The sequence below is a fragment of the Leopardus geoffroyi genome, chromosome A1, assembly GCF_018350155.1.
Source record: "Leopardus geoffroyi isolate Oge1 chromosome A1, O.geoffroyi_Oge1_pat1.0, whole genome shotgun sequence".
NCBI lineage: Eukaryota > Metazoa > Chordata > Mammalia > Carnivora > Felidae > Leopardus > Leopardus geoffroyi.
The window spans coordinates 11969109-12041197 of NC_059326.1; the positions used below are offsets into that span (position 1 = coordinate 11969109).

General features: G+C 42.8%; 1 long non-coding RNA gene across 3 annotated transcripts; it reads left to right on the top strand.

Moving 5' to 3' along the window:
• The first annotated feature begins 3459 nt into the window (after window positions 1-3459).
• LOC123595779 lies at window positions 3460-37084 on the top strand. 3 transcript variants are annotated; one of them, XR_006711372.1, is made up of 5 exons: window positions 3460-3761; window positions 17049-17181; window positions 27145-27297; window positions 31263-31360; window positions 34079-37084. It is a non-coding gene; the product is annotated as an uncharacterized LOC123595779 (long non-coding RNA). The 3 variants fall into 3 exon arrangements; XR_006711369.1 differs by lacking the exon at window positions 17049-17181; XR_006711373.1 differs by lacking the exons at window positions 17049-17181; window positions 27145-27297.
• The last annotated feature ends 35005 nt before the right edge of the window (window positions 37085-72089 follow it).

Genomic DNA, 72089 nt, shown 5'->3' on the forward strand with positions numbered 1-72089 from the left:
GGCAGGAAAGTCGAAAAGCTAAGTCTATAGTGTCGCTCTTCCACTCAACTCATGGAGTAACGTTTGGTAGGCAGGGGAAGCAGGAAAGCAGGAGCAATTCCTTCCTGGACATTCTTCTAATCAATAAAGCAGGTGAATCTAAGTCCTATAAATATGTACTTCCCACCAAGGGAGAAAAAATACAGCCCTTCAATATGTTGGTTTTCCTTGAATTAGCCCTTATGCAAAGCAGTTGCTCCCCTCTGCCATGAGAACCTATTCACCCCAGAGTCTGCTTTCTAATGAACCTTCCAGAGGCCCTAGATTTGAATTTCAAAGAGCTTTCTGAAGGGTCCAGAGCTGTATCTTTACATGTAGAAACATTCAGAACAGAAAAGAGCATGGGGATAATTATTTTTCTCATCATCTGTACAAAAAAGTCCTTTTCTCAGCTTTATTGAGATATAATTGACAAATAAAAATTGTATACGTTTAAGCTGTACAGTGTGATGTTTTGATACACACATACTTGTGAAATGTTTACCACAATCAAACTAACACATCCATCACCTCCCATAGTTACCTTTGTGTGTGTGTGTGTGTGTGAGAGAGAAACATTTAAGATCTACTCGCTTAGTAAACGTCAAGCATATAATATAGTATTGTTAACTGTCTGTGCAAATAACTTCTAAAATCTCCTGTGGTTCAGGGTCACGGCCAAGGTTGGACAGGGAATGAGTAGGAATGAAGGCTTCGATTACCTCATAAGAGCACCGTGCTCATTAAACTCCCGCTTTCAGAGTCAAAGAAGGAAGGTGTGGCGGTAGGGAGGCCGTCTGGGACTCAGAAGGAAGGGGGAGGAGAAAGTCAGTGACTCATGCATTTACCTACGCCTTCATGGTCAGACCTTATGACTGAGCTGCTTGAATGAGCCCGGGGGATGTGCTGGGCTCCATGAGGTTTAAAGGTGCGGTGACTCAGTCTTTTCCACCTGATCTCAGAATCTGGCTGAGGAGCAGAGTGAGGACACCAACTCTTGGAATACACGGAATGCTGTGTTATAATGGAAGTTTCTAAAGTGCTCTGGGAAACCAGAGGAAGACGAGAGCAACAGTATCTGGGGCCAGTGGGAAGGTTTCATGGAGGAAGCAGCAGCAGGAGGAAGAGGCAGGCACAGCCGGGAGGAAGGCGGGTTTTTGCAGGAGGTGGTCACCCAAGCCTGCTCTCTCCTCTGAGACGGTGAACTCAGAGACGCCAAGAGGCACAGAACTCTTCTGGAATTTACCAGAGGCCTGAAATAAACTCAGGATACTACTGGCATTTGGAGACTGCCATGAACTATAAATAGAGAGTAGAGAAGATGTTCAGAATATTTTCTGAATGTGGAGGAAACTCCTAGATGTTCCCAGCATTGAGGCTGTCCCACGAGAGCTGGGGCAGGGTAGGATCCATTGAATGACAGCCTTCCTTTCACAGGGAGCCTAAGGAGCTTGAGAGCCCCAGAAGACTTGCTCAGAGCTTAGCGCTCAATGCTCTGCATCCACGTGACTGTGGGGCGAACAGAGACCACACTGGGGGCAGAAGCCGCTCTGGGATGCCAATCAGCCGGTGCGGCTCACTGGCTTCTCAACAGCTTAAAAATAATGCTTCATTATGACTTATACTCTTTGTATAGGAAAATCCAAAGAAAACAATTTTGGGGGGCTTTCTGCATTTTCCAGAGAAAGAAATCTTAGGGTGAAAGAAGCAGATGAGGTTTCTGACCCTATTTTCTCCCTGGCCTCAGTTTCCTCATCCATACCAGGAGGAGGCGGGGCCGGTGGAGCACAAACTCTCTTTCCTGCTGAGACATTTTCTTAGTCTGAGCGATACGCAGACCAGCAGCTGTTTGCAATTACTCAGCCAGGCAGTCAGAGGATGTTCTCTCCCCACCATGTTTCTGCATCTGCCAAACTGAATTCTTTTTTGGGCAACATCTGTTCTTATTTCCCATGTGATGTTGTCCCAGTTGACCACAAAAATAATTACATACTTATTCTGAAGTAATCAGTTCATTGAAATCCCTTTCAACAAGATAGCAGATTTCACTGGGAGAAGTGACATGTCAGGAACAGAGTTCCTTCTGGGGGCCGCAAATCAGGGACCTTACCGGTGCCCTTGTCTTTGGGGGTGGTGGGGAGAGGCAGAGATGACTGCCGTTTGGAGTCGTGCTAGACCTAAAATATCAGCCTCTTTTCCCTCCCTTGGAGCTGAGCTGTGGGAGGGCTGCTCACAGACGGTGAGCCAACTCTTATATAAAGTTCATGGCAACATAGGTAAAGGAGCAGAGGACTTTCTTATAGCCAAGAGTAACACAATTACATATATTCTATTTTCCTTTGTTATCTACTTAAAAGGTCTCAAGGAAGCCAGTAGTAAAAAAATAAAAATAAAATAAAATAAAATGTGCCCGAGACAAACTCATCTCTTGATCCCTTGAACATAGTATGAATAAAGGTTTTGGGTCAAAGGGTGATAATAGGAAAATAAGATTCACAGTCACTTTAAGGAAATGAGTGAAAGTTTGTAGAGCAGAAAATAACACTGGAAAGGCAGACCAGGTGTTAGATCTTTGATGACCTTGTATGACACGTTGAGCCTCTGTACTACATTTTATGGAAAATCATTGGAAGGATCTGAACATTTGGTTTAATTGGATTTCACATCTTCCTTATCTCAGCCTGCCCCCCCCCCCCCTTTGAGGGGACAGAACACAATGTATCATCTATCCCTGGCATATATTGTTCTGAGCCCTACATACTTCCCTTTCCTTCCTCAAATGATGGTCTTGCATAAATGTTTTCCAGGAAACTGAAAGTTTTCTGGGTTTTGGTGGGGGGACTGCTAAACCTTTAAAGTCAGTAATTATGGAACTTGTCTGTATTCATTTATTCAGTGAACTATATATTAAACACCTGCTATATGTCAGATGATATTCTAGGTTCTAGTGACACAATGAGTAAATCATGGTTCCAGACCTCAAGGATCTTAACTGTGGAGGGAGATGCTAAAAGGTATATTTCTTATAATGTAGTAAATGAGATAGAAATAAGCACCAGGAATGGGGTGCCTGGGTGGGTCAGTTTGTTAAGTATCCGACTTCAACTCAGGTCATGATCTCATGGTTTACCAGGTGGAGCCCCACTTCAGGCTCTGTGCTGACAGCTCAGAGCCTGGAGCCTGCTTCCTATTCTGTGTCTTCCTCTCTGTCTCTGCCCCTTCCCTTCCCTGCTCCTACTCTCTCTTTCTCTCAAAAATAAATAAAAAACATTAAAAAAAAAAAAAGAAAGAAAGAAAGAAGCACCAGGATCTGTGGGATTATAGAGGTTCAAGGGAAAGGCTTCTTAGAGAAGATGAAACAGGCCTGTGGGTTAATGGATAGCCAAGAGTTAAGTAAACAGGTCAAGAGGGGTGCAGGAGCATTTCAGGTAGAGGGATCAGTTTGGTGTGTACAGTTTGGTGTTATGAGAACAGAATGCTCCAGAGAGAGGGGAGCAAAAGTCAAACTGTTATAGCTGGGAACTGAGGAACCAGAGGAAATGGAGGCAGAGAGGGAATAGCTTATTTTAATGACCATGCTGCTTCTAGAAATACGTAAAACAGGATAATCTCAAATCCTTCTGCAAATATCCAGAAATTCGGGACAAAATACACCAAAGATTCTTCTGAATGACTGAGGAGCTTTGAGAAAACGAGAGGACATTCTCTGGTTGTAGAAACAGAAGGAACTGAAAATCAGACTGGTAAGCTCTTGCTTTATTCCTTGGGTTAGAGAAGAGCACAGAACAGGTGGGCAGTCTGTGTAGTCTAGGAACTTGCATTTTAAGGCCCACATGGCAACAGGCCATGTGACCATAAGCTGATAAAAAAAGACAGACCTGGAGCTGAACCAACCTTCTCCTTCAATCCACATGCTCAAGAGGCTATCTACCCTCAGTGAAAGGGGACTAGGAAAATTTGTGCTCTGGCACAGAAAGATAACAGATAGCTTGTTTGTCTTCGGTTGGAAAAAAGAGATCCCCCTTCCCCCTTCCTCCAAATTCATAATCGCAGGGCTGTGCTTCATCAGAGTTTTGGGTAGTAAGTTGATACTACTCATATGGTCCAGCAGCAGCCAAACCAAACATTTTTCATAAAAATGGTTTCCAGATTAGGGATACAGTGAGGACTCTGCAGGAATGAATGCAAAATTCTTCTGAAGGGGACATGTTCTCCCACACAGGACATAAAAGTTTGTATAGCAGAGACAACAAAAATCAGGTTAGACCCCTAAGAGCTTTGTTTAGATAATTGAATGATAATATATTAAGGATAATATAAAATAAATGTATTTAAGTGATTAAATACAAAGTGATTAAATACAAAGAAGGGTTTAAAGTCATAACAAGACAATATGTGAAAATATTGGCAGATTTGAAAGACTCACAAAGAACTTTTAGAAAAAAACATCATTGGAAAAATTTAGCGAGTAAACAGCAATAGTATTCGACACCACTGAACAGAGAAAGGGTCAAGTGGAAGATACACCTGAAGAGATTTCCAAGGATGCAGCACAGAGATAAAGAGAGAGATATGTAAGCGATGTTAAGAATCATGGAGGATAGAATGAGAACATACAAACTATGTCTATCAAGAGTTGTCACAGGAAAAATAGAGTAAAAGGATAAGCAATATTAGAAGAGCTAATGACTTTGAAGTTCCTTGAACTGACAAAAGATACAGGCTCAAGGAGCACAATCATTCCTGAAGGAAAAGACATACAATGCCACTTCTGGACAAATGTTTTTTGAAGATTTAGGATTTCAAAGACAAGAAAAGATTCAAAGAAACCAGAGAAAAAGACAGATTTCTTAAAAAGGAATAAAATTGGAATTTTCATAGACTTCACAACAATATAAACCAAAAGATAATGGAATGATATTTTCAAAATCTGAGAGTATCAGCCTAGAATTCTCTTTCTAATTAAATTCTCCTTTAAGAGTGAGGATGAAATAGAGACATTTGTAAGTTCAAAAGTTGGAGGACTTACTACTTTTAGGGAGTGAAATGCTGAAGAATGTACTTTAAGAAGGCAATGCATTTAAGTTGTATGTAAGTGATGAATCATGGGAATCTACCCCCAAAACCGAGAGCACACTATATACCCTGTATGTTAGCCAACTTGACAATAAATTATGTTAAAAAATCAAAATAAAAAAAAAAGATAAGACAATGCAACCCAAAAGAAAACAGTAAAATCATGAAGTAATTGTGAGCGCAGAACCTGGTAACATGCAGGTAAATTTAAACGAGTATTGACGAATGATAGTGACCAATTCAGGTGCTAAAAACAAAAACAAAAAACTACCAGTAATGTCAGCATGGAAGATGAGAACAGAGTAATTAGAGTTAAACTGTTTTAAGGTGTTCATATTTTGGAGAGAAAGGAAGAGAGGTTGATTATTTTAAACTTTGTTAAGTCAACGGCGTGTATTAAAAATTTAAGAGTTACTACTGAAAGAATGTGAATAGAATGTTTAAGTTTCAAACTGGTAGAGAGAGAAAAAACAATATAAGGAAAATACAGTTAATTAAATAGAAGGCAGGAAAGAAGAAGAAATAAGCCATGAAAGAGCAGGGTATATAGAACATATAAAATAAGGTGATAGAAATAAATCAAATATATGTGATCTGAACTGTTGTGCATCAATTAAAAAGGATAGATTATTAGGAGAGTAAGGGGTAAAATCCAGCTATAGCCTAATTCTGTGACACACATCTAAAATATAATTAATTACACAGAGCAAAAATGAAGAGATGGGAAATAGCTGTCAAGCAAATGCAAGAGAAAAGGATATATGGCCATATAAATATTAGATGAAACCAAGTTAAAGGCAAAAACCTCACTGTTAATAACAAATAAGTTACAGCATAATGCTAAAGGAACAGTTCAGTGGGAAGATACACAAATTCTTAAATGGGTACAAAAAATGGTGTGAAAAGATACCATCTACACCAGCATTTAGTTATATGGCCTCAAAATACAGAAAGCAAAAATGGACAGAATTATAAGGAGAAATCCACAACCATGGTGAAATATATCATAGTAAACTTTTCTCGGTAACTTATCAAGTAGACCGCAGATGCAATATTTTAACAACATAATTAGCAAGATTGATATAACACACATATACGGAACTCTGTGTTCCCAGCATTTAAGAGCCAATGCGAATTCAGCTTTACCCATTCTGAAGAGAACAAAGCCTCAGAGGGCGTGTACAGTGGAGAGAACTTAGAGCAGGAGTGAGGAGGACAACTCTTTTGCCAGTGTGGCCCCGAACCTCAGGACTTCCATGTGAGAGAAGACTGCTTTATTCTTTAAGCCACCGTATTCTTTGGGGTGTCTATTACAACAGTTTAGCATTCTACCCTAATCAACGGAAGTTCTATCAGATATTCTTTTTTAATTTTAAAATAATTTTAGATTTATAGAGAAGGTAAATAACAGCACCAAGTTTCCACATGCCCTTCGCTCAGGTTCCCCTAATATTAACGGTTTTACATATCTGTAATACAATTATGGAAACTAGGAAATTAACATTGGTACAATACTATAAATGAATCTGGAGACCTTATAAGAAATTCTCCCATTTGTCCCCTAATATCCTTTTTCTGCTCCAGATTCAATCCCAGATTGCATTAACTGTCTTCTTTTTTTTCAAATTTTAATTCCAGCATAGTTAACATTCAGTGTTAAATTAGTTTCCGATGTACAGTATAGTGACTCAACACTTCATGTTACTAGGCACTCATCATCTCATCATGATAAGTGTACTCTTAATTCCCCTTCATGTATTTCGCCCATTCAATTCATCCCCTTCACCCACACCCCGACTCGGTTAGCATTATATTGTGACATATTTGTTATTAACAATGAGGTTTTGGCCTTTAACTTGGCTTCATCTAGTATTGAAATGGCTGTGTATTCTTTTCTCTTGCATTTGCTTGACAGCTATTTCCCATCTCTTCATTTTTGCTCTGTGTAATTGTGTTTTAGATGTGTGTCACGGAGTTAGGCTTTAGCTGGATTTTACCCCACACTCCCCTAATAATCTTTCTTCCCCACATTTTAGGTATATGGTGTCATACTGTATATACTTTTATTTTGTGAATCCCTTCATCAGGTTTTAGTTTTACTGCTTTTGTGCTTCCTATTTATCTTACTCCTATTTATGGTCTTTCCTTTCTACTCATGCTCCCCTTGACCATTTCTTGTAGGGCTGGCTTTGTGGCCATGGATTCCTTTAACTTTTGTTTGTGTGGGAAACTCTTTATCTCTCCTATTCTGAATGATAGTCCTGCTGGATAAAGTATTGTTAGCTGCGGGTTTTTTTCTTTTAGTCCTTTGAATATATCATGTCACTCCCTTCTAGCCTGCAAAGTTTCTGCTGAAAAACCGGCTGCTAGCCTTATGGGGGTTTCCTGTGTGTGTAACTATTTTCTTTCCTCTTTCTACTTTTAAAATTCTCTCTTTATCACTGCTTTTTGCCATTTTAATTACTATGTGTCTTGGTGTGGACCTCCTGGTGTTGATTTTTTGGGGGATTCTCTGTGCCTCCTGGACCTGAATTTCTGTTTGCTTTCCCAGTTTTGGGAAGTTTTCCACTATTATTTCTTCAAATAATATTTCTGTCTTTTCTATTTCTGGGATCCCTATAATGCAAGAGTTATTATGCTTGATGGTATTACTGAGTTCCCTAAGTTTTTGTTTTTTTGTTTTTTCTCTTCTTTCTCCTGTTCAGCTTGATTGCTTTCTCTACTCTGTCCTCCAGGTCACTGATCTGTTCTTCAGCTTCTTCTGGTCTACTATTGATTTCATCTAGTATATTTTTAATTTCAGTTATTGACTTCTTCATCTCTGATTGGTTATTTTTTTATGTTTTTTAATCTCTTTGTTGAGGGTCCCACTGAGGTCCCCCAGTCTTTTCTAAAGTCCAGTGAATCTTTATGACCATTAATTTAAATTATCTATCATTACTTTCAATTCTTACCTCCATTTTGTTTCGCTCTCTTGCTGTGATTTTGTCCTAGTCTTTCATTTTGGACACACTACTCTGTCTCCTCATTTTGTCTAACTCTCTATACCTGTTTCTATATGTTAGGAAAGTCAGCTATGTCTCCTACTCCTGAAAGTAGTGGCCTTACGAAGAAGAGTTTCTGTAGTGCCCTGCAATGCAGTATCTGTCCCCTGTTCCCTAGAACCTGGCACTTCAGGGGTGTCTCTTATGTGTGTTGTGTGTGCTCTGCTGTTGTGGCTGAGACACTTTTGTCTTTGGTCCAATCATCTGCAATGGCTCTCTTTGCCTGTTGTAGGCAAGGTTTGGTCCCTGTGTTGTTAGTGGGCCAGCTGGGGACCACTTTGGGCTTGAGTTGAGTCAGATCGGGCCTTTGCCAGAGATGCGGTAGCACCAAACTGTGGGGCACGTTCCTGCGTTGTCCCCAGAGAGGCTTTTGTTGGTGGGCAGGGCCTGCAGTCAGACCAGATGTCTGCTCCCAGTCCCCTGCTGGAACTACAGTACTACTGGTGTATGTAGTTACCTTCTGCTCTCCCTGGACAGTCACTGAGGAGTGGTGTTGGCCTCTCTCAGGGCTTCTTATACACTGTCAGGCTTGTAGCATCGTTTTGGATGGGGTCTGGAGGGGACAGGAGCACAGGAGAATGGGGGGCAGGACACTTGGTACTAGCAAGGTCCTTCAGCTGCCTGGGAAAACTCTTTCCCGAGGTTAGGCAGGTTGGAGGGGGGTGATCTGCAGAAGCGCGTTGGAGGCGGGGCTGTGGTATAAGCAAGTTAGGTGGAGAGTGTTGGCGCTGGTTCCCACAGTGTCTGTGTCTACACTTGGGGGTGAGAGGTGGGTAATGGCACCCACCAGCTCCTTTGATCTTGGAGAAGTCTCCCAGTGATCCCTGCCTCTCCAGCACATGCTCTGAGATTAGTAAACAAATCTCTCTCTCTAATAGCCTAGATATTTTTCAAGCTCCTTCTTCTATGCTGTATCTCAGAAGGGTTGTTTATTGTGCTGTCTGTTTAAGGTTGGGGACCTAGTTAACTCTTACCTTCCACCTCTCCCAGAGCTGAGCCTGCTGGTTTTTAAAGTTCCAGGTGTTAAGTCCTGAAGATTTGTAAGAACTCATGAGGTTAAACCCCTCTGGCTTTCAAAGCCAAATGTTATGGGGATTCATTTTCCCCGTATGGGTTCTCCATGGCTAGAGTGCCTACTCCTCTCCCCTCTCCACACCCGCCATGTCCCTCCCTCCCATGGATAATCCAGAGGGGCCATTTAGCTCCCAACCATGGCTCTACCCCTCCTGCCCTCCATGCTGTGGCCTCCTCTTTACATTCAGCTATGGAGAGTCCACTCTGCCAGTTGTTTTCTGGGTTGTTTACACTGATGTGGGTGTTATCTAGTTGTATTTGTGGGATGAGATGAGATTAGGGTGCTCCTCCTTTCCCATCTTACCTGGAAGTCTTTTGTCTTTTCCTATTTTCGACAATTTCTCAGCCTTCCTTTGTCTTTCATGACCTTGACTCTTTTGAAGAATACTGGCCAATTTTTTAGAATGCTCTTCAATTTGAAATTTTTACATCTTCCTCATGACTAGATTGAGGTTATGATTTTTTGACAAGAATACTACAGAAATGATACTGTATCATTTCTTAATGCATCATATCAGGAGGCGCACATTGTTGACAAGTCTTTTTCCTGCTGATGTTGACTTAGTTACTTGTTTAAGGTCACATCTGCCAAATTTCCCACTGCCAGGTCATTCTTTTCCTCTTGTGATGAATAAATATCTTATGGGGAGATACATTAAGACCATGTAAATATACCGTTTCTCATCATACTTTTAGCCAGAAATTTTAGCATCTGTAGATAATTTTTGTTTTTACAGGAGGGGTCTTCTTTTGGGCTGGCATCTACACAGGGTGAACCCACGTTCCTCAGCCAAAGGGTGAAGGAACTAGCTGCTCCTCCTGGTGGGCTGGGCAAGTGGCCAGAGCAGGCAGCACAGACTCTCAGACTGCAGGACCTGACATCAGTAAGAGGCCATGGTCTGGGTGGCCAAAACACGAGGGGAAGTATGGCCAGTGAGGAGTTATAAGCTGCCTGAAGACCAAGTTTGTCCCCTTCATCATGGTTGTAACCCAGGCTTAACACAATGGCTGGACATGGTAATGCTTGTTATGGGCTGAATTGTATCCTCCCTTCAAATTCAAATGTTGAAGCCTTAATCTCAAGAATGGGGCCTGGCCCTGTGCTAAATAAAAAAAAAAAAAAAAAAAAAAAAAAAAAAAAAAAAAAAAAAAGAATGGGGCCTGGCATTTTGCACATCTGACAAGCTCCCAAGAGAAGCAGCAGGTCCAAGGACCACCCTGGGTAGCAAAACTTTGGAATGCCTTAGAGTCCTAGAGTCCTGAGGCTTGCTTTTGAATTGAAAGATCTTTAGTAATTTCAGAGGAAGATGGGGAAACTTATTCGAGTTCAATTCAGCAACTACTTTGAGCACTTTGTAGATGCAAAGCCTGTGGAGTAGCCCCAGGAGGGCCAGTGACAGCCCCTCAAGGAGGAAGGGAGACCATGCAAGACAGTCTGTCCTGACTGCCAGGCCCCCTATAGTCTGAGGAAAGCCAGTTTTATTCCACTGCAGGTATAAAAGATGAGGCTTGCCCATCAGTCATGTAGGGCCGCTAGGGAGACAACTTTTTCATCAAAGCTTAAGAAAAATAAGATTAGTTTTTGAAAAGAGTGGGAGGCAGCTGAGAGTTATTTGTTGATGTCAGTGGCCTTGGAAATTCTAAATGAGATTCTCTTTCATTTTGCTGCCCTTGGGTCGGGCTCCTTCTGTGGAAGCATCATCTTCTTCCTGCGACCTGCCTGTGAAGGCACCTGACTCAGGCTCTCTAGCGGTGGTCAAAGTCAAGCGTGCCTCCCCAGGCCCCAACCCCGTGTCATTTTAATATACCTTTCCCTCCACCCAACAATCAAGCCTCCTTCAGCAGCTGCGGTAAGGAACAATATCTGTGCTCACAAAAATCAGTAACCTAGTTTTCACATGGCTCTTTGTCCAAAGCTCTAGGAAAACACTTTGCAATGGAAATTTGGCTGCAAGTCATTGCTGAGAATTACAAAATGGTGGGATTATTATTATTATTTATTAATCAACCTATAAATAGCCTCAAAAAAAAAAAAAAACCAGGTGACTCAGCCTGAGAGGAATGAAACTGAGCTCTGTTTGCCTTCTTTAGTGGAACCTACCCCCAGACCAGGAGGCTGGAATGGTGTGGGCCAAACCTGGGAGAGGGTCTGTTGGACATCCTGTGGGGCAGAGGGCCTTGTGGGAGGTGGTGGGGAAGCTAGGATTTCTGTAAGGAATTATTTACAGAGGGTGTTGGGCCCATTGAGTTTTTCTTTGCTTCTTTTGATAGAAAGAACCCACACCCATGACTTTTTAGCTTTCTCCTGTTTTCCCCATGGCAGGATGTCATTTTCACAGGAGTAGAGCAAGTGGTTTCTCATCTCACTCATGCCAGAAGCCCCCACAGGGGTCCTAGCACTGGAAATCCGAATGTTTGCCATCCTCCTCTGCCCCGTGGCTCTTTTAAAAAGCAGTTCCGAAACAGTCAGCTGGTCCTGGGCGTGTGCCAGGCTGCTGTCCCTTGGAAGCTGAGGGCCTCTAGGAGGACCCCGCTGGCACCTCAGGGCATGGAGCAGAGAAGCGTTTACTGTTTCTGCTCTATTTTGTTCTCCAGCTTTATTGGGATACAACTGGCATGGAACGTTATGTAAGTTTGAGGCATATAGTATGTTGATTTGATAGGCTTATATATTATTGCAAAATGATTAATTACCACCCTAGCATTAGCTAACACCTCCATCACTTTACATAATTACCACTTCTTTTTTGTGGTGAGAACATTTAAAATCTATTCTCTTAGCAACTTCAATTATATAATACAGTTTTATTAGCTATAATCCCCATGTTGTATTTTAGATCCCCAGAACTTGTTAATCTTATAAGTGAAAGTCTGTACCCTTTGACCAACATCTCCCCATTTCCTCCATCCTCCAGCCCCAGTATAACCACCATTACTCTGTTTCTCTCTGGTTTTGGCTTTTTTAGATTCCACATATAGGTTATATCATATAGTATTTGTCTTTCTCTGTCTGACTTGCTTCACTTAGCACAATGCCTTTTGGTTCACCCAAGTTGTCACAAATGGCAGGGTTTCCTTCTTTCTCATGGCGGAATAATATTTCTCTCTGTATATATTTTGGAATATTAGTCAGCCATAAGAAGGAAGGCAACCCTGCCATTTGTGACAACTTGGATGAACCTGAGGGTGTTGTATATATTATATATAGAGATAGAATCTTTAAAAAACATTTTTTTAAATGTGTATTCATCTTTGAGAGACAGAGAGCAAGTGGGGGAGGGGAAGAGAGAGAGGGAGACACAGAATCCGAAGCAGGCTCCAAGCTGTCAGCACAGAGCCTGATGCGGCGCTTGAACTCATGAATTTTGAGATCATTACCTAAGCCAATGTCAGATGCTTAACCGACTGAGCCACCCAGGCACACCGAGCATCTTTTTTATCCACTCATCTGTTGAGGATTAATGGTTGTTTCCATATCTTGGCTGTTGTGAATAGTGCTGCAATGAACATAAATGTGCAGGTACTTCTCGGAGATCCTGTTTTCATTTCCTTTGGATATATACCCAAAGTGGGATTGCTGGATCATATGGTAGTTCTGTTTTTAATTTTTTGAAGAACCTTCATATTATGTTTCCTAGTGGCTACACCAGATTGCATTTCCACCACAGTGCACGAGGGTTCCCTTTTCTCCACATCCCCCTCAACACTTCTCAATCTTGTCTTTTTTTTTTAACTCTTTCTTTTTGATGGTAGCCGTTCTAATAGGAGTGAGGTGGTATCTCATTGTTGCTTTGATTTGCATTTCCCTGTTGATTAGGAATGTAGAGCATCTTTTCATGTGTTTATTGGCCATCTGTGTGTCTTCTTTGGAAAAATGTTCAGATCTCTGCCCACTTTTTTTTTTTAATGTTTATTTATTTTTGAGACAGAGAGAGACAGAGCATGAACGGGGGAGGGTCAGAGAGAGAGGAAGACACAGAATCTGAAACAGGCTCCAGGCTCTGAGCTATCAGCACAGAGCCCGACGCGGGGCTTGAACTCACAAACCGCGAGATCATGACCTGAGCCGAAGTCGGACGCTTAACCGACTGAGCCACCCAGGTGCCCCCCTCTGCCCACTTTTTAATTGGATTATTTTTTGGTGTTAAGTTGTAGGAGTTCTTTATATATTTTGGATATTACCCCCTATCAGATATATCATTTGCAAAATCTTCTCCCATTCAGTAGGTAGCCTGTTTGTTTTGCTGATAGTTTCTCTCACTGTGCAAAAATTTTTTAGTTTGATGTAGCCCCAATTTAATTTGCAATGCACACATGCTTTTAACTCTAGTTTTTGAAAAAATTATAGACGTTTTTTCTTTCTACAATACACCAAACCATTCATGACAAAGTAAATTGATAATGGTGAAGGCAGACTAACTGTAAGTTATAATTATAAATCAAGAATGGTAGGGGTGCCTGGGTGGCGCAGCCAGTGGGGCATCTGACTGTTGATTTCAGCTCAGGTCATGATCCAGGGTCATGGGATCAGCCCTGCATTGGGCTCTGCACTGAGCATGGAGCCTGCTTAGGATTCTCTCTTTCTCTACTCCCTCTCTCACTCTCTCTCTCTGTCTGTCTCCCTCTGCCCCTCCCCCCTACTCACATGCTTTCTCTCTCTCTAAAAAAAAAATTAAATTAAAAAAGGAATAGTAGCAACTCTAACCAACTGAAGACAACTCTCACCATACACTAATAGTAGAGAATTCTTTTAGAAAATTTTGGAAATTACAAATATTTACCCATGCACTTTTGTTGCCACACACTGTGTGGCTGCCAGACTTCCTAGGAAAATATTGAATGAATGGCCCCAGTAAATTCTGATCACATGTTAATTTTGGTTTATGAATTCCATTTTTCAGTTTCTATCCATAACTCATTTAATAGATGACTACTGAGTAGCCCCAATTACTACTGAGCCACCTAATTTTGTGGTTGAGTGATAGTCTGAGGGACAGCCTACGAAGTATGGAGGATAGGGTTTTCATGTTTGGAACCCATTAAGACTCACCAGGTGGTTTATAAGGGGATGCGCTGGAAAAAAAAAAATATTGCTCTGGGGAAAGAAATGGGATGGAGTCGAGAGAGGTCATATCAGAGTATCCAGGAGGCACGTGTAGTTTGGAAACAAAGGTGTGTTTTATTTCATTGCTTTGCTTTGCTTTTAGTCATGATATTTAATTTCTTTTGAATTGAAAATAATATCTTAAAGTAGGGCATGAGATTGTGTATCCAAATGGGAAATGTATTAGAAAGCTGTCAGATCACTGAGCATGTAAAATTGGTGTAAGTAGAGTAGCAAATTCTTCCCCAAATTTATTTATTGATAGAGTCTGGTTAAATGGCAATGGATGCCTTTACTCAAGTCTCTTGCCTCAGATCCGTTGCCGGAGACTACCAAGCCCCCTACCTCTCCTTGCCCTCCAGTGACCCCTCGAGCCTCTATTCTACCACTCTTCTTGTTACCCTCTCCCCTCTGGCCATACTGGCATTCTGATCACTCCTCAATCAACAAGACGTTCTCCTGCCATAGGGCCTTTACACTGGCTGCTCTCTCAGCCTGCAATGTTCTTCCCTCAGATACCGTCATTGCTCACGCCCTGACTTAAGCTCTAGTCCTTTTACCAAACTCATTTTCACAAGGAGGTCTATCATGACCATTCTCTTTGCTCTGCAAACTTCCCTGCACTCCTTTCCTCTAACTCCTGAATGCCCTTATCCTGTTCTGTTCTTTTTGTTTTTTCTTTTTAATAGCACTTACTTCCTTCTGACACATTGTGCAACTTATGTAATTATTGGTTTGTGATATTTATTAAGTCATGAATCTATTGAGTGAGATTTGGAAACCCAGGTCTCTAATATTTGGAAGGTCTATTTTGTCACTGTTTTGCAATCCGAGGAAGACAATTTTGAACAGTTGTAGACTTTTCTGATTGGGCATGAGTAACATGCCCTCATTATTTTTTGAACTGCTTACAAAACATAACTTTTAAAGACTTCTCCATTAGCATTGTTTATGGTCAGTTCTAATCCAGTTGGCTTTTAAGCTTACACACTTGCTTACTCTTATCACTTATCCTGGTCTGTAGAGGATGCTGTTTACCACCCACATGCCCTCTTCAGGGTCGAGACCCCCATTCCCCTAGCTTCTGGGAGTGTCACCTGCTGATGGCTCTCTGGGACTTGCCTTCAATGTAAAGGGAGCACCTCACCCAAAGTTATACCTCTCTCTGAACATCCCACATCCACTGACTGGTTGGGGTGGGGTACGAAGGCCTAACCTCCTTGACTCAGTTCTGAAGGGCCAGAGCTGAGGCTTTCATCACAACTGCATCAAGTGCCTAATCTGACTTTCCTTTCAGTTGTTCTTCCAACACTCTCCACTAAACTTCCTGCACGAAAATCCTCATCTCAGAGTCATTTCATAAGCAACTCAACCCAAGACAATTAGAACTAGAAGTGAGACTTTAGAGCTGGATTACCTACAGGGTGGCTGGCAGTGAGGGGCCCATCACTGGTGTTAAAGCGTTTGGAGAGTTCCTGGCAGGTTGTCACGGGGGAATTGTTGAAACTTTCACTTGCAAATTGGGATAGGATACTGGAATGTTGATAGAAGGGAATGCACTGGTGGGAGCAGCATCGTGGGCATTTGAGAGGTCCTGGGGAAGTAGTGACTATAAGGCCAATGAAATTGGGTAACTTTTATTAGGTGCTATCAATTAAAGAAAGACAATCAAAGGCTGAGGGAAACTAATCACTGGTTTAATGTGTTGTGGCAAAGCTAGACAGCTTTCTTACAGCAGATAGAGATACTCTTATCTCCTGCAACTGGAAGGTAGAAAAAGCTATATATCAGGCCCAGGCATTAATTATAAGGGTTTTGGAACTTTATATAAAGTTGAATTTGGAATCTGGCAATTCTGCACATCAGGGTCAAGGTCCAGGTCAGGAATGAGTGAGACCCTCAAACTTGGAAGAGGACATCTGGGTTGATGCACTTCAGATTCTTCAACCCCTAGATATCTCTGAACCTACTGGTCCTACAGAAGTACTCCACTCCTCTCTGTTAAAGACTATCATCCCACCCCCCAGCTTTTACTTAAAGAAAATGAAAAGGCCTCTGTCTTACGATACATGTACCTCCCTCGGGATCTATTCCTACCCCTCTACCAGGCCAAATACTCAGTTGCATCCTAATCTGGCTGCACAAATATTGGTTCTGTTTAGGGAGGAAAGGTACTGATGGAAGGAGCTGTAGGTCTTAGCTAACATGCACTGGCAGGAGCCAAGGGATTCTATCTGAGGGTAATGGATCAAGGGTGGCAGAGCAAAACTTGGGAATGAAGAATTTATTGATGGGCATGATAAAGTTGGAACAGTATGCAAGGGTAGAAAGCCTACCAGCCCACTGTAGTCCACAGGAATGCATAGAGGACACCCAAAGAGGTAAGGAACACACTGGTGACAGCTGCCAGCCAGGCTGATGGGTGATTCTGTTAGAAACCTGGGATCTTTGATAGCAATGGGGATTATAAAACCCTGAATAATAGACTCCAGGTGGCGCAATGTTCTTTATGAGCAAAAGAGTGAAATCTCTGCCTTGGGGTTATGGTGCGCAGAGAGCCATGAAATGAGTAATGGAACATGGTGTCCTGGAGCAAGATAGGTGGGCTTCCAACAAGAGTATTGTTCTGTTGAAGCAAGTAAAAGAAATCAAGTATAGGTTATCAGGAGGCTGAAGTCACCTGCCTTAATAAAAAGTCATAATTCTTTGCCCCATTTCCTCATCTGAACCAGTTTTCAGGACGATGACCCATTCACAAAGGAGAGGCAGATCCTCAGGAGGAAGAATCCTGCAACACTACAGTAAATGTATATGGTAATGAGTTTCCCAGTCCTTCCCCAAAGGAACCTCTGGCCATTTACTTGGGTAATTATACACCAGGATAAGGGGAATAACTGGGCATTTCAAGGACTGTTGGATGTAGGGTCCCAGTAATTGTAATCCAGTAATCTAGCAACTGAAGCATCATCATGGCCACCTTGTTAGAGCAGGGACATATGGAGGCCAAATAGTAAATGGAGTCCTGGCCAGGATTTATTTCACAGTAGTTCCACTAGGCCCAAGGACTTACCTTGTGGTCATTTTTCTGATTCTTGAATACACATTTGAACTGGACATACTTGGTAGTTGGAACAATTCCCACATCTGAGTTTAGGAGCATGTGGAAACCTCTGAATCTGCATCCTTGCCTCAAAGGTAGTAAAACAAAAATCATATTGTATCATGGGGAAAATGGTACAGATCAGTGCCATTCTTAAAGATTTATGGGATGCATGGGTTGTTGTGCCTTTTACATGCACATTTAGTTTGCTAGTTTGCCTCCTATAGAACCACATGGATCCTAGGAGTGGATTCCTATCAATTCAGTGACGGAGAAGATCTAATTGCAGCTGCCCTGCTGGTATCATTACTAGAGTAGATTAATATGACCTCTGGCTCATGGCATATGGCCATTCGCCTGGCAAATGTGTTGTTTTCTATTCCTATTAGGAAAGAGTGCTAGAAGCAGTCTGGGTTCATGTGGGACAAACAACAGTATACATTTAGTATTTCTCTAGCTTTTATGTTAACTCATGGCCTCTGCCTTATTATAGTCAAAGAGGCCCCAGACCATCTGGAAATTCTGTAAAACATTATTTTGTTCTACTAGACTGATGACATTATGTTAATTGAACTGATGACCAAGAAGTGGCAAGTATGTTGGAGGCCTTGTTAGGACACATGCCCTCCAGATGGTGAGAGATAAACCCAATCGAAGGGCCACCTTGCCAGTGTAGCTTTAAAGGCTGTGTGGCCTGAGGCCTGTTGGGATCTCTTTCCAAAATAAAGAACACATTGTCTCTGTTTGTTCCCTCTCCTAGTAAAAATGTAGCACAGTGTTGGATTGGCCTTTTGGGTTTTTGGAGACAGCACATTCCATACTTGGACATAATGCTTGGGCCCATTTGCTGAAGGACATGGAGAGTTTTCAGCTTTGAGTGGGGTCCGGAGCAGAAAGGACTCTACAGCAGGTCCAAGCGGGGCTATAGGCTTGGCAGACCTTGCCCAATTTTGATAGTAAGTGAATGAAGGCAGCTGCCGTTACCTGAGAAGGCTTGGTGATCAGGGATTCAGACAGGTTCTGGTTCACTCCATCAGGTAAGTCATGAGAAGAGCAGACATGCTAGTATCCAGCGAGGGAAGCGTAGCATGATTAGTAGAAGGAGAAGATGAATATCATTTGGAGCCCGAGATCAGCTGCAGCAGCTGGGGCAATAGTTTGTGCTATTACATTCAGACTCCTAAAGGAGATATTCCTGGAAGGGGTAAACTGACTACACAAATCAAATGTACCCAAGAAGTGCAAGGATTGGACAAAAGTGGATGCTGTAGCATGTGTCCCAGAACTTCCTTCAGGACTGAAGAAGGGGTTATCTTCATAGCTGCTAGGCATGATGGCTGATAGCTAAGCCCCTCCTTGGGAAAAGCACGCATTTAATGACTGGTCCAAGTGCTGGGTCAAAGGCTAGGCCACCTGGCCTTAATTTGAGATATCTATGAAAGGCTATCCCAGCTTCAGAGCCCTCCACAGCATCAGATGGGGTCTCTTGCAACTGAATTACTGTCTAACTTCTTCCCCTACCCAAGTCTGCATCCTCATTCCCAATGGGTATTGTCTCCAAAATAACTCCCTGATATGCTTTTTATACACACGTATATTTCTCAGGTTCCATTTTCTACGTAATATAACTCACAACACTAGGAGATCCAATCTGTCATTATATTAGGTGTTAGATTTGAGGCATTTGGAGATCTGGTGATAAATGGAGTCCTGGTCCAAGTCCATGTCTAGCTGGTCTAGAGTTCACTGCCTAACTGGTCATTTCTCTGGTTCCTGAGTCTTCTAAATGGTTATATTAGCAAACAGAGCCTTCAAATTTCTCTCTTATCTGTGGTTCTCTGACCCATAGGAAAGGCCAAGTGTAGAAGTCTGAGATTGCCACACCTTCCCAATTTCCCCATCTGCAGCCCAGATAATGACTCAGAAGCAAAATCTCATCCTGCTGACTTGGCAGAAATTAGTGCCATCCTTAGAGATGTATAGGGATGGTTGTCCAGATCATCTCTTTGTTTAATTCATCTCTCTCTGACAATGGACTGCAGTAAATTTAATCAAGTGGTATCTCCCATCATAGTTGTTGTGTGTATGTTGTATCTTTATTTGAAAAAATCAGCGCAGCTTCTGGCACTTAGTATGTAGCTACTGGTATGGGAAATGCATGTTTTTCAACTCATAGCAAAAGGAGATGCTGAAGCAGTTTGCATTTACTTGGAATAGATAACAATGTACATTCATGGTCATGCCGCAGACCTATATCTTACATTCTTTATTATAATATGGTCCAAAGGTGCCTTGATTATCTAAACATTCTTCAGAGCATCAGATCTGTCCACTATTTTGCCAATATTATGTTGATTTAGATCTGGAAGAGTAGATGGCAAATACTTTGGGTGTTCTGTTAGGACACATGTGCATCATAAGGTGGGAAATAAACCTCAAAAAAAATCCAAGACCCTGGAATACTGGTAAAATTTGTGAGCTCCAGTTGTCTGGAAACATATATGATGCTTTATAGTGTTGCTATGGTAGACCAGAATGTTCTACAGTGTTTCTGGCAAGCTCTGATAGGAGAGTTGAAGAACAGAATCCTTGGCTTCTAAAGTGAGACCATGCCATCTGCAGCAGAGAGCTATTCACTATTTGAAAAGTAGCTCTTGGTATGCTACTGGGCCTTGGTAGGGCCTGAACATTTAACATGGGAAAGGACAGCAAGTGATTGGAGATTTCCATCATGTCCTGAGTATTTTTGGACTTGCCAAATCAGGCTTGATTCAATTCATCATACCATGGGAATATTACATGTGGGATCTGAGTACATCTGGAAAACACAAATAAGTTTTCAGAATGAATGGCCCAGTTTCTTGTGCTCCTATCTCTCTTGCACCAATGCCTCCCCTATGGATTTAGTGATGCTTCCCTATGACCAGATGATCAACAGAGAAAAATCTTGGGTCTTGTTCATAAATGGGTCAACTTGATATGTGGTTACTTTTGATATGCTGCTGTATTACAGCTCCACTCACAGATGCCTCTGAAAGACAGTGGCAGGGGAATGGGGAAATCTTCCCAGTGAGCAGAGCTTAGAACATCACACCTGGCATTCAACTTTATAAGGGGGGTGGGGTGCAGTAGTTTGAGGTAAGTACATACTTGGATCAATGAGCAGTGGTGAATGACTTAGCTTTTTGGTTAGGGCTTAGGATAAGAACGATTGGAAGCTCAGAGACAAGGAGGTCTAGAGAAGTGTGGATACTTCTAAGGGAGTGTGAGGATCTTTGTGTTCACCTCAATGACCAATTCAAGAAGCATCCTCCATACAGGAAGCCCAGAACAACTGAGTGCATAGGATGATTCATCCAGTGGAAATAAACCAGCATCTCTCCTTGGTCACCTCCATTCTTGCATTATGGTGCTGTGAACATAGTATTCATGGGGGTGAAAACTGAGTTTGTGCATAGGTCCAAGAGCATGGACATCATCACAAGGCTGATCCCCCTACTGTCACTGCTGAATGACAGAGCTGTCAGCAGCTGAGGCTGATATGGAATCACCTACAAGGAGACCAACCAGCCAACAACTGCAGGTTCATTGCATTAGAACTCTTCCATCCTGGAAAGAATACTGAGTCATCCCTACTGGAATTATTACATATTCCAGGTATGTGTTTTCCTTTCTTGCCTTTAGTGCTACTGCCAGAACCACTGGTTCTCAGTCTTTCTGATTTATTCTATCACTTCGGACCAGTGAAGGAAAGTGAAAATGGGCACATGGCCTTGAGATCCACTGGTTCTATTGTGCTTCACACCATTCAGCAGTGACTGGCCTAACAGAACACTGGGAGGGTCTCTTAAATGTGCAGATCAGTTGCTAGCTTGGAGTTGGCACCAGAGAGGTTGATACACTGTCCTTCAAGATAGAATAAAAACATTAAGCTAATGACTGTGATATTTTTCTCATACTTAGACGAGATGGGTCTAAGAACCCAGTGGTTAAGTAGGAATGGCCCTTTTCACCATTACTTTCAGCAACCTACTTAGGGGAATTTGTGCTTCCAGCCTCTGTAACCATAGGCTCAGATGGATTAGAGGTCCTGGTCCAAGGGGAGGGATGTTCTTCCAGTGGATGCAGTAAGGGGTCTACTAAATCTAAGGTTATGGCTGCTACTTGTTCACTTCGGGTTCCTCATGTAAATAGACCAGTAGGCAAAGAAAGAAATTGCCATATTGACAGGGGTAGTGACCCTGCTTACCTTGAAGATAGTTGCTGCTCCATAACAGGAGCAGGAAAGGTATGTCAGGAAATCCCTGGGTAGTTTTTTGGTGTTTTCATTGCCAAATAATAATTATAAATAGGCAATTGAAGCAGCCATAGCTTGATAAGAGCATGATGGCCAAGGACTTAGATATACTAGAAAGAAAGAGCTGGGTTACCTTGTTAGGTAAACAACGTATCTGGGCACACTGGCTGGGTGAGCAACTTAGACCAGTGAGCTGCCTGAAGATGAGGAGAATCTAGAATGGATTCTAGACATGGAGATGATTAAATATCAATTGCAGCCTTGGAACCAACTATAGCAGAAGGGGCTATCGCTTCCTGTTGTAAGCTGTTTCTTTAGGAAGTTGTGACCAGTCACCACCTTGAAGAAACATTGACCAGACAGCGTGAACTTAAGAAGCAGTACGACTGGATCTCAGTGGTGCAAGGCCAAGTGGTACCACAGACTGTCAGAGCCTTGCTCACATATCTGGACCTTGCCATTTCGGTAGTGTTCTGCAGGATGACTTTTAACTCTCAGTATCTGCTTGGCACCACAGAGCTTTTTATATTTTATTTTATTTTATTTTATTTTATTTTATTTTATTTTATTTTATTCTATTATTTTATTTTATTTATTTTTACTTTTTTACAATCTTTTTTTTTAAATATGAAATTTATTGTCAAATTGGTTTCCATACAACACCCAGTGCTCATCCCAAAAGGTGCCCTCTTCAATGCCCGTCACCTACCCTCCCCTCCCTCCCACCCCCCCATCCACCCTCAGTTTGTTCTCAGTTTTTAAGAGTCTCTTATATTTTGGCTCCCTCCCTCTCTAACCTCTTTTTTTTTTTCCTTCCCCTCCCCCATGGTCTTCTGTTAAGTTTCTCAGGAGCCACATAAGAGTGAAAACATATGGTATCTGTCTTTCTCTGAATGACTTATTTCACTTAGCATAACCCTCTCCAGTTCCATCCACGTTGCTACAAAAGGCCATATTTCATTCTTTCTCATTGCCACGTAGTACTCCATTGTGTATATAGGCCACAATTCCTTTATCCATTCATCAGTTGATGGACATTTAGGCTCTTTCCATAATTTGGCTATTGTTGAGAGTGCTGCTATAAACATTGGGGTACAAGTGCCCCTATGCATCAGTACTCCTGTATCCCTTGGATAAATTCCTAGCAGTGCTACTGCTGGGTCATTGGGTAGATCTATTTTTAATTTTCTGAGGAACCTCCACACTGTTTTCCAGAGTGGCTGCACCAGTTTGCATTCCCACCAGCAGTGCAAAAGGGTTCCCATTTCTCCACGTCCTCGTCAGCATCTATAGTCTCCTGATTTGTTCATTTCAGCCACTCTGGCCGGCGTGAGGTGATATCTGAGTGGTTTTGATTTGTATTTCCGTGATGAGGAGCGACGTTGAGCATCTTTTCATGTGCCTGTTGGCCATCTGGATGTCTTCTTTAGAGAAGTGTCTATTCATGTTTTCTGCCCATTTCTTCACTGGATTACTTGTTTTTTGGGTGTATTTTATTTTTCAAGTGCAGAAGGCTGCCTGCTTGCCCAGCAAACCAAAGGCCTGGAGAATTAACAGCCCCCACCCTGGGAGCTGCCCTCAGCAATGACAGACAGGAGTTGGTGTATAACAGCTTTGAGACAAGTATTTTGCAGTTTCTTAGCCTTTTTGTGTGGGATAAACTGGCTGCCCACTGTTTCAGGTGGTTCAATATGCACACTTTATAAGCAACTTCCTCTGCCTCACTTCCCTACTTCTCTGTGATTGCTTGTAACTTCTACATAAACTACTTCTGCTCAAATCCTGTGGCAGGGTCTGCCTCTGGGAGAATTCAAGCTAAGAGGGCTTCAGTTACTGTTTCTACCTTTATTTTCCTTTTGCACGGATCTCTTATACCTCTCATTTGGGCTCCTGTGTCTCCATTTGGACTGTTTCCAGGGGCAACTCATCGGCAGATCCTTCTTAACTGAAGGCAATCCAGTCCATGATGTCTTTAGGCTCTAGGGCAAGTGGGCAAACATCATCAGGGGATAACTAAGAAGACAAACCTCAAGCAACTAAGGCAGCTTAACCAAAGCCGTGTGGCATTAGTAGTAGAACTGGGAATAGAACGGTTTTCTAAATAAGTTGTGTCTTATCACAGAGAAGAGGGTTGATGAAAGTCTCGCCAGCCTGGGAGCACATATGTTAATCTTCGGCCTTCATCTTGCCAGCAGGAACTTCATATCCCTAAAGAATGTGCCAATGATTTCTGAGTGCTCCAAGCTGGCATTCCAGAATTTGCTCAGAAATCACCTCTCAGGTTCTTTTTCTCCCTCTCAGGCTCCTGAGGTCACTGTCCACAGCCCTGGACAATGTGTTCCTGACGAGAATGCCAATGTCTTTGCCCAGGGCATTGTCTCGCAATGCTCTGGCTTCCCTGGTTGATGCATACAGCTCAGGAATCTTCCACAACTCTTGGCCAACCATCGCGATGATGTCCTTGGTCAGCATATCTATGTCTTCCCCAAGGGGCTGTCTCTGAGGCCCTCAGAGCTGCCATTCCCAGGATGCAGGACCGGTCAGACCCAAATACGGAGCACAGAGCCTCTTCCAGGCCTCCGGAGCTGCGTTTTTGGCACCTGGGGTTTTCATCTTCTCTCTCTTGAGAGCATCTCCTCCAGCTTCTGACCCTCATGCCCAGATTCCCCGACAGCCTTGATTCAACAAAAACAGACACATCCTCCCATGAACAAACAGCAGTTTTCCTGCACAAAGACGCCTCCATCCATTCTTAAAAGGTAAAAATGAAACAAAATCTCTCCAAAGGCAACTAAATACATAGAATAGAAAGTGTACTTTACATACAGACAATACTTTTCATGACCACACAGAGCATTCCAGACACAGCAGTGTCTCAAAAGCCTCTTGATTCTCCAATTAAGGTCCCAGTTTCATGTTTACATGCCCAATGCCCTTTGAATGGGTTTCCTGGAACAAATGAGCTTCCGAAGGTATACTCAAGTCTTCTTCTCTTTACACCCCAAATTCCTTTGAAATGACAGCCTGCCTCACCCACACGGGCTTCCTTCATTCCTGTCATGTTTTCAGAGGTCTTAGGACCAAGTTCATGGGACCAGTGGTATCTGCAAAGTCTTCCCTTTAGTGGTGACAGTGGAAAACCTGTAGCCTTCCTGGACATACATGAGCACGAATGCTGACCCACCAGAGCCACGGGTCTGGAGCCCTTTTTATCGCACTCATGCCAACTCATAGTCAGTTTTTAAGCTCAGTCTCAGGTTAGCCTCTGGGCCCAGACTACTGACAAATGGTCTTTCTGGCTCCAAGTGCAAGACTGTTGCCTGGTGCCCCTTAGAAAGGAGGGTGAGATTTTGAGAATGGCAGGGCCACTCCTTGGGGGGCTCCGTGGAGGCTGGCTCCGGACAGCTCTCGCCAACCATTCAACGGGAAAACGACCGTCACAAACTCTCCTGCTGCCAGACTTGATGCCCCCTAGAAAGTGGCTGGACCATGCGAGGACAGCTAGGTGAAAGTCCTCACTTTCAAAGTGAGTTTGAAAGCCTTTCTGGAGTCCCTCTCTCAATCCAGACCCAGCTGATAGAAGCGAGTCTTGGGAAAGCTGACTCATCCTGCTTTGCTCAACTTTGCTCTGCCTCCTACTCAGTCATAAATTGCTGCACAGGCTGTGCTGGATAAATTGACATTAAGAGTTATTAAAGGAACGAGTCGAGAGTTTAGAAAATATGCATCCACGGCAGGCGTCGGCGGTCTTCTGGAAGAGCCAGGGCAGGGCAGAGTGACTTAGTGAGCCACGGAGCCAGGGCCTCGAAGCTCCAACAGTGGGAAGAAATTCCAGGGCTCCGGGAGGCCCAGCGCAGCCCCTCAGGGAGGCAGCCATAAAGGAACCCAGTGATGAATCAATGTAGCCTTGTCTATGATACCGGGTTTTATGGTCTGTGGGTTTATGTAATTATTTGGGTTTTGCACAGAGACTTGTGTATTTAAGCCTTGCTTTAAAAATCATTGTTTTTATTTTTGGCAGTCTGATGGTAATGAATCTCGGTGGGAGCAGGGTCCCTCCTATCTGTGCGTGGGCAGTTGTAACTCCCCGTCTGTGGTGTTCCCCTGGATCTCCCCCACACCAGAAGGGGCTGGTGAAATTGGATCACACCCAGCCTGGTGCTTCTCTTGCACACGATTCTCAAACTCCTGTGTTGCCACCGAAGTGTTTGTGCGTGGCTCGTCTCCCCTACCAGACGGTGAGCTCCCGGTGTAGGTCTGGCCTTCCCACCATGCTGTGGAGACAGTAGGTGCACATCGTTCGCACGAGTGACCGTGGAGCTGCCTCAAGGGCCGACCCCTGGCATCGGGAGGAAGACGCTTACCTGTGCCTTGTCATTTCCTGTACAAGGGAGCAGGTAGGTTTGTTAGAATTTAGCGTGAAATCGGCTGAGACCCTTCTGTGACTTAAGCGGACAGGCTGTAGCGCCCCGGTTCTGCAGAAGGCTTACTTGGGTGTTATCCCAGAAAACTGTGGTTGCCTGAGGAGTGACCTCTGGATAGCAGCAGTTAACGTTTAATTACATGTTTGCTGTATGCCGCAGAATGTTCTGCAGGCTGTATGTACATTAACTCATCTAATCCTTACAGCAACTGGTTGAGCTAAGGTCTCTTATTATGCCTGTATTACGGACGAGGAAACTGCGACACATAATAGGCCTTAAGTACCTAAGCAAGTACTTAAGCTAGCAAGTTATGAAGCTGGGATTTAAACTCAGACATTCTGGCTCCAGGCGCTGTGCTCTCAGGCAGGACGCTACGGGACTGTTTAGCAACTTTTGAACACGTACCCCCATCCCCACGCGCCACAACCACAACTCCCACACCCTTCCACCCCTCCGCCTACTCTCTCACACATGCACCCACACACCCACTCACCCATCCGTCAAAAATTTAAGTCCCCTTTGGAATAAACAGCTTGTATATAATGGCTATGTTTTTAAGAAATCTGTTAAATCTGCTCTGCCCCTCTTCCCAAGCCCCCGTTTTGGCTGTCAGGCTTGGTAGAAGAAACCCACAGTGAATAAAACCTCTGTCTGGGATTTTAAAAGCAATAGTGAACACTAGAAATGACGACAGTAATTTGGAGTCCACGGAGTTTATTCTGGAAAAATCAAGATAGGGACTCACCGAAAATTACATGATTTGCGATATGTATTAAAAATTCTCAGTTGCTTTGTTATGTGGCATTCATATTGGGCAATATTCAGGGAAATTTCCGTGTTTTCATTATGTTCCAAATGTTGATTCGTATCTTTATGTTCGATTCCCCCAAAAGCTCTGAAGGATGTTATTGTCCGTTAGTGTTTAAGAGGGTATCTGCCTCTCCTACTTGTGAAGCTGTCTGAGTGATTTGAATATGTGCTTTTGATCTAACTGTTATCATCACTAGCTGACTGGTGTGGGAAAAGGGACGGCCTGGATCCAGATCTGGTAACACTGGACGACTACTGACCTCTTTGGGACTCAGTTTCCTCCTCTGTACAGTGAAGGGAATGAATGAGAGGACTTCCAAAATCTGCCTCAGTTCTAATAGCCCATGATTGTGAGTATTTTAAGCCACATTTCTGGATGGCTAACCTTTATGCACATTTTTCTTACATGTGTAACAAAACTTCATCCTTGGCACTGGGTTTTTGGCACAACAGCACCTTCAGACAAGCCTTCTTATCTTGGAAAATAACATTCAGAGAAAGAAGCGATTTAATTTTTTACTTTAGACAAGTTAAAAAATGCTTTTTTCTCGTCCTCCAAATCATTTTCTTTTCATACCTTTTCCTAACTATTGAGTGGGCAGGGTGTCTGGTGGCCAAATAACCTTTAAACGGAGAGGACCAACTCCTGGCTGCCCCCAGAGGCTCATCACAAAAATCACTTTGTAGATTAGCAGGTCTTTTAACAGGGATAAAATGCTGGTTCTGCCTGCTGGTCCGTTGGCAGATGTCCCGGAATTCACTAATGTTGCATTCATATTCTGAATTTGGGTCTTTTGTCCCCCATTACCTCAACACCTTTTTGCTTTTAAAAAAAGAATCCATGTCAGGGAAAGACAAAAACAACTAGGGGTGAAAACAGTAACAGATTAGCGACTCGGAGCAGCAAAGGAAAATTGTAGTTTCCTGGTGTATAATACGAAAGTTATGTTTACACTATACTGTAGTCTATTATGTGTGCAATAGCATTATGTCTAAAAAACCCCACAATATACGTACCTTAATTAAAACATACTTTATTGCTAAGAAATGCTAACCATCATCTGAGTTTTCAGTGAGTCATAATCTTTGTGCTGGAGGAGGGTCTTGCCTTGATTTTGGTCTGCGGACTGATCAGGGTGTCACAAGTGGCTGTGGCAATTTCTTAAAAGAAGACAACAATGAAGTTTGCCCCATCAGTTGACTCTTCCTTTCACCTGAACACTTTGCAGCTGTTGTGGGGTTATTTATTGGCCTCATATCAACATTGTTATGTTTTAGGGTCTAAGAAGGCCTGAGGAGATGGAGAGAAATGGAGGAGTGGCTTGTTGGTGGAGCAGTCAGAACATATACAACATTTATCAGTTAAGTTTGCCATCTTATACGGCGGTAGGTCGTGGCGCCCCAAAATAATTACCGTAGTAACATCGATGATCACCGATCTTGATCACAGGAAACACAGCTCACCATAACAAATGTAATGACAATGTATCGTGAGAATTACCAAAATGTGACACAGAGACAGGAAGTGAGCAAATGCTGTCGGACAAATGGCACCGATAGACTTTCTCGAGGCAGGGTTGTCACGAACGTTTGATTTATAAAAAACTCCTCTCTGTGAAGCGCAATAAAGTGGAGCACAATAAAACAAGGTATGCCTGGAATATGTGCCAACATCTGTTGAAGACTCTGTGGTTCCAGCTCCTGCCATACTCTCATCTGGAAGTCTGTGACGCGTGCATGCAGTGAGCGCAATTTGCACTTGAACAAGTGGTTAATCTGAAAGGTAACTAGCACCAACCGTTTCCTGATGCAATCTAACTAGCAGCTCTCTTTCAAGGACAGCACACCGGGTGTTTGTCCGTAAAACAAAGTTTGCTCGGATACAGTTAGCCAGGGACATCTAGCTCTGTCCAGTTGCAGATGGAGGCGGGACCTTCATTCAGTGTTGCTGTCCTCATGGGGCACCTGTTGCACTGGGCACTTGCACAGTTCTGTGGCCTGCAAGACGCACGAAGACACCAGATGGTCAGTCAGCATGGCCATTGGGAAGCGTGGGAAATTATGGGATAGGTTTACAAAAACGTATGTGGGAAGAAGAGGTTGAGCTGTCGTGTGGCGGGGAACGTAGGAAGTAGGCTGACTGCTCTTGCATTGTCATTTACTCCGTGGTTACGTGGCAACAACTACTTATTTATTTTTGCTAAGCACTCCTGCTAGCAAAAATCTTAAAAAACGGCAGTCTGTGTTTAATGGAAAACGAAGTAATGAAATTCTGCTTCTTAAGTAAGTTGATGGTGAATGTATAACTTGCCCTAAAATGTTTGGCAATATTCCCCACCCACCACCAGGCCCACCGTGATATTACCGAGCATGTGAAAACCAGAAGATACAAACCTCATGAAGAAGCATCAGCATCTGCTTCACAAAGGAGTCATTATTTTAAGAAGACCGTGCTTAAGGATGACAATTTAATACCCGCAGTGGCAGAAGGTGCTTTGACACATCACTCTGGCAATGATGACTTTTCGTTTAGATCAAAAAGTGGCTGTTCTAGGTTAATTTTGCTCATTTTGAATCCCCAATTTTTTTGCTCATATATGAAAAGACATTTGCTAATGTCTTTATGCCATTACCAGAGGAACTTCATCGATAGTGAAGGCTGATTTGTGTTAATGGCACGAGAGCCTTCCAATAGAAGCCATTTAATTCCAACAATGTTTGCGTTTTTTCCAAATGCTTCCTAGGATCAAAATCAAGCTTGCAACAGTCCATTCTCATTCTGTTGAAGGGAACATTATTGTAAATGCTATTATAAATTCAGAAATAAGGTTAACGTTAGAGATAAAATTTTGATTTTTACGATGGTGGGACCAAGTATTGTAAAAACAATGCTTTTTAGTAAGTTAGGAAGCTTAAGGAACATAAATGTACTTGTGGTTGATTGTGATGCACATATAATTTATAATTCTGTCCAACCAAGCTGCAATATTTTACTGCTCAAAACAGAAACTGTAATTGTCAAAATTTACAAATATTTACACATTATCACAGTTGTTATAACTGAGTGACAAAATTTTTGTGATGAAGTATTTTTTTGTATTTATCAAAACATAATGAATTGGATGAATACAAAGCATATTTTAGATGGTACAACATGCTTTCTCTCCTTGCTGCCAACTATGAGCTGTAGTTTAGGTACGCACGTGCCTTTGAAGAAGGACTTTGTAAATCAACGTAGGGCATTGAACTTTCTATAAAAGATTCTGACAAATTTTGGTTGTATTTTGTTCAAAATCAGTTGGGATTTTTTTTTTTAATTAGTACATTCAAAGGAGGAAACGTCAAAACTTCAGATTTGAAGCTTTTGGTGAATTTTAATAATTGAGAAAAGAGCTTGTGAAGAGGAAAGCATTAAAATTATCTCTATAAAAGGCGAGGGAAAAGCAGAACAAGTTAAACAATATTAGAACAAACTAAATTTAAATTTTAATTTTGAATTATTATAATTGCACCTTGGAGTACATTAAATTGCAGGAAGAATTTCTTGATAGAACTTCTACTTTATTAAAAACTTATATTCTGTATTGGAACGGAATGAATTCAGAAGGTCTGATGTTGGAACACCTTCATTAGGCAAAGCCTTGAAGATAATAATAGAGATGATGCATTTGGGGGCATTTTGTCTTGTAGCAATAATTGTTAAAAAATAGAGGCAAAAGGCAATTCTTTTAAAAATACTTGGGCTACAGTATTTATACCTTTCAAGATAAAGAACATTAGAGAATGGATGAAGTGCTCTGCCTATCTAAAAGTGGGGTGCTAGTGGAAGTGCTGAGCAAGGGGGGGTCAAATCCATGCCCTTTATGCGTGTCTCTTTGTGTGAGGACATATGCTAGCCCTCTACGGCACCGACTGGTTACTCCAGGCGATGACACCATACTGCGGGCTCAGGGTTTGGCCTCTGCTTTTAGCAAGTTTGGTACCCAGGGTTTGTGGTAGCCAGGTAAGACTTGTGGAAAGGAACACTGTGTTATGTAGCTTCTATGGAGCAAGCCCTGGGGCAGCTGACTGACATGCAGAGAACTGGCACTCTTTTTCACCTTTCTAGAATGTCCTCTGCCACAATGTCTCTGGAAGACGTGTGCATGGGTCATAAACATCTCCATGCCCTATAATCACTCTGTAAGATCCATCCACACATCTCTACCCCAGACTTGTCACCAATTCTCCAAGTCCCTGAGCAAGCAACCACACCACTAGCCATTGCTTATGAATCATTGTAGATTTGTCTCCCAGGCCATTTCTCCTTCCACAGGAAGTGGATGACCAGATGTTCCACTTGAAGTTCTGCCTCCCAGGATCATTTCCTTCACCACTGCCTTTCAGGACCATCCCTGAGTGTGATGTAGTAAGGTAGGCATCTACCTTACTTCTGGCTGGTGCCAGCATATCACACTGATTCATCTGTAGACAAGGTCTGTGCTTTACCTTCTGATAACTGGACATAATAAACTCACTCAGAGGTCATGGGTGTGGGTTCAGGAAGAGGTGGTAAAGCAGTGGGAACAGGAGCCACGGGAACCAGAGCCAGCTGTTGGTAGTTTGCCTGAACTCTCCAGACCTGCTTGGTATTGCTCTCATGTATACCACTTCCAATGTGTAATGGAATGTTGCCATGCATGTCCAATTTGGTAGTTTGGCGGGTTCAATTCATGATGGATACTCAATACATGATGAACAGTCGGCTTGCACAGTCAACTTGGTATCCTTTGGTGATGTGTAAAGCCTCTACCAGAGGCCAGGAGCCAGCCACGGTCTGCTTTTAAGAATGGAGCATACTTGTCAGCTGAGGAGTGCACTGAGGTTTGCCAGCCACGCTGATGGGCTCCATTAACACTTTCTTCCTTTGGGTCTGTTGATAATGAGAGCTAAGTGGCAGGGACAGCTTGCACCACAGTCTGAACACACTGAAGAACCCTGTCTTATTTTCTGCTCCACTCAAAACTAGAAGCCTATGAGATCCTTGGTAAGTGAACTACAGCAGCACATACCTCAGGATGGTATATATTACTTCAAAGGCAAAAGAGGGCCACCAAGCACCATGTTTCTTTCTTTGTGGTACATGATACAAGGGGAAGTGACTTGGTTCTCACTTTAAAGGCAAATCCCCACACACTCCACTCGACTCGGCTGAATCCCTGGAAACTTCAGTATTGCAGGTCCACATAAACTTCATGGGGACTGTCTCCAACCTCTGGCATGTGGGGGCCTTAATTAGACATAAAGGGTGTTTGATATGACCTGCTCAGAAGACCAGTTAGCAAATTATCATCAGTATAACGGATCAGCATGATGTTTTGTGAGCTATTGAGATTATCATGACCCCTCCAAACTACATACATGCATGCATATTAGATAGGTGACAAATAGATAGATAGATAATGGATAGATAAATAGATAGATAGATAGATAGATAGAGTCCTGGGATTAAGGGGTGGGCTAAAGGTAAGTATTGGCCCTGACAGCAAAGATACAAAGTGGACCTAAGATGTGTTTGTCATCACCTCATCTGAAGTTTGCCATAATGTATAGTAATTCTTCATGACCCATCTGACCTTTGCTGTAGCCAAAGGTGTGAGTACTTAGGGATGTGGTAAGAATCACCATCCCTTTGTCTCTCACGTCTTTGATGGTAACACTGGCCTTTGTCATCCCCTGGAGATGCTTTGCTTCTGCTTTACTCTCTTGACTGAGAGAGAATCTTAGGGGGGAGAGGATAATTCCTGGGGTTTCTACTTGGTTCTTCCTACCAAAACAGCCTTCACTTCACAGATTAGGAAGCTAGTGGACAGCTTTTGCTACTTTCTCTGCGTAATGTCCATTGTACAGTACATCTTGAGTTAGAGATACAGCTGCCAAATGGGTCCTCTGTTCCTTTGGCCCTACTGTTGGGTGGGTCCAACTCCTTCTAACTCTGACCTCTATAAGGCCCTACTCGAACTGGTGGTCCACAGTGGAATTTTGGGTTTCTGTATGGTCAGTGGATGTGTAGCTGGGAAACCTGAATGAGGCTTATGGATTGTACCAATATCAGTTTCTTGATTTTGATACTGTGAAGTTGTGTAATATGTTAACAATGGGCAAGGGGGGAGGGTATTTGGAACTTCCCTGTACATTTCTCTGTACCTCCTGTGAATCGACAATTATTTCAAAGCAAAAATTTTTAAATATAGTTGCAGTTGCTTGCTTTGCTGGGCCATTGAGAGGATCAGAGTAAAAGGCATCTAGTGCAATGTTTAGCACAGGGAGGGTTTTTAATCTATTATATCCACACAGACACAAACATATATACACACCTGAATTTATGACATTCCTAGTCTCCTATGAGTGAAATATGGGCATTGAGTTGTTTATCTATCAAATATAATATGTATGCCTCACTTTGTACTCTTATTACCCTGTTGGCCCAGGGCAACAGGGCCAACCATAGCCTTGGTCCCCAACCAAAGGTGCTATCCGGTCCCCACCCCACAGAACCTGGAACATGTGCGTTACGGTGAGGCAGTGGTGAGGCACCACCTCAGTGGTGGTAGAAGGCAGTGATGGTGGTGTTTAACAGTGGAAAGAGCAGAACTGAGGAACAGAGGGGTCTGACATGAGGATGCTGGGAAGGCTCAGGGGGGTGACTGGAGACTTCACCTTTGATTATACGTCAAAGAGCTGTGGCTCTGGCCCACCATGGACAGGTGTGCCATGAGAGATGAGACTGATGTTCATCTTGCTACTAATGCTTGTTTAAGAACCTGGGCACGATGTCTAAGTACATAACTAAAGTTGATCTTGACGTCATTACCTGATTCATTATAGTGATTTTCTGGTTGTTTTTATGGATCATTGTAAAACTAGTTTTGAATGAAATATGTGTCCTTACTTTTTCCATCTTAATTTTTAAGAACGCGTGTATCCTTCAGTTGCTAAGTAACATGCCTATAAAGTGTTATCACGGAGGTTCTATCTGAATAATTTCTGTAATCACTTAGGAGATTGCTTTAATAGTATATCATCCTAAATGGTAAGAAATGACTAATTCTAGGCTGTTTGGAGAAAACTGACTGAAGTATTTCCTCAAAGGCAGGAGGTTCATCAGCCAAGGATGCACATGGTATACGCCTCGCTCACTGCGCCTCCCCGTCACAAGTTTATCACTGTGTTTCGTGCCTCCAGATGGAGCACACGCTCACCAGGAACTTTCTGAAGTTCCAAAGAGCCAAAGGATCCAAAAAGAAAGATTTTTAAAAAGAAGTATTTTGCTCTAGTGGATTGAAAAATCGCTTTTATCACAACCATAAATGAAGCATGATTCAGAAGTAAGGCAGTATTGCTCCAGTTCTCTCAGGGCAGAAACACAAGCAGAGCTGAAGCATGGAAGTCTCATAACCATCCTGATCAAGGGGAACGCTTGACGAGAGACCCATCAGTGTGGCTGCAGGAGGTCTCTGTGTTATGTCATCTTCTGCTTTTACACAAGGGTGCTGGAACAGGTGGTCAGGAGCTCAGAAACATGCTCGTCTGACCTGGGGACCAACAAGACAGAATTTGTGATTCTGAACCCCCAAACACAGGCCAGGTTTGTGTGGTTCCCAGGGGCAGATTCTACCCCAGTCCTGACCGTCTTCCAGAAGCCACAGTCCAGGGCTGTGTGTATGAGCACCACAGCACACATTCAGGTGTCCCCTACTTTGAAGAAATTGTGTTCCTTAACATTTCCTTCCCTTCTGTTGACTGATTTCCCTCCTCTATCACCAGACGTTTTGAAAGACTGGTGCTGCTCGCACTGGCTACGCTGTCTGGCCCCACATTTTCTCTTCTTCTCATTGCAATCTACATCCTTGCTCTCCTCCCCAAGTAATCACCAAACTGCTCTTCCCGAGGTCTATTGTGACTTCCTAAATGCCAGATCCTTGTCCTATTTTCGGCCGTCCACCTGAAGGACATCCCTGCTGTGTTGGACATGGGACACTGTCTCCCCCTTGCAGCTTGCTCCTCCAAAGGCCTTGGTCCCTGGCTCCTCTCTCTTGGTCTGTCTGTCATCCCATGTCCTCATCCTCCTGTTCCTCTCCCCATTTCTTCTTGGTCCCTTCGATGACCCTCCTCTTTCTGCCCTGTGACTGTTGGCATCCTAGAGGATTAACCTTTTCGCAATTCGTTCTTTTACTCCTTCCACCTGTCCCCAAATCCAGAGCCGTCTTGTGCGTCCTACTTGGTGCCAGGCACTAAGCTAGTGCAGGAAATACAGAGATGAATGAGATCCAATCTTCAACCTCACTGTGCACACTAAAGTCTAGAGGGAGCAACAGTGTGTACTGTGGTGTAAGTTTGGACCAGAAGAGGTGGGGGAAAAATCAATTCTGCGTGATGGGAAGGAACATGTAGTATAATACACTGGAGTATTTACCATGTTGCCTAATCGTTAGATGTGAAGGTCTGTCAGGCCTAAGCCAGGGCTTTCCAGAAGAAAGTGTGTGTGTGTGTGTGTGTGTGTGTGTGTGTGATGTTACATGCATGTGCACCAGGAAGCCTCGAGCAGTTGAGGAGCTGTTCCACTCTAAGAAGGGGACCTTATCTTACTCAGGAAGTGCTTCAAATGTAACTTACTGGAAGATTAGCTGGGGGAGGCTAGCTTTGCCCCAACTTGCGGATGAGTCAGTAATTATTCGTATTCCCCCTTTGAACTCTATACTCCAAATTATTTTTGTGTTTCCAAGGGTGATTTCAAAAATACTTAGGACACCAACACAGATCAATCTGGATGAGTGACTGAGCATGATTCCAGAAGTGCTTTTTTGTGCCATAAGGGAAATCTTTTAGATCATGGCCGGGGGGGGGGGGGGCATGTGTGAGTATGTGTGTGCATGTGTGTGTATGTGTGTGTGCATGCATGTGTAGGGTGTCTGGAGGGAGAGGCTGAGCAGCTCAGTTAGAAAGGAAGGGGACAGAACAATTTCACAATTATCTGAGGGTACTTCAGTATGTTAATATCCTGTATGGTCATACAGAGGCAATCCTGCCTTCCTCCTGAGACTGAAAATTCTCTAAGAACAGATTACACAATCTTATTTTAAGGTCAGCTGACTAGCAACCTTAATTTTCCCTTTGACATGTAACCCAACATATTCACAAGTTCTGGCAATAGGATGTAGACGTTATTAGGGGGTGTGCGTTATTTTGCCTACTATATGCACCTATGAGACAAACAAAACAAAACAAAACACACAACGCTCCTAACAGTGTGAATGGCTAGTTAAAATTTGGGAGACATTACCTGAAAAATACTATAAAGTAAATATTATCTATTTGGAAAATTCTCTTATATGACTTGAAAGTAATCTGGTAGATGCTAACCCTGATGATCAAGACAAAAAAGTTTGAATAAAGTTGTTCTATGAAGAAGAGGTTAGAAAAAGCAGTATCTTAAAAAGTATGTGTATAAGTAATGCACTTAATATTTTAAACAGACATTTGACTATTTTTGCTATATCCTTAAGGGTCATGTGCTTGAGTTGGCCAAAACACTTTAAAGATATTTTTCTTAGAAAGCAAGATCGTCTGATATTGTGGTCACCTTATATTTCAGCATACAGGATAAACATTTCTTTATTAAAGATTTAATATATCCTCAAAATAAAAATTTAAATGGTTAGGAAAGTAGATGGTAAAAAATAAAGGTGTGTGTGTCCTGACCGACCCCAGTCCTACCCTCCAGAACTAACTACTGTGAATAGTTTCTTGAATATCTTTCCAGAAATGCTCTGCCTTTAGGCCTACATGATCTAGCTCCTGTTTACTTCTTGTAATACTCTTCCCTCGCTCTCTATGCTCCAGCCACTCGGCCTGCTTTTTGTTTTTCCAAAACATCTGGATCATCCCCGAAGCCCCAGGACCTTTGCGCTTTCCATTTATCTTCTTGGAATGTCTTCTCTCATATCTCTGCATGCCCAGCTGTATCTCATCTTCCAGAGACCAGCTCAAAATCCCTTCCTCAGTGGAGCTTTTCCTGTCCTCATGTACCCTGCTACCACATAATACGGTTTCTCTTGGTCAGTTTGGGTGGTCATAATAAAAATACTATAGACTGAGTGACTTAATATTTTCTTACTCTTCTGGAGGCTGCAAAGTCCAAGATTAAGGTGCTGACCAACTCAGTTCCCCCAGTGAAGTCTCTTTTCCTGGCTTGTAGAACTTTTCATTGTGTCCTGGCCACCTGGCTGGGGGTGGGAGGGTGGAGAAGGAGAAAAAGGAAAGCAAGCACTCTGGGGACTCTTCTTATAATCTCATCGTGAAGGTTCCACCTCATGACTCATTTAAACCTATCACTTTCCAGGCGCACCTGGGTTGCTAGGTTGGTTGAGCATCCAACTTCAGCTCAGGTCATAATCTTACATGATCTCGTGGGTTCGAGCCCCACATCAGGCTCTGTGCTGACAGCTGGGAGCCTGGACCCTGCTTTGGATTCTGTGTCTCCCTCTCTCTCTGCCCCTTTTCCCCACTCGCACTCTGTCTCCCCCTCTCAAAAAGTAAAAAAATAAATACCAAAAAATTTAAACCTATAACTTTCCAAAGCCCCCACCTCCACATACCATCTGCTGGGGATTAAGACGTCAACACAGGAATTTTGGAGAGGCACAATTCAGTTCATAGCACCATGCTGGTTTTCAGAGCACACAGAATGCTACTAGCTGAACTTAGCATCTCGTGTTTTGCTGTTCATGGCGCAAGCCCATCTAACGAACCCAAAGCTCCCCCTGAGGACCCTGTCAGTCTTTCTCAATGCTTCCCTCTTTTGAGCCTCCATGAGATGTCCCACAATAGTGCCAGCTTTGAGAAGAAACTAGTGACAGATTTTACTGACGTGTTTGCCAACAAGATTATTTCAGAATCTCTTGACTACTCATAGACTTTGTCTTGCTTTCTCCACAAAAGAATAAAAGGAATTCTGATACGTACAAGTAGGTGTCGAGAGCTCCTGATTTTGGAGGCACTAAAACACAGCACTGTGTTAAACTCCTCAGAGCTGTGTTAAACTCCACAGAGTGAAGGCCTTTGCGTGGTTGACGTCCTAAGACACTGCTCACCTGCCCAACCACGTGAAAAATGAGTGTTGAGGACTTTTTCCTTGATCGGAAATGCACATGATAATGAAGAGACAGAGGCTCAGAGAGGGTAAGTGACCTATTCGAGGTCTCACCGCCTGTCACAGAAGGAGCTGGGCTTAGCATCCAGGTCTGGTCCCCCACGGAGAGCTTCTGCAGGACAGACTCACTGTCTCTTCTCCCTTTACTCAAACAGCCAGCCAACCTCCATTCAGATGCAGTTCCAGGCAATTGGCATCAGAGGCCACCCCTTGACTCCAAAAGGAAGTGGGACAGAAAAAATTTCAGATGGTTTCCCAGGGTATACATCCACCTGCCACTGAGTTGCTGGTTGGAGGCAAGCCTGTGTTTGCGGCTTGTGACCAGGTCCCAAGGGACCTTGTTCCCTTGGGTAGCTGTGGACACGAGGTTATGTTAAGAAAAGCTGATCATAATGAAGGGGAAAGGAGTGACTTGAACTAGGCTGGTCAAGCCAGCTGATGGGTGGGGCCCACTGGGAATTCAGGATCTTGCACCTGAGATGCCAAATGAAGCATGAGGCCCTCTCTCAGGGTCTGCCTCAGTGACTTTTCACCATGTCCGCTGAAAACACAGACACGCACAACTAACGTATTCATTAGAAAACAAGCCTTTGTAAATTCGCAAGTAAACAAGTGGCAGGCAGCTTGCATTCCGTTATCAGTTTGTTTTTAGGAGAGTAAAACCCGCAAAACGAGCAACAGTCATCTTTCTCCTGAGCGTTCTTCTCAGCTCAAGTGCACAGTGAGAAAGGAATGGAGGGTGAACGTAATCCAAAGCTTCCGGAATGCCTCTCAGCCCTGGGACGGCAGCCTAAGTGCCTTAAGATAAACAAGGACTAGGTTTTGAAAAGCCTCCAGTGGCCCTTTGCCGTTAGGTACAGTCACATGAAATTCCCAAGACCTCTGGCAGGTTCTATTGTGCCCACACCAGAAAAACCAGAGCAGTTCCAAGTCTGGAGTGAACTGAGCACTGAAGTGACCCTTGTCCTCTGCACATCTGAGGAGGCTGACCCCGGTGCTGCTGGAGCCTCTGATGCAACTCTGATATAACACTCTGCTGACTGCTGATTGTACCCCACACCCATCTCCTTTTCGCCGAGGATTTCCACTCTCACCCCATTGTGAACAATGGGGTGAAAATGTCAAGAGAGGTGGTGGGGAGCGTGCTAGTCCCTTTATGCTCTGACATAATTCCCCCCCCACCCCGGGGGCGCGTTATATACAACATTTATTTATTCCTCGCAGTTCTAGAGGCTGTGAAGTCCAAGTTCACAGAGCTGCCAGATTCAGCATCTGGTGAGAATGCACTTCCTGTGTCTGTCTTCTGGCTGGGTCCTCACATGGCCGAAGGGGTGAGAGAACGCTGTGGGGTCTTTTTATAAGGGCGCTAATCCCATTAGGGCTCCACCCTCATGACCTCTCCAAGGCCCCACCTCTAAATACTATCACATCAGGGATTAGGTTTCAACATAGGAAATGTGTTGAAACACGCATTCAATCTATTGCAGAAAGGGGCACAGAAGGAAGCATAAGGGAAGTGAGTGGGTTTTGGGGAGGGGAGCGAATGAAAAGGGCTTTGGCACATGGTGTGGGTTGCTTGTTGAGTTAGGTTGCGTAATTCACCCCAATACTTTGCTTTTCCTTGGACCCACACTCTGTGCCTGGTGCCCTTGCGGCTCCTCCCACTAATATATTTCATCATCTCTGCCTTTGGTTTGGCCCATTGACTAGCTTCGGATAATAGAATGGGGCACAAGTGAAGTGACAATGTCTCCGTTCCCAGCCTCAACCTTAGGAGGCTCTGCGTGGCTCCGCTTGCATTCTTCCGCCTCAGCGTTGCCATGAGGAGAATTTTCCTCAGTGGCCTGTTGCTCCTAGGAGGAGAGGCATGTGGGGCACAGCCTGCATCAATCCAGGGGTGGCAGAGATCCAGTTATGTGAGCGCATTCAGCGGAGATCATCAGAACTATCGGGTGGGTCAGCTAACCTCCAAACACACGAGAAACAGCAAAATATTGCTGTTTTAAGCCCCTGAGTTTTAGAGGAGGACTCGGCAACCAAAAAGAACGAAATCTTGCCATTTGCAACAATGTGGATGGAACTAGAGTGTATTATGCTAAGGGAAATAAGTCAGTCAGAGAAAGACAAATATCACATGACTTCACTCATATGTGGAATTTAAGATACAAAACAGATGAACATAAAGGAAGGGAGGCAAAAATAATAGAAAAACAGGGAGGGAGACAAATCAAAAGAGACTCTTAGATACAGAGAACAAACTGAGGGTTGCTGGAGGGGTGTTGGGTGGGGGGAATGGGCTAAAGGGGTGAGGGGTATTAAGGAGGACACTTGTTGGGATGAGCCCTAGGTGTTATGTATAAGTGATGAATCACTAAATTCTATTCCTGAAATCTTTATTATGCTATATGTTAACTAACTTGGATGTAATTTAAAAAAATAATTTAAAAAAAGTGAACTAATATACCTACCTAACAACCACAATCCCTTTCTTCTTTGGTGTTGTAGAGTCCCGATTTTGTTAAAGATTATAATGTGCCATTATTGGTTTAAGGCAATCATGTCACTTCTGTTACTGTTTGCTAGATAACTTTCCTTCCCAGGCTTCCTTGCAGCTCGTGGTGACCAAGGTGACCTAGTTCTGGCCAAGGAGACATAAAGGGAAATCTTACTTTGGGGGAAGATTTTCCTCCTGAGAAAAACAAAGCTCTTTTCTGTCTATCCCTTTCTTTCCTATTTGGGTGCTGGTATGGCTGTGTGATATCTGGAACTGTGGAAGCCATCTTGTCACCATGAAGTCACATGTTCAAGGATGAGAGGTCCACACACTGCAGACGCCCAAACAGGGTGAGAAAAGCCTGGGCTTTTGACTGCATTGTTAAGCTTCAGAACAAACCCTGGGACCATCTACCTCCAGCCTCTCACCAAGAAAACAGTGATCGTCATTATGGTTCAAACCACTGTCGGCCAGGTCTTCTGCAATGGCAGCCCAGTGCATTGTGGGGTGGTAAGGGTACGGTGAAGGTGGAGGAGAGGGGTGTGGGGGACAAATTACGGAGGTGTGTGTCATAGTGCTGTGAGAAGCACACTGAGAATTGAAGAACTTTTCCTAATTAGCTGTGTCACCTTGAGTAACTCCCTCACCTCTTGGGGCTGCAATTTCCTCTCTGGAGAGAAGGCATTTAACTAGATGATCTCTAAGGTTTTCACAGCTCGAACACTGACTCTGAACATACAGTCAAGTCTCTGAGTACCACAGCTGGGCAAATATTCACAGAGGATTTTGGAGAATTATTAATTATGCCCAAAGAAAAGACCAGGGATAGTTGTTCTATAGCAAATGCTTAGCTCTGGGCTTGTAAATAATGAGTTTCTTCTTCGTTTCTGAGCTTGTGTCTAATGTAGGTCTTACCTGCTCTAGGGGACTTTCATCAAATGCTCATTAGATGCCTTGTTTATAAAAAATGATTTGCATGCAAGGAGCAAATGCTTCCTTTTCAGGAGCAGGTGTTGTGGGATGAGGAGAAACATGCTGGCTAATGCCTTGTCATCCAAATTCACAGAAATTTCTGGTATCCTGGGCAGGTTTGACACCATTCTGGGAAGAGAACTAAGAGACACATCTTCTGAATAAATTAGTCTATTTATTCAGTTTCTAGTTCTGTAGGGTAGAGCTTTGGCAGGATCCCAGAGAAGCATCAGCTGGGGAAAAAAATCACTTTATTTTCTGCTTTAGCCAACAGCATTTTCCTGCCCGGACTCTGCAAAAACGGACTTGCTTAGCTTTGCAGCCTCCTCCAGCTGCCACTGTTTCTCTGTGGCCTTCTGCTAACACATGCCCCCGGCTCGGTCAGATTTCTTCAGCTCTCGTATTTCCCCCCCCACCAAACGATTTTTCTTTAATCTGTCCCTGATTTTCTCTGCAGTAATATACACAAGCTTACCTTTCCCCCCACCCCGTTTCCTTCCAACTTCCATTATCTCCCTTGCTCGCCCTCTCCTCTTTTCTCCATCTACTGCCATGTTCTGAAAGGTTTCTTTGACTTTTGTGAAGTGATGTCCCTAAAATCTCATCAGAACTCTGGGTGTCATGATTATCTGATATCATCAAGCAGACGTGTTTTGCCACCTACTATTTGCTCTGCAGAGAGAATTGCACACTTATGGTCTTGCTCCGTTGGGCAGAGCAGTGAAGACCAGCTCAGCATGTGGATGTCATTCATTTACATACACATTTTACAAACCTTTATTGAAGATGACCATGGAATTCGAAAGCACTGAGCTAAGGACTATAAGGAGAAACAAATTGCTTTCTGCACGAACATGTCCTGTCTGGAGCTTCCAAAGAGGAGGAGCAGGTGAGAATTTTGAAAGGAAAAATTTTCCCTTCTAGCGACACATACCTTAGGAGATACCAAGATTAAATGTATTTTATCATAACTGATTCGACCCAGCTGACGTGGACCCCAAACCAACCCCCTATTGGACCCAACTAAAGATTCTTTCCTGAACAATGAACAGTTGGATCTGTTTGAACCCACCAGATACAGACCTGTAGATTGATTTCCGAGGTGCTGTTTTTCAACCTTTAATCACCGTGAACCCCTCTTTCCAGGTGACACAACCTGACTTTCCTCCCTCAGCTATTCAGCGAATTTCTTCACTCGCGTGTGTTTCCTTGCCAGGCAAGTCAATAAACTTGGCTTTGTGGATTTTATTTATTTTATAACTCTGGTCGTCCTCATTTTATTTGTTTTCAGAACATAGGCTGTAGGGGAGCCAACTAATGTTTAACATCTGGCAGCAGCACAGAAGAAATTCTGAACATTAAAAACGACTAAAAGAAAAACAACCTAACCCAACCAAAAAACAAGCCAATAACAGCCACAGTAACATCATAACAGCAAATCTCACTCAGGAGACAAGGCCCTGCTAGGAAATGAGACCCACGACAACTTCCCAGCTCAGGTCATTTCTGACCAGGAGCTGGTTTCAACTGGATGAAGCCAATTTCAACAGCGGTCTGATCCAGATCTGAATATTGTTTTCCATGTTGGTGTGGCTTCTTTGTTCTGTTTAACATTCCAAGTTTAGCAGGCTGGTAAGGAACAAAGGCCGTAATTTTAACAAAAATTACCTGCCTTTTACTTTTCTAGTTATTTACCGGGTACTGCTGCAGCCTTTGGTTCGTTTAGGTAGGAATTATGCACCTTTGGCTCTTATATTGTGATATCTGGATTTTCTGAGAAGAATCCTTCCAGAACTTGAGTTTGTTTTGCTTTGTGATCTTATTAAAGAAAGTCAGGAGATTTTTAGTTCCGAGCAGGGTTTCTGCAGCACATGTCTCAAACTCTGGGAATTATTGGAGGCCTGTACATCATTCCTCACTGAAGGAAACATCCGGCACTTTTCCCATACGTGTACTTTCCTCCTACATCAAGATGCTATTATGATTTGTTTTCCCCCTTATGGCAGATTACTAATATACCACATATTTGTGAAGGGAATTTATTGAAAATATAGCAGAATCCTTTTAATGTACTCCTTGTAGCTTTAAAGTAATACAGCCCAATCACGTTTCTGCCTCTGGCTGTTCCTATATTTTAGGGATTTTGGTCTGCAGTATAAAGTACACAATGCTTCGCTTGTCTTAAGTCAGATGCGACTCAGTGTCTTTAATGGTGACCTTCCCTGTTCCCCGCTTGTTGTCATCTTTAAGTAAATGTTTATTCAGTGCCTACCACCCAGGGCTTTACCTTGGGCATATACAAAATGGTGTTTGGATGTATTCCCTCTGCCTTCTGAGAGCTCAAGTTAAGCCATCTTCCTCCCTCCCTCCCTTAAACGTTTGTTAGTGGGCAGAAGAGTGAACATAAGAGGAATCCTTTGATAATTCAAGAGACAAGCCAGAGCAAAGGCCCCACTCAGGAGTGAATGTTTAATGGCACGTTTCCAGAATGTAGAGTGGAGGATAGTGCAAATCAGTAGAGGCAGTATATCAAAGGAAGGAGGGAAAATAATGGTTATTTCTCTTCCTTTTGTAGAAATCTTCTTATAAGACATGGTTTCTTGAAGCTATCAGCTATCAATTGCTGCATAACAAATGACCCCCAAATTCAATGGCTTTATTAAAACAGCAATGATTTATTATTTCCCGTGATTGTTAGGGTTGAAAATCTAGGCAGTTCTGTCGCTTGTCCAGCAATAAGAGTTGTAAGAGTTTGGGGCTGGAGGGTCTATAATGGCCTCACTCGCTATCAGGAACTGATGCTGGCCATTGGCTGGGGTGTGTCTGTTCTCCTTGACGTGACCTCTTATCTTCCACTACACTAGAGTGGGCTTGTTCACAGCAGAGTGGTCTCACGGTCTTGAAGTCTGGGCTCTGGAACTTGTACTGTGCTACTTTTGCCACATTCTATTGGTTCCAAGCAGGACCTAAGCACATTCAGATTCAAGAAGTGGAGAAATAGATTCCACTTTTTAATGGGAATACCAAAGGGACATAGACCCGGGCAGGTGTGATTCGTTGGGGACCATTACTCTAACAATCTATCACAGCAGAAGCGGGGTCAGAAGACTGGGAATGAGCAAGGAGGGGGATAATTTAAGAACCGAACCTTCAGGCTTCTCCCAGAACCTTTGTCCTTGTCTTTAATTACGGAATCCTATGTGTCAGAAAATAATAGGTTGTCCCCAATTATTTGTTTCTGGGGATACAGACGCAAAGGGATGTCTTAGTGAAGGAAAAATGAGGGATGCCTACACTCTTATTAAAATTTGGCATTTAGGGAATACTATATAAGACGGAAAAGCAGAAAATATTTAATTGCCAAAGAGATGAGGGGAAACAGAAGATTTTATCAGGCAAATATATACACATTCCAGATTATGTATGCACGTTGGAACACACATATGAGATGCTTTCTGCTGTAAGATGATTTTAATTTTATGGTTGTAGCTTTTAAAGAGCATTTTCCTTTCTGTGTAGCCCTGCACTTCAGGGAGTCTGTCACTGAGTGATGAGCACATGGCTTTAACTGCAAGCCGTGTGGGTCCTTTTGTTTAAGTGTCTTAGAGTCATAACCTCAAGTTTCCTCCACATAATCAAAAAAACATGTTATTCTTTATTAAAGGAATGGATTCTAAAAAACCCGTTATAACTGATTTTTTTTTTTTTTAAGTTGAGTATTAGTAATGATTCTCATGGGGTTTCTGGGTGGCTCGGTCATTTGGGCGACAGACTTTGGCTCAGGTCATGATCTCACTGCTCCTGGTTTGGGCCCCGCATTGGGCTCTGTGCAGATAGAGCTAGGAGCCTGGAGCCTGCTTCGGATCCTGTCTCTGTCTCTCCACCCCTCCCACACTCAAGCTCTCTCTCTTTCAGAAAAAAAAAAAAAAAAAAAAAAAAAAAGAAATGATTCTCATAGCACAAATTTGTACCTTTCTCATCAATCCTTAACTTTCCCTATATTTAGATTCTGAATCTAACACCAATACTCTTTCCTAGGAGCTCTTCTCTTAGCAGGTACTATTGGCTTTCCATTGGAATGTCTAAAATACTGAAAAGGTTGTTGGACTGAATTAAAGAGGTGGCTTTAGTTTGCCTTTCCAGCATATCATGATTCTGTTTTATCTGTGTGCAGACGGGAAAAAATGCAAAATAAAGGTAAGGTGCCACAGAGATCATACTTATGTTTTTATTCACTGTTAATTTACCTGTGAGTTTTACCTTGGCAGGACTAGTAAAACACAGGTAGTTTATGTTCTCTCTTTCCATTGTTACCAAAAACCACTTCCTTATACACTGCCCTAACTTCGGGCTTCTATAGAAACTTTCCTGGTAGACCTGTAATTGGTAACAGTTTGAAAACTAATCTTCAAAGGTTTGGAATAGCAACTTAAACCACCTTTATTATATAAGCGCCATCTTTATTTTTGGAGCCAGGACAACTCAAGTAAACAAGAAAATAAACAAGAAAATAAAAATCCCTCAGAGATGACCACTCTTTATTTTTTATTATTTTTTAAAAATGTTTATTCATTTTTGAGAGAGAGAGAGAGAGACTGAGTTCTAGCGGAGGAGGAGCAGAGAGAGGGAGACACAGAATCCGAAGCAGGCTCTAGGCTCCAAGCTGTGAGCACAGAGCCCGATGCGGGGCTCGAACTCACAAACTGTGAGATCATGACCTGAGCTGAAGTCGGACGCCCAACCTACTGAGCCACCCAGGCACCCCCAGAGATGACCATTCTTAATTATGTCCCAGCCTGAATCATCTTTTTGAGAAGTACTCCAGTGAGCCTATCTAAGCCTCTTCCCCTGACAGTCCCTTCAAATTACACAAACAACTGTCTCTTCACCCATCAACCGAAGGCAGCAAGCAGCGCGAATCCGTCATGAGTTGCCCTGTGGCGGTTCTGCGTCAGTAGGGACTTGCCTTTAGCACTCCGGGTGGCTGTTGAAGATGCTTCTTACTCCCGAGTTCTCTCAAGGGAGTTTTGGGGGTAATTAGACTCAGCTGACTTTCAATATGAACAAGATCAAAACCAAAAATTTTCTCATTCTTGAGTTACTGTAGTTGGATGAAAGTGAAGCCGTTACCAAGTGCAGCATCGGGTCTTGCGGCCCAAGGCCCCCAGCAGAATGTCACAGTCTCTGAAGCTTAACGATTTCAGCCTTTATGTCGCCGCTTCCATTTTCACAGCCCGACGCAATCAATTTCCACAGTCCACCGTGGAGGTGAGGATGGCAACGCCACACATTTCTGCAACGGATGCAACATCCTGTCATTGGCCAATTATTTGCACAAACACTCAAAGTGTGCCTGCAACTCTGGGGGAGGCAGAGACCTCCTGAAGTGTCTCCGCTCTGCAGACGCTCAGGTGCTCGGGTCCCCTCCTCCAGACCAGCAGCCGTTTCAGCTGGCCACCGGGAGGATGTTGCAGGGCCAACCACGCAGAGTGGAGGCCAGTGGCGTGTGCCGATTCGGCAGAAAAAAACGACAGCTCTACAGAGCGAGCGCGCAGATGACACCCCCTGGTGTTGGTAACAGGCACACGTTTAAACCGCTGCCGGGGCCTCTGCGAGAGCAAGTCCCTGGGACACTCCGGAAATACAGTGACAGTGTGGTTATGTGTCACTACTTTAAGTGGCTGTGGAGAGTGTCATTGCATGGATGCACCATAACTTATTTAACTGTTTCCAATTGTTTGCTATTATAAACAGTGTGTGATCAACGTCCGTATGCGTATTTCTCTGCGAGGCTGACCCATTAGGTCCTTGGCAAAAATCCTCACGAGTGGAAATCTACAGCGCTGGTACATGGTGTCAGGTGACCGTCTAGAAAGTTGCATATAAGATTATAAGTCGATGGCCTATGTTTTCTTGCAGTTTTTAACTAGAATGTGCATTTTTACATTCAGATATTTGCTCCACCTGAAACTTATTTTGGTGGTAAGATCCATTTTTTTTCCAAAAGACTAAGTCAGTTTTCCCTACTCACTTTCACCCTCTACCCAGTTCTCATTCATACTTGAGTCTGTTTCTGCATTTTGTGCTACTGAGCTTTGTGCTAATTATTGTTTAACGCTTCAAGTTTTGTACTTGTGTGATATGTTTTAATATCTAGTAGGACAATTATTTGCTCATTATTCTGCCTGGCTATTTGTTCATGCTTATTCTTTCAGAAGAACTTTGGTATCAATTTTTTTTTCCGTATTAAAGGGAAAAAACTCTGAAATTTTTTTTTTTTTGCTTGGGACTTGCATTGGTTTCAGGAGAGTTGTTACATTTTCACAATACAGAATTTATTTTTCCATTTATTCAAAAATAGAATTTATTTTTCCGTTTATTCCAATACCTGTGTCCCCGGTAGAATTTTGTTTTCTTCACGTAGGCCCTGAACATCTCTTTTTAAATTTATTCCTAGGAATTTTATGTGCTTTTTTTTCTTTTGATTGCCATTATTAAAGGAATATCCTCCACATAGCTATCTAGCCACTCGACCAAGTAGGCTAATCCACTTAGCTCCTAATGCGCAATCGTCTGGAAGCTCCAGCTCTCGCCTGTGCATGGATATCTACAGGGAGCAGCAGAATGGAGACTGGGCCAGGCCCACTCCTACTCTCCCTCCCCTTCTGGGCCCTTCCTCCTTGGCCCCAAGATGTGGGTGTGGGCCCAGTTGTCCTAGAAAATAAGGGAGAATCAACCCACCTCATGAAACTCCCCACAAGTGGCCAGCAATGAAAATATGATCTTATTTCTAAGTGCCCAGGACCTTGTACCTGGAGTCAATTTCCACAGGCTGGGCCAGGTGCCCTATAGCTGAGGGGTCAGGAGTTTGGTAGGGGGTGGGGAGAGATGGCACGACTGTGTCTGCTTTGTTCCAGTGGCTGAGTTAGTTCAGTGGTCTGTGCAGAGTTTCTCTAAGTTATGCCAAAACTTAGCCACTGAGATCATCATGCAACATGGTCATCCTGGCCATGACCTTGTGACCCAGAGCCTGGAAATCAGTGTCTTGGCCCTCCCTGAGAGTCCTCTTTTACCCTGGTTATGCCACGGGAAACCTACTGAGGGAGAAAGGCTGCCCTGGATTTTCAGAGTGCTAGACAATCTCCTCAGGGCTCTAGCCTGCAGGAAGAGAAATTTCTGGAAAACAGGATGGGGCTCAATTTTTTTGTCCTTTTTAGTTCTGATTTCTATCTCAGTCATTAAAAAGCAAGCTTTAAAAATAAGACCCTATCCATTATGTTTTAGTAATCATCACTGGGGCTTCAAGTGATTAATAATGGAAGGTTTTTGTTTAAATATTAAACATTAATGGTTTTGTTCTGCTCTTGAGAACTGGAGGCAGAGTTGGAAATGGGCTCACAACATGCTGTACCCCTGGGGTCTGGGCTGATTGCAAAGGTGACCCTCGAGAGGTAGAGCCTGTAATCAGAGGATGCTTCCATCCATGCCGTGATCTGTGACCCGGGGCTGCACACTGTCTCCCAGGCAGCATGGGACTTCACAAAAGCCTTTTGCATTTTTGTTTTCCCAAATGACCGATGGATCTGCTAGAGAGGAATTTATTGTCAATTGCTTCTTTCCTTTGATGCCACATGACTACTCCAAGGCTGAGAAAGCTAAATCCCTTAATAATAATAGCCATTATCTGGCACTGAGCTGACACTTCATATGCATTATTCTATTTAAAGTTTACAAGTACCCTGAGGGATACGAAGTATTATTCCTATTTTAAATATGAGGATATGGAGACTTCGAAATGTTAAATAACTTTCTAAGTATACCCAGCTTGTAAGTGGTAGAAGTAAGATTTGGAATCAGTTCTTATCTGATTCTGAATAACATGACTTTCCATTTCCCTGCCTCACCTAACTAAACAATAATTAAATAATTGGTGCCACTCTCTTGAGATACGACTGTCTCCTAGACCCTAGGCCAGCTCCTGTTCTTTTTTGAGTAAGTGATGTGTCAGGATGATTTCAGAGTGTGGGAAACCAGGAGTAGTGGCATAAATATAATAGAAAACAATTACACCTGAGTTTACCCTGTGCCAGAGACTGTGCTAAGTACTTTGTAGGTAATAAATTGTTGAATCCTCATAACCACTTCATAATGTAGGTTCCATTATCGTCCCTCCATCCTACCGGTAAGTCACAGAAACACTAGGCAGCTTGTGTAATATGAGATAACCAGCAGGTAGTCAAGCCAGGACCCAGGTAGGCTGGCTCTAGGGTCCTGTGCTCTTATCATTCATATGGAGTCTCTCCAACTAAGATGGGAAAAGCGGGGTGGAGGAGCTTTCAGGGAGGGGGTGAGGGCTGGTGTTATCAAGAGTTCTGTTTGAGCATGTTATACCTAAGTACATTATTGGGTATCCCGATGGAACAATCAAGAAGGCATGTGGATATCAACTTGGCACCATCAGCATATAGGTGGTATGGAAAGCCCAAGAGAAGAGGAAGTCACCTCTAGAAAATGTATAGGTAGAGAAGAAGAGAGGCCAATGGGTTCCTTCCACATTCTGAGAATGGGTGGAAGAGGCAGGGCTGGCAAAGGACCCAAGTGACTCCTCCCTTTCTCTCACACCCCACATCCGAAGCCTCGGCAGGACCTGTGGATTTCTACCACTCCTTACCACTGCCCAGCCGCCACTGCCTTAACATAATCATCCACCTGGTTCACTCCTACAATCTAGAGTACCCTCTGACAGACCACTCTGGTCACCCCACCCTCCTTACTAAACTCCTGCCACACCAGCCTTCTTGTTCCTAACGTGTGGGCATGTTCCCCTCTGGGCCACTGCATTGCTAGTCCCCTTACCTGTAAATACCCTTTCCTAGAAAGTCCCAGAGCTCCATCTGTTGCTTTGTTCAGATTCCTACTCAAATGCCATCTCCTCTTTGGGAGCTTTCCTGGCCACCCTACCCAAAGGGTGCCCTCAATTCTCTTTTTCAAGATCTGCTTTAGTTTTCTTCATAGCCCTTATTACTGTCCATATTGTATTACATGTCCATCAACCTCCTCCTCTCTATAATGGTAAACTCTGTGAGGGTGGAAGCTCTCTGTTTATTCTCTACTGCATTCTCAGTGCCCTGAAGAGCGCCTAGCCTGGTGGAAATACATGACAATTATTTGTGAATGAATGATTGTTGAAAAAGAAACTGAGAAGTAGTGGTTGGGGCAGGAGGAAAACAGGTGGTCACAGAAGCCAAGAGAAGAAGGTGTTTTAAGAAGGCAGATGTCTGTCCACGTTTAATGCTGATGATGGTTAAAGCAACCAGGATGGAATCTGGTTGCTGACGTTCATCCTGTTTCACTTTATTATTATTGGTGTGATAGAGACTCATTTGCAAGGATGTTCTTTGCAGCATTGTAGGGAACAGCAAAACATCAAAACCAACCGGAATAAATAGGCATGATTAACTTAATGGCTGAACACAGTAATACACCTATTCTATGGAATACCATGTAGTCATCCAAAAGAAGAGAGAGATCTATAGCATTTTCTAAAAAGATGTCCAGATACATTAAGTCAGAAAGTAAGCTGGAGTCCAATTTATACTACGATTCCTTTTTTTGGTTTGTTAGAAAAGATATAGATCTACTAAAAAACATTAGCATGGATAAACAATAAATCATTTCATAAATTATCTCAGTGGAGTTGTATGGGGAGATTTTCACTTCTTATTTTGTATACTTATTCTTTAAGTGGTAGGGTTATTTTTGCTCTTGGCAGTTTCCCAATATATTGCAATTGCCAAGTAATTGAGAAAGGAAAAGAAATAAATAGGATGATATATATACACACACATCATATATATATGATATATATATATATATGTGTGTGTGTGTACACCATACATATATATGGTGTATATATCTATTTAAATAAATAGATAAAAAAAAATTGAGCACGGAAACTCTGGACCAATCATGAGTCAGAGAACATGAAGGAAAGCTCCAGACAAGAATGGAATGTTCTCTCCTTGTTTGCCCTGCTCTGAGTATATGAGAGGCCTCATGTAGCTGGGGTGTTGGGTGGCAATTGTCATGAAGTCATACTGGTTTTGAGTTAGCTACTCGGTTTCCCACAGAGAGAAATTTCTGCTATGTTCCAGTGGCTGAGTTAGTTCAGTGGTCTCTGGACAGCTTCTCTAAGTTATGTCAAAACTTAGCCACTGAGATTATCATTCAACATTTTTTTTCCTCCTCAAGACACCTAGAGTCCGTGAAGTGCACTCTGATGAGAACACAGCATTCAGGACCACTTCTCTCTTCCAGACTCACCATTTGTCCAGACCGTTGACAACAGGGAGCTGTGGGACATACTTGGCTTGCCTCCTAGAGACTTCATAGCAGAGTAACATTTACTTTTATTGGATAGGTAAGAGCTAAGGTCATCCTCTGAAACAGATTCTCTGGCAAAATGGAAATCGGTAATTTACCCCCTAAATTCCATTTTTAAAGATTGAATTCTATTTCAGTAATAAGAATTGATAAAGGATGCTGATGTTATTCCCTTTTTACTCTGTTAAGGAACCAGGATTGCATCCAGCTGTGTGTGTGGGAGAGTCAGCAAAGTAACCATCCCTTTCCCACTCAAACTTCTTGAGAGAGTAGTCCATATTTGCTGTCTTTTTCTCCTTTCTAGACCTTTCTCCAGCCATCTGCATTAGGCCTTTCCTTCTCTTGGCTTTCGTTGTCTTTATTTGCTCTCACTCCTTTGTCACCCACATGCTAGGAGACTGTCTTGTGTCCCTAAGGCCCCTCCTGGCCCCTTATGTGGAGAGGCCCTCCCTGCACAACATGCCTGCCCCAAGCACTCACACTGCCTTTGCTCAGGCTGTACCCTTTGCCTGGCAGGCCATTTTTCTGCTCAACAAACTTACCTTTCATGATTGGCTCAGCTGTCTCTTCTTTGGAGAATCTTTGCTGGTCATTCCCTCCCACTCCCAGGAAGAACTGGGTCTTTCCCAGTCTCTGTCCCCATAGCTGTGAGCAGACTGTGGGTACAGAGCTTACCTGAGAGCCGCTGTGGCTTTGTCCTCATGTGTCTCCTTGTCTTCCATTAGACTGCCTGTCTCTTCCATTAGACTTGCATCCTTAGCCCTAACACAGTATTGGGGAGAGAGTAGATGCCCAGCTCGTGTTGGCCGATTAAATGGATGCATTTATTGGTTCCCAGAAGGAAATATGAAAGGCAAAACCCACAGTTTTGCTGGGGATTCAGTGCTCTGAAGATAGGAATTCTGAAGAGCCACGTGAACACAAACCCCCACCCAGTCACCACTTTGTCCCCCCTTCTTCCAAATCTATTCCGGGGCTGGCCCAAGAGTTTTAAATCCCCATTCCCAATTCTGTTTCTGACTCACTAGCCCTTTATATTACTCACTTCCTGTCTACAACGGCACTTGCTGGTTTATAAAGCAAGGTGACCCTTAGGGATAACAACCGAGAGCTTATAAACAGTCTCAGAGTCCCATGAACTGTGTAAAGGCTAAATGTTGTCATGAATCAGTAAAGTGCATGAGTGGATGGAAACTGGATTGCTAACTACTTTATTTGTCAAATTTAAAAAGTACTAAAACCACCCCAAGGGGAGAGTTTTAATATTCACTCTTCCTCGCGACTCATTTCTTATGAAGAAGAACAAATCAGCCAGGAAGCCAGGATTTCAGTGGGGCTGGGGCGGGGGGGGGGGGGGGGGGGCCTCTCCTGCTCTAATTCCCACTTTTGGTGTATTTAAGTAAGTGTCTGCAAAGAGAACGATGCATAAATTATGAGTACCCAAAGGCAGTTCCTGTGAAAGGAAGGGAATTTATAAATGTTGTGGCACTGTTTCCCTCTGAGGGGTGCCCAGTGAATCAAAGGTCACTGTGGGTGTTTACTCCCTTATGTCCCCTGCTGGGGGAAGGAGGGTGACCCCTGCGTCATTTCTCAGCATCTCAGCAATACCTGAGGGTGTAGGAGGCCCTTCACTCTCTCCTCCAGGCAAGCCAGAGTAAGCAGGGTGTGCTGCGGACCCCTGGCCTCCCCAACAACGGGTACCTTCCAGATCAGAAATAATTAGCTGAGGCAATGCCAAGTGCCAATTAGCTTAGCATACAAACACGTGGCTTCCTAGAAGTCAGGTCTTAATATTAATACAAGGACTAAAGAGTGACAGGCAGGCTGGGGAGTAAAGTGAGGACCTTGATATGCTGGCTTGTCTCCTGGGATTTCATAAGAATGCAGTGGATGCTACCTAGTATAATGCGTTTTAGCTAAGCCTTTTGTCTTTACGATGTGAGGGAGAAAATGGCAGGGTGGGGTGGGTCACTCTGGTCCCTGTCAACTTCAAGGATGTGCATAGTGGACTCTTAGGTGTTCAGAGCTCTCCTTTGCTTACAAGGGTCCTGAGGGCCCTGCGGGGTGGAGTCTATGTGGGTGGCTGGGAAGGGCAGATCAACAGCTCATCCCACAGGGCTTTCCTGCGACAGGTGGGGACCAGTCCCACCATGGGAAGACTGGATGGTAAGCAGCTGCAGGTTTGGGACCTGGACTGTGTGCAGTTCTTATTCAAGGGAGAGGTTTTCCTTCTCTCCCAGGAAGGGCCAATCTTTCCCTCAGATTGGGCCAAACACCTCTTTCTGATGCTAAAAAGAAAACCAAAAAGCTGTATTCAGACATTACTAAAAACCTCAAATCTTCATAGGTAGCCATGTATATAAAATATGCATACATAGTGTTATAACTGCTTATAATATGTATATATGGATGTGTTGGTATATACATGTATGTGTGTGTGTGTGTGTGTGTGTGTATAAAATGTGTGTGTGTGTGTGTGTGTGTGTGCATTCTCATATTCTCAAGATAATAACATATCTTGAGAAACCCCTTATCTAACCACATTTTTCCTGGCCAACATCGTAATCATCCCCTTAGTGCCTGCTTTCAAAGACCATCGAATAGGAGAAAAGCAATTCTTTCCAGGTTAGAGCAGCACACGTGAAATTAAAACTGGAATAGGCCACCTGAGATTTTTATTCAATGTATATTTCATTTTAAAACTTGAAAACCGTCTTGAAAAAACACTTTCAGTATATTGAATTGCGAGGGCCTAATTTGGTGCTACAGACTGGTACTTTGGGATGTGTCTACTGACATAGGAAGTGGTTGGGGGCTGGGGGCAGTCATATCCTAATTAACTCCAAGAGACTCCCCAGCCTCTTCTACCCAATCTGGGGCTAGGTGCCTGTACATTAGTAAATCTCATCTTAATGACAGGTTTCAGAACACATTGAGTTAGACCGCCCCTCCCCTGACAAATATTGTACACTTCAAGACACAACAACACTGTGAAACTCAATGAAGCACCACAGAAACATTTCATATCTTCAGAATGTTTAGGGACCTCTGTGATTGGTGGCCTCACAACATTGCCAATTTATTGAATTTTTACATTCTATGGGCATGATTCCAGAAAGCCAGTCCCAAAATGAAATCAATCCCCATATTTTAAAGGGCAATTCTTTGCTCCAACAAAATTATGGGGGGTCTTAGCTTCTTGGATATTCCATCCAAAATTAAAATGGTTTCCTTATTGATAAACTTCAGATCTGAGCTCCTCAGGTGAATATTTTACAGGGCAAGTGAGATGCCTGGACATGTCTATTATATGCATAAATACATTATACTTTGAATGACCTGTGAACAAACATGTTAGGAATTATGCAAATGGTGGTAGTTTTGGGCTCTGTCTTAAAGTCAGTGGACAAGAATATGTTGGGAATTGGCCCAACCTGAGGGTAAGACTGGTCCTTTCAGGAGAGAAGGAAAACCTCTCCCCTGAACAAGAACTGTCTATAGACTGGGCTGCAGAGCTCAGTAGAAGCCCCTGGTGATTGAACACATTGAATATATTTGAATATATTTTTGCAGAACCTGTTCCTGAGTGCTGATGGGTTGGCAGGGCTGTCTTTTGACAGGTCAGGCAACATCTTTTAGTGATGTGAGATAGATGTATCCTCATCCTTTAAATTTATAGTTTAATGACTTGGAAATACACAGTCACATGCACACACACACACACACATACATGCACATGTATGTCAGGGATGGCAAATAGATGTCACTCTTCATGGAAATGTTGATTGATCAGTGGAGACCACCCTGAGCACTGTCTTCAGAAGAACTGTGCAGCAGTAGAAGGAAAACCACATCGAAGCTGGTTAGACACAGCTGCTAGGGGCAGGGGGGAGTGGTCAGGGTTGAGAGTTCTCGTGGGGAGAAGCTCAGGGGCATGGAAGGATTGAATATCACGTAGACTCAGGTTTCAAATCTGTCTAGTGCAATTCTATTTGATTCAAGCTTGTTAAAATTCACTATATAGTAATAGTCACCTCCAAGCATCAAAAGTTCACCTAGAATTTGTGTAGTGAGTGTACAACAAGTGACTCGATTTAAGGCAGGAAATGGAAAAGAAAATTGGTGAGTTCATTTTAAGCTAGTTATATATGAAACAAGTAACATTAAGTTAAATTCATACATTATCCCCAAACGTACATTAGCCATGCTTCATGACTTCCTACTATTAAACATGTTTCACAAACCTTACCCTTCATAAATACAGAAAGTATACATTTTAATTGAGTAAAGATAGGGCTTATTGTAAAATAATTTTATAAGATGACCCTTATCTCTTTACATCAGATAGCACAGAAGAAATCTGTGACTTGTGAAGGAAAACAGGAAAGAGTCAAGTTTATATTCCTTGAGGCCTTTGCCTCAATCTGATTAGTTAGCAAATAGTGTTTTTAATTGTTTAGTTCACTAGGCCATAAATTCAGCTTCCTTATCAGCACAGAGCAAGGCATTTTATAGCACAGCATCCAGAATAAACAAAAGCACTTTAAGCCCAAGTGATTTGCTTCATAGTTTCCCTTTAATTAAAGCTCTCTTCTTAGAGGCTCATGTTTCTGAATTCCTATTTGCCTTTTTTAGAAAAGGATTTGTATTATTTTCTTTGTCCATAGGAAAACAAATAACAAGATGCTTTCAGACAGTGATTGTATCATTTCGAAATTGCATTTGGCTGGCAGTCACAGAGACCTAACTGTAGTGACTTAGGCAAATTAGGTTATTTTTCTCCGTCACAAGAGAACATGAACGTTGGCACGTGCGCGGCAGCTCTGTGCCTCATCACGGACCCAGGCTCCTTGTGACTGCATGTTCTTCCATCTTTGGTGCGTGGCTTTCATCCTCAAACTTGCTTCATGGTGCAAGATGGAAGGAGCCTCAGCAGCCATCGCATGTCCATTCCAGGGAGCCATATTGGCTCCATTCTAGGAGGAAGAGGGTCTGCGTATCTTTAAAGAAACCTTCCCAGAAATTACAACCAGCAACTAACCATATTCCAGGAAACTCCATATCTTGCCTGTCTCCGTGGTCCTCAGCCACTGGATTAACTATGCGTAGATTCACCACAGCCTGACCTCGCCTCCTGCTTATTCGCTGTAGCTCTCCTTGCAAGGCTTTCCCATCGCCACCAGGGAGCGGGTTTCCACCTGATGCCCACGCATGCGTGACCCGGAAGTGCGGGTTACTGCCTCAACTGGTGAAACTTTTGTTAAGAGTTCATGAAAGCTGTGGGATTGGTTCTTTTTCCTTCCTGTCCATCCCCCTTTTCCTTCCTGTCCGACCTCCCGCCCAGGACGGACATCCTGAGTTGCATAGTTCATTTGCCTTTAGTAATAGGCCCCATGAAATTAAAAATCAGTTGTGTTTGATGCCCAGCAATGTCCAACTTGGAAACACACCTTCATATTGGCTATCTCTCCTTCCCTGCCGTTATGTCCCTTTTTCCTCACTCCTACTTCCCTGGGAGTGCATTTCCTAATAAATTAGCGGCACATACACTTTCATTTCAGGCCCTGCTTTCTTGGGAACTGAAGCTAAGATAGGGCAGAACTTGGTGACGTGTCCATATCAGGTAGGGGGGCCCCCCGGCAATGTAGTCTTTTAGCTGGTGATCTTTACTTGTCAGATCAGATCATATTTCTGTTGCTAAGGAGGGATGGGAGAAGTTTCTGCCACAGTGACCCGAAGTATAAAGGGCATTAAACAGAGTGATGGCAGAGAGTGACCAGGGGCAAGGCCACATCCAGGGATTCTGTGTGCCGCTGGATTGGTCCCTTCAACAGTAGGCAAAGCCAACATTGAAAAATTCCATCAGCTGCATTTAGCGACACTGGGGATTCTGGTGCCTGTGGGTCTGTGCCATGGGAACAAATCAAGGTGAGGCAAATTGCACCAGCTGAGATCTTTTTCTTCTGAGGCTAATAGAAACAGGTTGTCTAGAGCAGCCTGCAGCTACAGTCCCCCATGGCCTGGTGTAATTCAAGTGGAGCTGCTTCTAGAGAAGGAGGTCTTAGGAGATCTTGGCCAACCCTATCGTGAAGTGACCCTAGAAGTTGTCTTCAAAGTTCTATTATTTTTTATCAGGACTGTGGAAGGCAGGAGATAGTGGGTGCTGGCAGAAGTGAATTAAGATGGGAATCTGGATGAAAGTGGAAGTCAAGGTCCAGTGTGATCCAAAAAACGAAAAAGATGCTACTCTTATGGGGCAGGGCTGTCCGCACCAAGAAGACAGTAGGGTAAGAAGAAAGCCAAACAGGGGTGCCTGGGTGGCTCAGTCAGTTGCGTGTGCAACTCTTGTTTTGGCTTGGGTCATGATCTCACAGTTCATGGGTTTGAGCCCCGCATCAGACTCTGCTGACTACGGGGCCTTTTGGAGAGTCTCTCTCCCTTTTTCTGCCCCTCACTTGACTGTGCTCTCTCTCTCTCAAAATAAAAAAAAAAAAAGAAGAAATCCAAATAAAGCTGGAGTAACAAAATGGGGTTACCCAGAGGCTTTTAGAAATGGGAGATGAAAGCAAGGCATTGGGAGCTTGATCTGTGTGGAAGTTTTCCTTGGTTGTGCCTTAGGGAGCCAGAGGGAATCTCCAACTAGAATGGCTTGATTTTTGGGGGAGGAGGTTTCAGTCATTCTCCCTCCCTAATTTTGGATATTACTTTTTTTTTTTTTAAGATTTTATTTTTAAGTTATCTCTACACCCAATGTGGGGCTTGAACTCCCAACCTTGAAATGAAGAGTTGTATGCTCTTCTGACTGAGCCAGCCAGGTTACCCTGTATATTACTTTTAAAATAAGACAATCTCTGGAATATAAAACACTCAGTATTATTGATCAGTTAATACCCAAACAGGGACTAGTTGATAACTGCTGAAAACAATAGAACAATGGATTATGGGGTGTGAGGACATGGGATGGGCATCTGGAGAGAGGACCCCAAAATCTTGGAGAGAAGGAAAGAAATTACTAGCAAAGGGCTGGCTCAGATTCAGATGTTTGATTCCCTCCCCTAAACAGTTTGGCAACACCCCAGAAGGTTAGAGAGACCAGAAAAAGTACAAACTGTGTCAATTATACTACAAACCATTAGTCCAGAATCCCTGCGCAGCCCAGGTGGGTTCAACAATGAACAAAGCCAGGCCAGACTGTCCAAAGCATAATTTTATTAGGTGCCTCTCAAAGTACAGAGATAAAGGACAAAACCAGGTAGGGTGCGTTTGGCTGCAAATAACAGAAAAATCTAGATTCACTGCTCTTGAATAATATGGCTACTTTCAAGGCTGGTTATTCAGATACTCAACAACATCTTCAGGATCCCACTGTTTTCTTTCCATCCTTGTGTGCCGCTCTGCCATTTTCAGTCTGCCAAGATGACTGCCATGGATCCAGACATGGAGTGGAGACATAGAAATGTCTGGTGGAAGAAAAAGTGTTTCTTTTCAAGTTCTGCTTGTGTCAGTAAGGAAACTCGTTTCCGGAGGCCCTTTGGTTGATTTCCTCTCATCTCTCATTGACAGAATTGCTCCTGCCTAAGCCACATACTGGGGGAGGCAAGGAGGTAGCAGCAATGGCTTACACTGATCATGAAGACACTCTGTAGGGCCTATGTCCCATGGCGATTAGCCATGTGGAGGAGCCTGGATACCTGAGGAAACATACCCTGTCTGAGCCTCAGTTCATCTGTAAAACTTTACAAATTGTTTGCAATGAATAAATAAAACCACATACATGATGTGTGAGCCACACAGCAAACCCTCAGCGATTACGGGTGTCTTCCGTTCCCTACCTTCAGTTCCGGAATGTGAATCCCTCTTGCTACCCACCAAAGACTTTACTAGATGGAGAATCACAGAGAGAGCCATAGTGTCCCTGGCTTTCAGAGAAGATGTTCTTTCCATTTTCAGTGCTGAAGCTCTAGCTTTGCCTCTTGTGTTGGAGCTGTAGTCTATTATCTCCCTTCAAGAACTCAGGGACATTTCAAGATGCTGGCATTATAATTCTCTTGTCAACTTCTCCACAACAGATGACACATAGGCTGCAGAATTTGTCCAGGAAATTAATGGAGGATTAAGCATATACATTCCCTGTGTACTGCCCAAAGGAAAAGCAATATTGTCTGGGGTCTCAATCACTATGACTGAAGGTTTCAGTGAGCTGGCCTGGCAGATAAAGACCCTTCAGGGGTATATTCAGGGTATGCCCTTGGCCACTGGCCTGCTGCTACCCAGTGATTGCCCTGTTGCCACCTCTGGCTTCCCTAAATCAGGGCAGATAGTGGTCTGACTAATGGAGCAGGGGCTTTGGAGTCAGACAGACCAATCTGTATGTAAATAGCTATGTGACCATGAAGAAGCCAGTGAACTTGCCTACAGCTCAGTTTATTTATTTTTTTATCTGGAAGGTAAGTGCTATGGACTGAATGCTTGTATTCCTCCTCAAATTCGTATGTTGAAATGGTAATCCCCAATAGGACATTTGGAGGTGGGACATTTAGAAGAATGCAAGGTCATGAGGGGCAGACCCTCAGGAAGGGCATTCACGGTCTTATAAAAGAGACTGCAGAGAGGATCTCCTTCCCCTTCCCTGATTTGAGGACACAGTGAGAAGATTGCTATTTGTGAACCAGGAAGCCGATCCTCACCAGATAACAAATCTGCTGGTGCTTGATTTTGGGCTTCCCAGCTTCTGGAACTATGAGAAATACATGTCTATTGTTTATAAGCCACCTAGTCCATGACATTCTGTTATAGCAGTCAGAATGGATTAAGATCGGGCTTTTGGAGGTAGTTAGGTCATGAGAGTGAAGACCTTCTGATGGGATTAATGTCTTTATAAGGAGAGGAAGAGACCAGAGCATGAGAAAATGGCCATATACGAATCAGGAAGAGGTCCTCACCGGACACAGAATCTGTGGCACCTGGATCTCAGACCTCCCAGCCTCCAGAACTATGAGAAATAAATGTTGGTTGCTTAAGCCACCATGTTGACGGTATTTTGATATAGCAGCCTGAGAAAAAAAGACAGTAGGTTTAACATCTCCTTTACAAATTTGTAAGTTTACAGATAACGCATGTAAAAAGTGCCTATCACAGAACATACATTGAACAGATAATAACCACTATTTTTAGAAAATAAGTTCATCTTTGTGTATATGTATATGTGTATATATATTATGTATGTGTATATATGTATATATATAAGTGTATATATGTGCAATACACACACACACACACACACAGGTTTATTGAGGTTTAATGTATGTATAATAAAATTCATTCATTTTAAGTGTATGGTTTGGGGAGTTGTGGCAAACATATATCCATATAATCATCACCATAATCAAGATCTAGAATATTTCTGTTACCACTCCCAGAACTTTCTTTGTGCTTCTTTAGAATCAATTTTCGACCCCCACCCCACTCCAACCTTCTATCCCTGGCCTCAGGCAATCACTAATTTACTTCCTGCCATTAATGTTTTGTCTTTTCTAGAATCACATAAAAATAGAATCATACACTATAATCTTTTGTATCTGGCTTATATATCTTCACATAACATTTTTGAGATTTATCCATATTCTGTGTATGTTAGTAGTTAGTCTTATTCTTTTGCTGACTAGAATTCCATGTTTCAGTTGATGGACATTTGGATATTTCCAATTTGGAGCTATAATTAATAATGCTGCTATGGGGGCGCCTGGGTGGCGCAGTCGGTTAAGCGTCCGACTTCAGCCAGGTCACGATCTTGCGGTCCGTGAGTTCGAGCCCCGCGTCGGGCTCTGGGCTGATGGCTCAGAGCCTGGAGCCTGCTTCAGATTCTGTGTCTCCCTCTCTCTCTGCCCCTCCCCCGTTCATGCTCTGTCTCTCTCTGTCCCAAAAATAAATAAACGTTGAAAAAAAAATTAAAAAAAAAAAATAATGCTGCTATGAACATTCATATCCAATGTGTGCACATATGCCTTAATTTCTCTTGGGTAAATATTTAGGACTTGAACTGATAGATCATATGGTATATTTAATTTGATAAGAAAGTACCAACTCTATTCCAAAATGGCTGTAGCATTCTGTATTTTCACTAACAATGCAGAGATTTATAGTTGCTTTTACTCCTCACCAGTACTTGGTATTGTCATTTCTTTTCATTTTAGCTGTCCTAGTGTGTGGATGGAGACACCTTATTGTGGTTTTAATTTTTCACTTCTTTCATAACTCATATGCTGAGCATCTTTTCATGTACTCATTGGTCATTAGTGTATCTTCTTTCGTGAAGGGTCCAATCTTTTGTCCATTTTAAAACTAGGTGGTTTGTCTTCTTATTTTCGTGCTATAGAGTTCTTAGATATTCTGGATTCAAGTCTTTGGTCACATAGTACATTTTACAGAAGTTCTCTCCCATTTTGTGACTTGCGTATTCATTTTCTCAAGAGTATTTTTCAAAAAGCCTGTTTTTTTTTTGTTTTTTTTTTTTTGACCAAATCCAGTGTATTAAATTTTTCTTTCATGGTTTGTATTTTTTTGTGTATGTCCCATTTAAGTACTCTTTGCTTATCTAAAGCTTACAGAGATTTTTCTCCTACTTTAGTTTTAACATTTAGACTTATGATCCAGTTCAATTAAAAAAAATTTTAAGATGTATTTTCGAGAGAGAGAGACAGACAGACAGAGCACGAGCAGGGAAGGGGCAGAGAGAGAGGAAGACACAGAATCCGAAGCAGGCTCCAGGCTCTGAGCTGCCAGCACAGAGCCTGACACAGGGTTCGAACTCAAGATCATGACCTGGGCTGAAGTCTGTCACTCAACTGACTGAGACACCCAGGTGCCCTGAGTTCAAATTAATTTTTATGTATGATGTGAAGTAAGGGTCAAGGGTCTTTTCCCATATAGATATTAAGTTGCTGTAGCACCATATATTAAAATCCCTTCCCTATTCAATTACCTTGACATCTTTTTTTTAAAAAAAAAAAAGAGAGAAAAAATTAGCACCTGGGTGGCTCCGTTGGTTGAGTGCCTGACTCTTGATGTAGGCTTAGGTCAAGATCCTGGGGTCATGGGATCCCCTTGTCATGCTCTGAGCTAGGTGTGGGGTCTGCTTGGGATTTTCCCTCTCTCCCTCTGCCCCTCTCACCTGCTCACCTGCTCTCTCTCTAAAAACAAAACAAAACAAAACAAAACCAAAACCAAACCCAAAAAAAATCACCTGACCATAAGTGTGGGTCTATTCCTGGACTATCTGTTCATTTTCATTGATCCACACACCCATCCTATGCCAATATGACACTGTCTTGGTTGAAGTAGGGTTATAATAAGTTTGAGATCAGACAGTGGAAGTCCTCTAATTTTTCTTTTTCAAAGTATTTTGGTTATTCTAGGTCCTTTGCATTCCCAAATACATTTATGCCAATCAACTTGGGGTTTTCTACAAGAAGTCTGCTGGGATTTTGATGGGGATTACATTGAATCTACAGGCTAACTTGAGAAATGATATCTTAACAAGACTGAATCTTCTGATGCACAAACATTTACCTGTTTATTGAAGTCTTCTTTAATTTCTCTCAGTAATGTTTTCACTATAAAGCTATTGTATATGTTGAATCAAATTTATTCCTAAGTATTTTATTTTTGATGTTATAAAAAGAACTGTTGGGTTTTTTTTTTCCCCCTCAATTTCATTTTCTGCTTGTTGCTGGTATATAGAAATGGAATTGATTTTTGTATGTTGACCTTGAATCCTGTGGCCTCACTAAATTTGCTTACTAGTTCTAGGAGCATTTCTGTGGATTCTTTGCATTTTATATATCCATGATTTGGTTATCTGAAAATACAGATGGTTTATTTCTTCCTTTCCAAACTGCATGGCTTTATTTCCTTTTCTTGCCTATTGCATTGCCTAGGACCTCTAGTAAAGTGTGTAATAGAAATAGAGGTGTCAACTAAACGAAAGGCCAACCTCAAAAGAGGTTAGCAAATGCTGTACTCAGTTGTCTTACGGAGGACTGTGGCCTGGGAAACAGTATGTGAGATTGCTCTGAAAGAACTGCTCCAAAGCTCACCAGTTAACAGGTGATTATATGCAAAAAGGGGAGGGGCTGCGGGCTTGCAAGCAGTTCTCCAGGGTATAGTTGCACATCACAAGGTACAATTTGTTCCGTTGTAAAAACTGAGGTTGACTGATTTCCACACGGGGACATGTGAAAGACCCTTCGGTCATCTTAATACATTGTTTCTATCATTTCTGATTGTTCAAAAATGCCTCCACTGCATGCCTCCACTCAACTGGTTTTCTGGTTCTTGTTTTTGGTTTCTTCTTGAGGTTACTTGAGATGGTCACAGGAGGCTGACACCAGCCACCTACTGCAGTTTGAATGTGGGGGTGGGGGGTAGGGTTGGGGGGTGCTGGTGGCAGTGGTGGTGGGAGTAGTGGTGGGAGGGGGGGGTAGGGCAGAGTCAGTGGAGAGGGTGGGGGAGGGCAGGCATCCTTGCTTGTTACTGATCTTAAGTGGAAAAATTAGTGTCTTTCACTGATAAGAATGATGTCATCTGTAGCAATTTCATAAATTCAGTTTATCAGGTTATGAAAGTTTCCTTCAAGTTCTAGTGAGTTCAGAGCTTTTATTGTGAATGGGTGTTTAATTTTGTCAAATACACTTTCTGCATCTATTGAGATGATCATAGGGTTTTCCCACTTTACTGTATTAATACAGTGAATTATAGTTGATTTTCAAATGTTAAACCAACCTCACATTCCTGAAATAAACGCTGCTTGATTTTAAAGTATCATTCTTCCTATCTATTGCAAAATTGGATTCGCTAATATATTGTAAGGACTTTTGTATCTATATTCATGGTGATGTGATATTGTTTTCTTTTGATGTCTTCAAATGTTTTTGGTATCAGTAATACTGGGCTTATAAAATAATGTGGAAAATGTGGTGTGGTGAAAAATAAGCAAAACAGTGGCCCTCAAAGATATGTCCAGGTCCAAATCCCCAGAATCTCTGAATATCCTCTCCTATAGAAAAAGAATCTTGCCAAAATAATGAAATTAGGTTTCTTGAAATGGGGAAACAGTATTGAATTATCAAGATTGTGCTAAAGAATAAAAATTCAACTAATACCTTTGAAGATCTAATTGGCTTTCTTCGAGGATTCAGGAACCATTCCTTCTAGTAAATAGGCATTGGAGGAGCTATATGAGACACAAAGCTTTTATAGGGGGATCAAGACTAGAACGTTATTAGCAAAAGAAAAGGAAAGATTATTTCAGGGGAGGTTGCCTTCCCTTAGGGGAAGGCAGGGGGTCTTATCAGGCAGATTACCTCACTGGTGCTGACCAGGAAATTCCAGACTGATTGGTTTAAAATTCCACTCCTGGGAGAGGCAGAAACTGCCAATTAAGAGTTCATTTGCTGTCCTGGAAGCAAGGGACTCCACCTTGGGCCTGTTATCTCTTTTCTTTTTCTTTTTTTTTTAAGCAGCTATAAATGCAATCATAAATGTCCTTACTAGTGACAGGCAGACAGAGATTTCACACAGTCAGAAAAGGAAAAGGTACACAGAAGAGGCGTCAGTGTAACCATGGCGGTGTAGATTGGAGTAATGGGGGCACAGGCAGAAGAATGCTGGAACGGTCAGGAAAATGTTTCTGCCCTAGAGCTGCTGGTGGGAGCAGGACACCTTAATTTTGATCCAATGATGCTGATTTGGACTCCTGGCCTGCAGAACTCTGAGGGCATAAATTTCTGTTGTTTTAATATAGGAAATTTGTGGTAATTTGTAAGTAGCCCCAGGAAACAGAGGAGCTGTTTCCTTCTTCTGTATATTTTGAAAGATCTTTTATAGGCCTGGTATTACATCTTCTTTATGTGCTTGGTAGAATTCACCTGTGAAGCTATCTGGGCATATATATTTTTACGCAAAGGATTTAAATGACAATTTCAAGGTTTTTTTTTTTTTTTTTTTTTTTTTTTTTTTTTTTTAAATTTATTTTGATGTTTTATTTTATTTTTGACAGAGACAGAGGGTGAGCAGGGGAGGGGCAGAGAGAGAGAGAGAGGAAGACACAGAATCCGAAGCAGGCTCCAGGCTCCAAGCTGTCAGCACAGAGCCCGACGCGGGGCTCGAACCCACGGACCGTGAGATCATGACCTGAGCCGAAGTCGGATGCTTAACCGACTGAGCCACCCAGGCGCCCCGACAATTTCAAGGTTTTAAAATTAGCATAGAGCTATTTAAATTTCCAATTTCATCCTGAGTTAGTTTTGGTGATTGTGTCTATTAAAGATTTTGTCCACTTCGTTTATATAGTTGAATTTATTGCCATAAAGTTATCCATTATATTTCTTTATTATTCTGTTAATTTCTGTAGGATCTATGGTATTATTCTGTTAATTTCTGTAGGATCTTTCACTCCTGTGATCATTCATATCTTCTCTTTTGTTCTTTGTATTGGCAGCTTTTAGGCAATAGGCTTGAGCAATGGAAACCTGATGAAGGCAAAAGGGCCCATAGCGACCACCTGGCTGAGTACAGACAGGCCCATCAGGCGACACACTTCAAAGTATCCCAAAACCTTAAGTAACCAGTGGGCTACATACAATCAGGCGCAGTTAACCAATAAAGGGAAAATTCCATAATCCCCGTACCTCCTAACCTTCCCCCTTTAAATTCAGCCCCCACCCACTCCCTCAAGGCATTGTCTCCTATGTTGTCCTGCCCACCGCTCCCTTGTGGTGTATTCAGTAAACTTCAATCTCCTTTATTCTGCCTCAGGTGAATTCTTTCACTGCCCCAGATCAGGCTGGCCCACATCTGGTGGCACCCATCTGATGGGGAGAGATACACATTTGGTGGCTCAGGCAGGGGCATTTTGTGCCCATCCTCCACCCCCCCTCCCCCCATTTGGGGGATCCTGCATGAGGAGACTTTGCTGACCCAAAGCTCTCCTCAGATTCTCCAGGAATTTCCACGTACTTTCCCTTCGTGGACTGACTCTAGTAATCCCTGGGGAACTGACGACCTCTGGCAGAGGGCGAAGGTTACTCCTTAGGGAGGATCAGAATCCCCAGTGGAGAACTGGCCAGACTGCCCTTGCCAGAAAGGGTGAGGGAGCTTTCCCTTTTGCCCTTCAGAGGGATACTTCTGTCCCTCTCCTTTCCCTTTAGAGCCTTTCAGCAGCCTACCCCTAATACTTCCCAGACAACTGAAGACCCCTGGCCAGGGCAGCTCCCTGCTGTGGTCTGAAGGTCTGAGAGCAAGCAGGTTGGACTGTGTGCACCTGTGAAGGAGAAGGAGCCCTTTCGTCTGATTTCTCATTACGTCCCCTGAGTCTGTTTCCAAAAAGTCTGGCACAGCTGGCAGCAGAAGCTCTCGCAGGGCAAGTCCGCACATGTTAAGGACTTGGTTGGGACCCTCTCCTCATGCTGGCTGGCTCTCAGCTGCCTTGTTCTTTATGGCTCCCGCCCTTTTTCCTTTGCTCCTGATGAGCCAGCTGCCACCTTGATCTGCAGGCCAACCTGTTCCTGTGCATTTGAGTGGTGAGTCCTCCCCACTCCTTTTTCTAACCTGTGCTGCCAAACTCACGTCCGGCTCTCCCTGTTGTAGGGGATGCCCCAATAGGAAGTGCGGTGGCTATTTGCCATCTGTCCCCGCCCTCTCCTTGGTGGGACACCCCAGAAGAGAGTTGTCTTGTAGAAGGTCAGGTCCTTTTTCAGGACACCCTAAGTGAAATTTCAGTCAGGAGTCAGAGCTCCATTCCCTTTGGTGGGATGCCCCTGTGGGAATCGGCAGCCAGTCTTTCCCACTATTCCTCACTCTTCTGTGGAACTCTTATAATACTCTTTTCCAGCTTAACTTCCTTTGCCAGAACTCTTCCAAATGGTTGGAAATCTTATAGATACAAGCCTTCGTGTGTCCTCAAACCCTGGCCTTCACAAAAACTGTCTAGCTTGGTTTCATGGCCCTAAATCAGGATCCAAACTAAAGGCCTCTTGCAGAATGTGTTTGGCCACTAACTGGGCTCAAAAAACTCCTCCCAATATAATGGATGATTATCTAAATAGGCCTTCTAATAGACCCAAGTTGCTGGAGGAGTCACACGCCATCCTTGGTGAGGGGGCACTCACTCTCATACTGTTCCTCCTAATGTACCCAGGATACTCTTGTTCTCCCTCTTTCATTTCCTGGCTTAATGGCTGTGATAATTGGAGCCAACCATTTCCTTTTGTTTCAGGGAAGCTCCTTGTCTTCTCTAGCCTGACATGGACTGCCTCTTTCCCTTTGTTGGTAGAACAAACACCTGCCTTTTCATCTATCCAAGCTGGTGAACTTTAGAAACTGGAGTCCTTTTTTTTCTGCTTTCTGGGTTTTTATCTGCTTTCAGCCTTGCTGGTGGCACCTCACCTCTTCTGCCTCCCCCTTCCCCTGTTTCTGTACCACTTCGAGTGTGGTCTTCCTAACTGGAGCCTCTATCATCCCTGTTGCCTCCAGTGCCATTGGCTACTCCTCCTACCCTGACTCTGAAGGAGTGAAGAGCACCCCCTTGGGCTTACACCGCCCACTTCAGATTTCCCTACCGGTGCCCCAGGCAAAAATTGACATCGGGGAACAAGTTGATTGGCTTTTAGGTGGACCTAGGTGGCACATAATCAGCATTTAAACTATTTTAAGTTTGTTGATTTAATTAAGATAAACCTGTCTTTAGAGTTATAGCATTAATGATGAAACTTTTATTCTACCAGGGTTTACTGAAAGGTGAATAAGCTAATGATCTCTGCTGCAATTTGTCAGCAAAAAGATGACTTAAAATAATGGTTAAACTTGTCTGTCTCAAAGTTCTCATGGGTAATTGTTAAGCTAGCTTTCAAAGTCTTTGGTAACCTGAAACTTTAGAGTTTTGCTTAGGTGATGGACTGGATTGAATTCATTGGACATCTAAGTCTTTTTCAAATGAAATAAAATAGTAAAGCATTGGTTACTAAACGTATGTTTGTGCTTTTGGCTTTTTATTGCAGAGAAGCTGAAGATACTTGAGTCTGTTGGAAAACATGTTTTGTGCTTAACTGATTCATAAATTTGCCATATAAAGAATTCTGATGTAACAGTTCACAATTGATTACTACTTAGTTTTCACTAGAGACTGTGGTTTCTAAGAGTTAAAAATCTGCTAAAGGTAATTAAAACTGATGTAAATAAGGAAAACAACTCTGTATGTAAGAAAATAAGAAAGAGATGTGTAAGAAAGATGTAAAGAATGAGAATACATTGTGTTGTGGTAAGGGAAAGTAATTTTGTCCTAAAATGAGACTGGTGGTTTGGAGAGAAATGACTTGGGATAAAATCTGAATGTAAAAGAAAGTTGTAAAAGGTTTGTGAAGGGAAGTGTTTGGAAGAAATTTTATATGTGGTCAGCATGGACTAAGATTGAAATGAATGGATTTTAAAAGTACACTGGTATAAGATTGAAATTCTGCATTTCTTTTTGTTAAAAAGATAAAGTTTTATTGGATTGTTAGTCTGCTCTTGATAAGAAAATGTAAACAAAGTTTTCTCTTTATCTGCCCAGAAAACCAAAGTTTCTGTGTGTGTGTTTTTTTTTTTAAATCAGGTCTTTGATTATCTGCAATCCTGTTTAAGCATGTGCTTTAAAACTTTCTAAGGTTTTTGGGGCGCCTGGGTGGCGCAGTTGGTTAAGCGTCCGACTTCAGCCAGGTCACGATCTCGCGGTCCGTGAGTTCGAGCCCCGCGTCAGGCTCTGGGCTGATGGCTCAGAGCCTGGAGCCTGTTTCTGATTCTGTGTCTCCCTCTCTCTCTTCCCCTCCCCCATTCATGCTCTGTGTCTCTCTGTCCCCCAAAAAAAATAAATAAACGTTGAAAAAAAAAATTTTAAACTTTCTAAGGTTTTTAATAAACTTTCCTGAGATTTGCTGTGTCATAGCAGTAACTGAATTTCCTTGCCAATTGCATCATAATGAACTTTCATATCAGAAATAATAATAATGTCCATTTCTGAGGGGTTTTTTTTTGGGTCATTTATAGTTATTTTTCTGATGCAAAATGAATTTTGTCATCAGGAAGATTCATGAAAAGGACTTTTTTGGGGGGACAAATACAGGTATTTGATATCTTTAAGATCATAAAACTAAAATGGGTAAGAATGTCCAAAACTAAAAAGTTGCATTCACACTGAACAAGAATTAGTAACATGGGACTAAATGAACTGAAGAAGATGATTATAGTTTTGTGACTTGTTTAAAACATAGTGTTTGCTCTTCTAGATTAAGGAAATTTTCTCTTAAGATATCAATGACTTACAGAAATGGGATAAAGTATTCATTTGTGAACAAATTGAAATATTCAACTTTTGTCCCTACCTGAACCCTCCGAAATTCAGAAATTCTCAGTGAATATTCTTTCTTTTATGGCAAGTATAGTTATTTGCATAAATTCAGTAAGACTCTGTTCTCCTTGTATCCTTGTAACAGGACACCATTAGAAACATGTGTTATTTTACCAAGGCTTTGACTGGAATGTCATATTTGAGAGACGTGCATACATTCAGATATGACCAGACAACTTTAAGGAATTAAGGTCGACTTTATGGAGCCAAAGAAACCCCTCGAAAATGTTGGCCTGATACCTTGCTTACAGAGTTCCCAGCAGCCTTACCAGGTGAGTAAAGAATGTTATTTTCTGGCAGGTACAAGAACCTCAGGATATTTTAGGAATCTCAAGAAGAGGAATTCACCCAAATCTATTGCATCATGTCAGATGGCAAGTATTCGGCTTGGCTTCTGGGCTTGCGAGCCTACTAAAAGTTCTATCTAGAGATTCCCAACAAAAAATTCACCAAAGCAGATTTTAAAAGATCTATCGGACCAATCACTATTTTCTTGCTGAACTTATGTAAATAATTAGGTGAAATTTGTTAAAATTGGATTTGTTTTTTGAATGAATTAGTCTTGATTTGGCTATCTCTGGAAATAAGGGTGATTTTAGAGAGAAAAACTGTGTTTCAATAACACACCTTTGTGGATGTTAAATTCTAGTTCTGATTGTCTTTGATTTGTTGTTTGCCTAAGCTAGACAACTCGAAGGAAACTTCAGAGAAATTGCCACAATAGCTCATGTATAGACAATCTTCATGCTTGTTATTCTGTGTGGAAAATAAATAACAGGGCCCCATGGACATATCATTATTTGAACAACTGGATTTCCTAGCAATTGTATAACTCAACTATCACCTTGACCAATTCTGTGTGTCTAGGATGACAAAATCACTCCTTAAAAGCCAGAGTGTACCCCATTCTATAGGGTTAATTATGGACTCATGGAGATAGGTAATAGATGGCCCAACTTTCCTTATAATTGGATTGGATAATACACTTGGGGACCAGTCTTCTCCCACTGGCCAGTGATCTCTCATAATTAGGATATTGTTAAGGCTAGACAGCAAACAAAGAGGACTTCTTGATGGTTTTATCCCTTAGTCATTTTTGTCCCAGGAGCTGCCTCTATTGAGGCTTTAGCCAAGCACACAGCAGCCACATTTAACCAAACCCAGCTCATAGTCACCCACCAACTCAGAAGGTAGCCCTCCAAAACCAAATGGCCCTTGATACCCTGACTGTGACTCAAGGACCTATGCTTTATTAAAACGGAGTGTTATGTGTATACCGCAGATTACCACAAAAATGTGACAAGGTTACTAAAAGACTGAAATACTCAAATTGGCGCTTTAAACATGCCTTCTCTTTCCTTTAGTGATTGGTTAAACTTCTGGATTAGAGGAGGATTTTTGTCAGCCATCAAAGGACTCTGATTTGGGCTTCTTTTTCTTTTTGTTATTTTAATTATGTTTCCCTGTTTCCTCCTATGTTGCTCCACCAGGTGCCAAGACTCCTTCGTTGCCAGAACTTCAAGCCAATAGATGATTCTTTCTACTCAGGGAGATTCATACCTCTGGTTTACCTTGGATTCAGCTGCCTCTGCCTTTCATAACATATATATATATATATATATATATATATATATATATATATATATATAAAATTCCGAACTGA